At 36.7% G+C, this 72,089-nt stretch overlaps 1 protein-coding gene across 1 annotated transcript; it reads left to right on the top strand.

Moving 5' to 3' along the window:
• The first annotated feature begins 22,343 nt into the window (after positions 1-22,343).
• On the top strand, positions 22,344-49,650 carry TXNRD3 (thioredoxin reductase 3). The gene is made up of 16 exons (XM_070936900.1): positions 22,344-22,598; positions 30,129-30,189; positions 32,966-33,075; positions 33,776-33,895; positions 37,062-37,134; positions 37,861-37,980; positions 38,538-38,680; positions 41,124-41,239; positions 41,326-41,551; positions 41,715-41,807; positions 42,103-42,179; positions 42,941-43,097; positions 43,945-44,052; positions 46,591-46,686; positions 47,318-47,452; positions 48,420-49,650. The coding sequence occupies exons 1-16, from the start codon at positions 22,476-22,478 to the stop codon at positions 48,480-48,482; spliced, it is 1,821 nt and encodes a 606-aa protein (XP_070793001.1). The 5' UTR covers positions 22,344-22,475; the 3' UTR covers positions 48,483-49,650.
• Positions 49,651-72,089: the final 22,439 nt, after the last annotated feature.

The raw sequence follows: 72,089 nt of genomic DNA, 5'->3' as shown, positions 1-72,089 counted from the left end.
AGGCTTCGACCAAACTTGATTCAGACAAACATGGATCCATGGGAGTCTGTCTACAGCCAATAGAATACATTTCTTGCACAGGAAGAGGAAGCTCAAGTGCAAAACCCAAGGGAGGGTATAAATAATCTTCACTCTCCACTCCATGTGGTCAGCTACACCAGGACTATGTGCTTGGTGGTGCTGTTCACCATTAAACCCTCTTTCCAAACAGCCTCCATGTTTCCAGTGTCTTTCTTCCCACTTGGAACTGAACCAGGTGGATATTTCTTCCAACAAGGCTTTGTTACACTGATATCTCTCAGGTATCTGCAATTCTTGGAGGTTTTAAATGGATTTTGGTAAAAGTCATAAGACTGGAATAAAACTCTTATCAAGAGTCTTATTGTCATAAGACTCTTATGGTAGATGTCATAAGGCCTATTCTGACCACTGGCAAGGGTTGTTGTTTTTTTTAAATTGTATTTAAATCAATCCATAATTCTCTTAGCTTTTATTTGGGCAGTTGACCTTTGTCATACAGCACTTACATTCCTTTCACTAGATTATAGTTAAGTGCATTAACATAAAATAGAGATGCTATAAATACTCTAATGCAATATTCTCCACCACCAGAAGTACTACTTTGTTGGACACAAAGCACAATAGTTGACCTGATTACTGTGTTCAAGAAGACATTGCAAAACTTTTAATTTGTACTTATGTTTTGAATTTTAGCATGTCGTTTTTTTCCCCTTGCACTTCAGTGTTCTGCAGTGGAATGCTGGAGAAAGAAAGGTTAAACCACCCTTTCCCAACTCCTGTCTTCCAGATGTGTTCAAAATGTCCATAGCAATAAAAGAGAATTGACATTTCAATCCTGAAATGACAAGTTTGTTTTTGAACCAGTGCCATTAAACCGCATTGAGTTCAGTTGAAAAGATCTACACATCCATTAAGCAGTAATTCAGGAAGCCAACTTCCAAATATACAGTATGCAAATAATAGAAGGCTAAAGTTAATATCTCTGAATGCTGCCTTCAATATTTTTTTCTATCTTGCAACTGATGACAGCAGTCATTAAGTTATATTTGGAATTTTCACCAAAAATAGGAAGTTCAACTTAAAAAGTAAATTGTGTTGATGGGTTGTCTGCTCATTCCTCTCTGAAAAACAAAATTGTTTCTGAGCCAGTACACTGAATGGGAGATCATTTACCTACCAAAGAGAAAATGTCCAGTAAATATAATTTAAGAGACCCACTGCGAATACATCTGTGACGAAAGGCAATGTAAAAATCTCTGCTTCTGAATTATTAGTTGACCTCCCTGCTGTGCATGCTTAAGCTACTAGAGGAGAAAAAATAAATTGGCTGTGCAAAACAAAGAAGCAGAAAATATTTGACTATTATTTTGTCCAAATAGCTTAACCTTTTATTGGTATTGGCCTGGCTATCTAATCCAAGACCTTGATTTGGGCATGGAAAGTGTTTAGAACTAGAAACTGTTGGGAGAAATATCCATCTGCTTCAGTTCCAAGCGGGTAGAAAGACACTGGGAACATGCAGGCTGATTGGAAAGATGGTTTAATGAAGCAGAACTATCAAGCACATGGTCCTGGTGCAGTTGAACACATGGAGTTGAGAGAGGGAGACATTTATACCCTTCCTTGGGTTTTGCACTTGAACTTCCTGTTCCTTTGCAAGAAATGTATTCTATTGGCTGTAGTAAGACTCCCATGGAACCATGTGGAGTCATGTTTGTCTGAATCAAGTTTGGTTGAAGCCTGAGGGTGATGCAATGTCCCCAGGTGATTGTGCCAAGTGGTGAGCTCTACTGATAGATAATCCTATTATGTCCTGGAGCTGAAGATCTTTTGTCTTGTAAATAGGCTGGCCCAGGCCTTTTTAATGGGCACCAAATATTTGCTGGGGGCAGGGAGCTGAAGCTCTGAGTTTCTGTCTCCCTTAAGATTTCTATTTCTCCTTTAGGAGAAATATAATATTCTGCCTTTTTAATATTTCATAAAATATTTCTAGGAGATGGGTGAGTGCTAACTTTCTACAAAACAAACCAACTCACCTAGAGGAATTCAGATTTGATTATGACAGGTGATTTGTTGAGTAATCATTATTGTCATCACCCAATCATGTTTATGAACGAAGGACTTAAGCAACATATTTCAGTAACTCTGGAAGCAAGGGAATGTGCGTGTTTTGTTTTGCAAGTCACCATCAATCATAGGGTATTGAGAGCAAATCACCCCTTGCCCTTCCTAGTTAATGGAGGAACATGGAAATGTTTCAATCAAAAAGAACATCTATAAAAGGTAATATGTGGTTGGTGTTTCTGTCATAACAAGTGGCAGGACCACATGACCTGAGCTGACCTTGAAAAAAGTTAATCCAAGTTGCTTCTTGGATGGGAAGACATTAGACAATCACAGGACTCTAACCGAGACTATAAAACTGGAAGAAAAATATGCCAATAAGCCATGATCAGCCATTTCTATATTGTTGCCAAGAATATGCATATATCCAAATAGCCACCAAGAATGAAGCTTAAGTAAAAGAAATCTTCACCCTTGCCTATCCCTCCTCCCCTATTTTAATTAAAGCAGGGTTCAAAACATGAAAATAAAATAAAATAAAAATGAACATAAAGAGCCTGAGTGGCACAGCAGACTAATGCTACTGTTACAGGTAGTATTTAGCTTCCAGCTGCCTGCAATTACTGCGAGTTCAATTCTCACCAGGCTCAAGGTTGACTCAGCCTTCCATCCTTTCTAAGGTAGGTAAAATGAGGACCCGGTTTGTGGGGGCAATAAGCTGACTTTGTATAAAATATACAAAAGTATGAAGGCTATTGCTTAACGCATTGTAAGCCGCCCTGAGTCTCCGGAGAAGGGCGGCATATAAATCAAAAATTAAAAAAAAAAACATTGCTAAAATCTCACAAAAGTCCACTTTCTCAAGATTCCAACGTTTTTGCTACCTTGCATGCTGTACTACTAAAACTAAAGCATTGCAGGAACTTCTTCATGGAGAGGAAGTAGTGGATTATCTGCTGAGTCCATACTGTACAGGACATCGGATTGAATGGGGAGACTTTCCCGCCTGCAGCCTTCTGGTGGTTTTGAGATATAACCTCCAGAAATCATTGATGAAAGCTAGAATTCCCAACATATCTGGAGATACAAGTTTGGGGAAACGGATAATAATAATAATAATAATAATAATAATAATAATAATAATAATAATAATAATAATAATAATAATAATAATAATAATAATAATAATAATTTTATTTCTATACCGCCCTTCTCCCGAAGGACTCAGGGCGATGTACAGCCTATTTAAAAACATAAGACAAAACAACAATTAAAATTTAAAATGATTAAATAAATTTGGCTCAATTAAAACCCCAGAAATTTAAAATACCCCAATTTAAAACTATTATGTTGATAGCCTGGCCTGGCGGAACAACAGGGTCTTCAGTGCGCAGCGAAACACCCGGAGGTCGGGGATCTTACGTATTTCCAGGGGCAGTTCATTCCAAAGGGCTGGGGCTCCCACAGAGAAGGCCCTCCCCCTGGGTGTCGCCAGCCGACATAACTTGGCCGATGGCACCCTGAGGAGACCCTCTCTGTGGGAGCGGACTGGTCGGTGGGAGGCTTTTGGTGGCAGAAGACGGTCTCGAAGGTACCCGGGTCCTATGCCATGGAGCGCTTTAAAGGTGGTAACCAACACCTTGAATCGCACCCGGAAGACCACTGGGAGCCAGTGCAGCTCGTGCAGGAGGGGTGTCACGTGGGCATGAGTTGAGCCCATAACCACCCGCGCGGCCGCATTCTGGACCAGCTGGAGCCTCCAAGTGCTCTTCAAGGGGAGCCCCATGTAGAGGGGGAGGTTTGGAAAGATCATATAGTAGGTGAAAGGAAGGGGCAAAAGGAATTGTTGCTTTAAACAAAGTGGTTAGCTATGATTGGAATCTTCTTTTGTGCTCATGAGAAATGGTGTGGTATGGTTTTTTTTTTTTATCTGCATATATCACTTTATGAGAAGTGAATTTCCTAGGAAGAGTCCCAAAGGTGCTTTTTCAATAGGCAACTGGACTTTTTCATTTTTCTTTGAAGACATTTGAATTTTCTTTGAAGACATTTTGCTTCTCATCCAAGAAGCTTCTTCAGCTCTGAAGAAGCTTCTTGGATGAGAAGCGAAACATCTTCAAAGAAAAACCAGAAGTCCAGCTGCCTCTTGAAAAAGCATCTTTGGGACAACCATGATCTGGATGACTGAGAATCTCCTTAGACAAAGAAAGGAAGGGATTCCCCCTTTCCTACTATTCTTCTGTAATTTTGACTAATGGGTGTTTAAAAGTGGACAATTGTGTTGGAGATACAGTTCTTCCCAAAATTTGAGGGGTTCAGTTGGAAAGTTTTCCATGTGCTATTATTTTGTTATTCTAGGTGATGGAAAGAAAAGATGAAGGCTGAAAAAGAAACATTTCCTCTTTCATCCCTTCCAAATTATTGCCACTTATAAAAAGGATTTTGGAACTGTTGTTGTGGGTCATAGGAGTAGGTAGAAGCGGGGCAACACTTCTCTAAACCAAAGAGATTGTCTGAAGAAAGCCTCAAAGTGGTTCTTCATTTCAATTGAAGTCAATCCTTCCTCTTCTGATGACCTTATTCTTGACATTTAGAGCTTAAATGTTTCTACTATTATAGTTGTAGCATAAGGTAATTTGACTGCTTTTACTTGATTTAATTTTGATTTTTAATTTAATGTAATTGATCGTTTCTTATAAATACCCATGTTCCAACAATCAGAATAAAATCTTCCCAATGTGGTTTTGGAGAAGGATGTCTTCGTGTTAATGTTGACTCCTAGCAACTGCCTGGACAAGTTCCTGCAATGTTCTTAGCAAGATTTCAGAAGTGGTTTGCCCTTGATTGCTTCCCAGGGCTGAGAGAGAAAGATTAGTCCAAGGTCACGCAGCTGGCCTCATGCCTAAGGCAGGCTTACAACTCACTGTTTCTAACCTTATTGCCTTAATCATTAACCAAACTGACTCTCTAATGTAGTTTATGATGATTGTCAAGTATCAATACTTATCAATCATCCCCTTTGACTGCAGCAAAGCATTTGACAAAGGTTCTATAGGACATTCTTACTGGCAAGTTATTAAAGTAGTGCTTGGATGGCACTACCATAAGGTGGGTAGTTAATTACACTCAAGAGAATTGGCATAAATGGCTTTACACTGTATTGGAGAGCTGAAAACAATCTTGGGACTATATTATTCAATATTTTTATTAATGACCTGGCTGTTAGGGTTGATAGAATGATTTATGAAATTGGCAAATGTGAAAATTGAAAGACAGAATGCTGGTCTGAAAGGAACATGGTCTTTTCAAGAGGCAGGCATTACATACCAGACCCCATTCCTAGGAAAGGGAAGTTACAGTCCCCTAGAACCATAAATGTGGGGAACTCCACTGCCAACTCAGAAATGGAGTCAAGGAGTTCAGGCAGGAAATTTGTTATACAGCAGGGAGGTTGGTACAACAGCAACAATCCCAGCTCTTCCCTATACTCCAACTTAATGAACAGGGTCTCACAAGTGGGAAGCTGTGGGGCAGTGCTCCTAAAAGCCATGAGATTCTGATGACAATTGGCACACCTCACCCTTGACCTGGAGTCTCAGTTGATGCCATACTCAGAACCCAGCTGGGCAAATTTCAGAAAGGGCAATCCTGTTTCAAGACCCAGACAGGTCTTAGTAGTACTTGTCAGGTTGACTCTTTCATTCACAATCTAATTGTGGATTAGGGAGAGCTTATTACCGAGTGACCTTGTATTCAATAGGAGCAACTAGAGGCCAGGACTACTGAAGGTCTGCTGAGAGGGCATAGAGTTGAGATGAAAGAGAAAATGGAAATATGCATAACATTGCATTCTTATGTCTGATTCACCCTATTATCCTTTCCAATATATGGAGCCTTTCATTGTTTTACCTTAGGCATTTAAATTGTCATATGAATGAACGTACCCTGCAGCATAGGAAGCATGATTTATTGTCCTTCAGTCCTGAAAGGGAATTTGGAAACAACTAGGCCAGTTCTTCTCAAGTTCTTGCAGAACATTGAATTCCCAGCTCCCTAAACTTTCCACAAATTCCAAGTAGCACAGAATCTTTTTTCTTTAATCAACCAGGGATGTGAAAAAAACCTTGATATTCCTGTTAGTCCACCTGATTATATGAGTTTCTCTTGGTTCTTTGTTTTTCATTTTTGTTTTCTTGGAGTGATAGAATTGGGTTTTTTTGAGCAAGCCACATGCCCAGGGCGGTCTTAACAGCATTATGGGCCCCGGGCAAAGCAGTGTACTGGGGCCCCTATGACAACTATTCACAGGAATAAAAATGTAAATGGTCGATAAAATTAAACATATATTTACATGTTAGTATTAATTTTAAAAAATGCAGTAAAAAGTAATAAATATGTTGCTGTATTTATATGATACAAAGTGCATTGAAGGGTTAATATACACAGATTAGTATGGGGCCCCTATGCTCGTGAGGCCCACGGGCAAGTGTCCATCAGGCCCATGCATTAAGACATCCTTGCTGCTGGCTCACACTGAATTTTCTTCTGATATAATACTTTTTACTGACTTTTTCCCAATTTTGAATTAAGATCTTTCTTAAATAGTGTCGGGTAAACCATTTACTCTGTGGGATATTCTCACGCCAAAGTGCTTTATGCCAACCCTGTTGTATATCAAACCCTTCTATCTTAAGGAGCCGATTGTTAGATAGGGTGATCCATTCTTTTACCCAAGTTAATAAAGCAGCTGAATAATAGTTCTCCCAACATGGTAATCCTAAACCTCCTCTTTCCCTTACTTCTTGCATCATCTTTCTTTTAATCCGTGGTTTCTTCCCCTGCCAAACAAATATCGATATTATTTGATTCAACTCTATAAAAAATTTCTTAAACTCACTGGTGCAGTCTGAAATAGAAAATTGAACTTTGGTAAAACATAAGATTTCACTGTTGTAACTCGCCCTAGTAATGAGAGTTGTATTTTACTCCATCTATCCAGGTCTTTTTTAATTTGAATTAATAATTTATTGTAGTTGTCCTCCTGTATACTCGAACATCTATTAGTTAGTTAATTTTCTTCTGTCATTATTGGAGTGGGCTCAAAATAAGAACAACTTAGCTCAGTGTAGGGAGAAGAGGAAATCTATGAGGTGATGGAACGTGATTGCATCTGCAGGTGCTGTCCTCAAGAATTTGTTATTTGGAACACTGTATTCCCCCACCCCACCCACATTCCCTCAGTTTATACCAGTCCTTTCCCCTGGTGGTCTACAAGTTAAAGAACTTGCCGTAGACTTTCAATAGGAACATTGCTTGAGTGACTAAAACAAGCATTGCTGTTATGCTATCACCATTATCAAGAGAAGATAGCAGATTCGAATGGAAGTATATTGATGATGGATTGGCTTCTTTGGGGATGTTTTTTTGCTGGACCAGTATGCAAGCAGGGTTTTTTTTAATTTCATAAGCACTCTATCTCAGTAGAGCTGGGCTGAGGGAGATTTTGTGCAATTGGAGGTCATGATGGTCTGGATGAGAGAAAAAAGACCAAATCTGAACCCAAGTAAGTCAGAGTCATTCTTTGTACATTAGGTTCTCTGTTGTCAGTCGTGTTATCTCTGTTGTTTTTCTTACGCATGAAAGAACAGGTTCATGATCAGGGGGTCCTTGAAGACTCATGGCTCCTGCTAGAAGATTATGTAGAGGCTGTGGCTAGAGGGGCCTTTGCCTACTACAGTTATGTACCACTTGCAAACTCTACCTGGTGCAGAAGCATCCAAATATTGTAACTCATCCTTTCATCACCTCCTGGATGGTCTACTGAAATGCATTTTATATTTAAAAACTATGCCTCCAACTGTGCTCTCATCATGAAATTAGAATACAGAAGCATATGGAGCATTTGGTATGTACATTGTTGTGCATTGGCAAAAACTAAATGCAGGTTTTTTTTAAAAAAAATCCAGTAAATAAATAAATAAAGCAATCCTATGCATGTGTACCAAAGACAAATACATCTGATTTTAGTGCCAAAGTGGATTCCTTGGCAGCCAGTTCCCTAGATTGAATGGGAGCAGCTAGGAATGATCCAAGACAACTCTTAAATGAACATGGACACCCTTGGGAAGAGGAATCCTGGAGGTTGCAATTTCTGATAGGAGAGGTCAGAGTTCCAGTCTCCATCTTTCCTCTCAGCTGTTTGGTTTTTTAAACACACTTGGCTTCTAACTGCACATTTCAAAGGGTTCTTTTCTTTTAATCTGATACTTATTTTTAAAAGTTAATGAGTGGTTGAAAGATGATTTACTCTAATTGCCTGCTGTATTTTAATGTTAATTTTATTTTGTTGCTTTGTTGTTGTTGTTGCTTTCTGTATGGAAGCTAAGGGCAACTTTCTGAGTAGTGAAACTGACCAGACTGGATTTACAACTATACCGGATATCACTACAGGGTTTAACTCTTAAAAAGCTCTGGTCTGGATTTTTTCTTTTTTAATTTTTGATGGAACTCTTCCTTTTTTTTCTTCATACCTTCATCACAAGAAATATCATTTTAATGTTCTCTGAGACCATTTTGTTACAGTGTAGTTATTTTTTTTATCTTTGAAAGGAATTGTTTTCTTTGGTTGTGTAAATTCAGACACAAAGAGAGTCTGCTTTTATTATTAAAAATGCAAATGATGAACCAATTTAAAGATAAAGCCTAATGGGCTTTCTTTTTTTCTCAGAAAAAAAAAAGACAAAATAGTCAAACAAAATGAAAAAAAGATGGCATTTGATTCTCTCAAATCAATAAGCTCCGCATTAGTGAGAATATGTCATGGAACTCAAATGCAGACTCTGGACAAAGATCAAGTGCTTAGGTCCAGCTTTTCCAATCTGGCCCTCCTGAAATGTGTTGGACTTTAGTTCCCCATAACTCATAATGGCAGAGCATAATAGGGACTGAACTCCAACATGTTTGGAAAAAAACTAGGTTGGAGAAAGTTGTTAGAGATATTTTGTATTATAATTTAATCGGGAACCGTGGATCTGGAGGAGGTAGTACAGGACATCTAAGCTGGGTTAGACCTAAGCTAATAGAAAGGTAGTCCAAATCACTGTGTTCACTTTGTGAAAATCCAGCAAACCTGGAAGGATCAGCGAGCTCAGGGAAGTGATAAAGATAGAAGAGACTATGAGAACCAGTAGAAGAAAAATATTCTGTTTAGGTTGTATGCATCGAGAGACACTCTTTTTGTTCTCTAGCTTTTTTCAATAACTGTAGTTTTAATTTTGTGAAAGAGTTCATAGTTTCTGGCCCCGAAAGTTTTTTTATGGATAATTGTATGCATTTCAGGCCTGTACATGTAAAGATCTGCATAGCTTCTTGATTTTGTTGTCTGTGAGCATATGCATACCAAGTCTCTCATATCTCAAATGGTCCTAATTGCACAATGGCTCTCTTCCCCTCCCACTCCAGTTTCCTTGTTTTATGTAAAGATTTGGGAGCCAATTCCTGGGGAAAGTAAGGTGTGTTTATTAAACTGATGGATATCACATTGTGTTTACTCAACCTAATCCAGTGTTGGATTAGTTAGTTCTCTATATAATTAAACCTGCCATCTGAATGCAAGATTATAGTGTCAGATAAATAATGTATCTTTCATATAATTGACAAAAAGATTTTATTTTGCATTTTCTTCACCTTCTTTCTGTCTTTTGGGAGCAATTTTTTTTACACTTTGAGTTTTTTTAAAAAATAATAATAATAATTTCCCCAGGACCAAAATTTAGAAATTATAGGGAAAATGCAGTGCCAGAACTAATCCTCCAGATGGCAGGTTTTGTTAGTTTCTCACTCTGCATACTCCTACTCCACATACTGTACTATATACATCTAAATCATTTTACAAAAGTGAATTTTTAAATTCACAGAGCTCTCTCGTCTCTCCAAGTCCTTACTTCCCTTCTTTCTGGGAAGCCACTCTTCCCTTCTCAACCAGGAACCAACACCTGTTCTGTACACCAGAGGTGGAATTTACATACTGTAGCAACTGGTTCGTCCAGCACCGGAAATGTGACCATCCGTGCATGTGTGCAGCATTACAAAACAAGGCAATTTGTGCATACGTGCCATCCGTGCATGCATGCAACTTGAAACAACATGGCAATTTGCTCATGTGCGCTGTCCATACATGTGTGCGGCGTAAAAAACACAGCAATATAGGATGGGATTGCGCCCGGGCGGGTGGGCAGACCCACTCACAGGTTGCTATTACCGGTTCGCCCCATTTCTCTTCCCTCAGAACTCAGTTCACTCAAATTATAGTCTTTCCTCTCTTTCTTTCTACTCTACTTCTTTTCTCTTTCAATTTTGGGTTAGACTGGCAGGATCTCCTGCAATAATTGAGTCCTTTCCCAGGACCCTAGTCTTCACTACTATTTACCTCAAGGCACCATCTAGACTGTTGACTCAAAATCTCAATAGCTCATCAGGCCTTGTGAGAGAGTAGCTGCTCTCCAAGGCCTAAAGTGAGCTACATTTTCTCCTTTTGCTCACTTCCTTGGCTGGTTCACACTAGAACAGCAGTCAGGCTAGGCCGCTAAAACCCAAGTACCACATATATATTTTGTACCACTGCAGCAAATAAATGAACATGTTTTATCACAATCTGGAATCAGAGATTATAGTAGCATTGAGTCTTGTGAGCTAGTCCCTTCATCAGATATAAGCAGTGTGTCAAATTGGGCCTCGCTCACACAATATGCCAAGAACATGAGTAACTTAATGGGGTTTGTTGAATGAATGACTGTACTGTTCTGTATATAACAGCTTCCCTTTAGATGTTTAAAAACAGGTCTCTGCATTTCCCTGCCTCCTCCTCCGTCTTCTTCTTCTTCTTCTTCTTCTTCTTCTTCTTCTTCTTCTTCTTCTTCTTCTTCTTCTTCTTCTTCTTCTTCTTCTTCTTCTTCTTCTTCTTCTTCTTCTTCTTCTCCTTCTTCTTCTACTATGTTTTCTTATGCAGTCTAGTTCAAGAATCACAGCCTTTTAACCCCAAGGTCAACCATCTCTGCAAAAACAGGCTGAGAGATGAGCTGCTGCTCTCTCACATAAAATTTTGCTAGGACTTACTCATACCTCTTATTATGTGCATACATGTATAAACAATGTGTGCACTTAATAAGAAGAATGAGTAAGTACGATAGCATGCTCTATAAGATGGAGAACCCATACTAGAATGAATTTCAGCATAGATTCAATGCCTACTAATGATGCTATATATTAACCATAATGATCAGGTGTATCTTGCCAGGCAAAAGGACATTCTTCTGTTGAACATTGCCATGTCTTATTTTATTGTCTTGCCTGTAAAATATTTCCAATCTATGTTCTATTCTGAAATTAAAGTTGTTTTGCTCTGCTGGATAAAGTTTGTAACTTCATTTGGGTATTCATTTCCTACAGTTCAAGATAAAGGTTTTATCCCTTAGATAGAAAAACCAAGTACAGCTTGGAGCCTGAGATCTTTGCACTCACATGTCTCCTTTTTCCTCATGATCTTCTAGAAACTTGGTCAAACTTGGTTGTTCTGGAAGAACTTCAGCAAGTAGTACTGTATTGTCATTAGGAGATGCTATTGCAATTTATTGTTTTGTGGGCATTTATACAGTGCTGATGTATTATGCACTCTATATTACAGGTGTCCTGCTTAGTTTATTGTACAGTAAGTGATGTAGAAGTTTCATAAATGATGAATACATAAATGATTTGCTTTGAAATCTGGATGCATCTGTGCAATATCCGTGCCATCCATATTGAATAAATTAAATCTATTTGCATAACAGATTTTTCTGGCCTGGGAATCACTGATTCACATCTCACCAGTTTCACCATTTACATTTTCTGGAATGTCCCGTTCCCCACCCCACCCCATCATCTTCATCTAACTCTGCTTCTCTTCCAGGATCACCTAAGATTGGCTACATGCTTCCATTTGCTATATGAGCAAAATATAATTTCATAATTTGCATATGAAACTGCACATAACACTCCTATATTATAGAAGCATAAATCCAAAGCATCCTTCACAAGAATTACAGAGATTTTGCCTTTAAAACAAGGGCTTGTTGAAAAATATATAAATATAAGGAAAATACAAATTAAGAGTCTCGGCAGCCCTTTCTATTAATCGTCATTAGGGTCAAATCACAATAAGATGTAAGAAGAATAGCTATATATCAATGATGAACAAAAACTTAGATATATGAAATGGCTACAGTATTCACAAAAGGAACAATTGATATTACAAAACATTCCATTTTTCTATGTTAATTAAGATCTTCAAAAAAAACACCACAGCCCTTATTTTGATTCAATTTAACAGAATTACTTCATGGTAAATTCTAATTTTGTGCTGGAGTCTCTCTTCAAAACGCTCTTTGCAATTACACGCTTAAGCAGGAACATTATTTTTGACAGCTACCTCGTGGGAAAGAAATATAAAATGAGTTTGGAAATTTAAATTTATGTAATATTTTTTAAAGATGTGGTTTTGATGGAATCTTAACCAGTTGCTTTATATATTTTTCTCTATGCAGCATAATCATACAATGAAATACAGTAGACAATATACAGTATGTAGGTGAAATTTTAAGGCAAATGACATATTAGCAAGGGCTATTCATCACTGGATGACAAGTGTTATAATCTAACAGACCTCCATTAGATACTAACCATTTCCTCTTTCATATAATTAGTTCTATATACGGTCATATAAATATTTCATTTCCAGTTTCCAACATAGAGTAGATGTGATATATATGACACTCTTACTACTAGTAGTATTGTAATAGTACTACCGGTATCTTGAGAAAGTTTATATAGGAAGTATATTTTTATTGGGAAAATTCATTCACTGAACTCATAGCAGAAAAACTAATTATTGTGAAATAAATCTGACTTAACCTTTTGCCTCTTTGCTATGTGATTTAAAGTGAACTTTTGCATTTTCAAATCTGAACTTTGGTTGCTGCTCTTGAATGCTAGGTCAGTCTGTAATAAATTTGCCTCATGCACAATGTAAATCCTCTTTTGAAAATGTGCCCACCTGAGAGCCCTGTGGCTTTTGTAATATGTGAAACATTAAGAACTTTCAGAGAATCTGCTCTGCAAATAACAAGATATGAGATTCTGGAGTTTTTTTCTAACCATTCCAGGTTGGCAATCATCTCTGCCAGACCTGCTGCATTCAAGCTATGGTGGTGGCCTATGGAGACCCCAAGAGTATTAGTCCTCAGGGATTTTCAATTTGCTGCCAAGTAACATTGAGTCCAGAGCAACACAGGAGTTTGTGGCCTCCATGGCAACCATGGACTTATTCTGAAGAAGGCTCAGTGCATACCAGTCGTTGTGCCTTGTTTTTATCTTGGAGTAGCTGCAACACAATCTGGCACTGAAGGACATTTCAGTGACATTTCAGAACATTGAAGGCAGATCGCTCTTCGATTGCCTTTGTCTTGTCTTGTCATCACACCCCCATGGAGATAAGGTCCCAAAGGGAGCTTGGGTTTTTCCTAAATGTCCGGTGGTGGTAATCCTAATCAGTAGACCTTACTAAGACCATCCACAGAACATTACAACTAACTTTATTGAGATGAGCTACAATAACTGAATCTTTTATGCCTGATTGTGCTCCTCCTTCTGTTACCAGTGAGGCAGGGATGTGTCTGCCTGAACTGCAGGTGGAAACTGTGGCCCAAGGGACCTTTGCACAGATTCACCTAATGTGCCAAATGTTTGTTTATTCCTCGATCAGGAAAGCCTTTAGACAGTCACTCATGTCTTAGTCACCTCACAAATGAATTGCTGTAATGGGGCTGCCCATAAAAACCATTCAGAAACTACAGCTGGTCCAGAGTGTACAATAGCAACCTGAGGAATGATATGCATGCTGTACTATGTGTATGTGATTGGTGTTGTGGTTAAAGCACGAGGTTTGAAATTAAGATACTGTGGGTTCTAGTCTCACTTTGGGTACAAAGCGAGCTAGATGACCATAGGCCAGTCACCCTCTGTCAGCCTTAGAGAGGAGACAATGGCAAGAAAGGCAGGGGTTTTTTTGTTTTTTGTTTAACCTGCCAAGAGAACTGCAGGGACTTTTCCAGGCAGTCTCTAAGAATCTGACATGAGTGATAAAAAGAAGAAGAAAAAAACTAGGGTTGTATATAGCAATAGCACTTAGACTTATATACCACTTCACAGTGCTTTACAGCCAGGGGTGGGATTCAGCCGGTTCGGAACAATTCGGGCGAACTGGTAGTTATGACCTGCCCCGGTGCTCTGCCATCCTATTTAGCTGCGTTTTTAAAGCTGCGCACGTGTGCAAGCCTGCATGTGAGAAAAGCACATGCACAGAAGGCAAAGCGCGTTCATTTTTCGGTCCTGGGGCGAACCAGTTGTTAAATTATGTGAAGCTCTCTGTTTATAGCTCTAAGCGGTTTATATTTTATTTTATATATATATCTTCTTTTCCTTCATATTTTTACTCTAGACATATATGAGCCATTTTTTTCTATCTCATTATTTGTTGCATTTTTTAAAAGCATTGTATAAAACAGGGGTCCCCAACCCCCTGGCTGCAGTCCCCTACCGGGCCGTGGCCTATTCGGAATCAGGCTGTGCGTGCGATGGGCTGGCGTGAACGGACATGAGCATGCTGCTCAACTTGCAGTTGAGCTGTGTGTATATAACCACTGGCCCACCACTTGGGTGAGTTCAGCTGCATGCATACCAGCCCACCAATTGTGCAGCCTGGTTCTCCTTCCACCCCCCGGCTGAGCCGCCAAGCTACAAAGGTTGGAAACCGCTGGTATAAGTTACCCTGGTTTTAGGCTTACTATCATTATTATCACGTGAGAAATTTGTTCAATAAATTTGGGGGTTCTCTGAGGGTCTCTGAAACAATAAGAATGCCAAAATGAATGTCGCTTTATTCTCTGTCGACATCCTTCATAAGTGATGGTTTTCCAGAATTTGGTCCTTGGTATTTACTCAGAAATGATAACCAATGTGTTATGATACCATATGGCATTCACAAGATTGACAGATATTCTCCCGATAGGGAATACTCATCTTCTTTGGCTAAGCAGAAGGGCATGAATTTTACCACCTGTGTGACAAGCAGATCTCTTAATTCCTTTCATATTTTGAAACCATTTTCTCTTTTTAAAACGAAGCTGAGAACTGAGGAATGAGAAGAAGAAACGAGGCATCTTTCATCTCCCTAGAATTAACTGAGTGGAATGCTTAGAATTGTAAAAGCAACCGAGGCAGAGAGAAATCTGTTTCAAGAATAATGGCTGCCTTTGAAAAGACTAGTAAATGTTTAGCTGAAAACATTGCCTAAAGTTAGTTTTCACTGTGGGCACTTAAATCTCATTTATTGACCAATATTTATATTCTCTAGATACATCAGATAACTTCCTTGCTTTTGTGAAATGTGGAACTTCATTACATCATAGCTGTTTCTAAATTAGGAAAAAGTGCAGCATTATTCTGTAATGTCAGTACTTCTGTATTTTATCTCCTCCGCTATTAAATGTTCTACATACAATTACTGAAAGTAAAAAAAATAAAAATGTTTAACCGTTCTCTTGTTTAAAACAAAACTATAAATAGAACTTGAGAGATTGATCTATCTCCCAGAATAGTACAGATGATTTCCCCAGCCTCCTGCCTCAGTGTTAAAAAGACCAGGAACTCTATAATTCCATTTTCATTATTATTATTTCTTCTGTAAGGTAGGTTGGCTGTGATGGCCTTATCTCTTCCATGCCAGGAATAGTGAAACCATACCAGGTAATGGCTTCCCCCTGGAAGACAGGGGGAAGCAGGAGTAACTACCAAATTGCTAATCCAAAGCAGGGAACCAAGCTAGTCTACAGATGTCTAGGAAAGTTTTGAGCCCTCCAGTCTTCATCCTATGGACTCAGCCCTAATGATGCAATACATTTAGTAAAATGTTCCATTGACTTATATCATATTTTATATTCTTCATCAGTCTAAAAAAGGTTTTCAGTTAACGGGATTTATCAAATTATCATGTATCTTTATACCAAAAGTTCTTGATTCCTTGCTCTATCCAAGATTTAAACATTCTTCTACTACCTTGTCAATTTTATTAGACAATAATTTCCAGAATATCCAGCCCCATAATGAAAAAGGAAGAAATAACATAATACAATTGTTGCTAATAGATGTCTATGGAGATTCTCAATCATCCAGGTCATGGTTGTCCTGAAAGTGGTTTTCAAAAGGCAACTGGACTTTCTTGTTTGTTTTTTTTCCTCTTGAAAATGTTTCGCTTTTCATCCAAGAAACTTCTTCAGTTCTGGAAATGAAGTTCTGAAGTTTTGGAACTAAAGAAGCTTCTTGGATAAGAAGCAAAATCACACATCATCACAAAATCTCCAGCACCGTAAAACCTACAAACTTGAAATTTGCCACATATGTTCCTCTTGGCTTCTAGGTGCTCACTAAGAAAGGATTTTTCGAAATGACCATCAGAGCATTAGTATTTCCTATATTATTATTAACATGCTCTGATGCTAAGGAGTTCTATTCCCCGTTCCCACCTGAAAAGAAATCTGTTCCAAATGCAAAACACAAGCAGAGGAGTTTCAGTTTCAGTTTTACCTTCATAGCAGCAAGCAGGGGCTAGGGCAGGGGAGGCTTCCGTGGGGCAAGGCTGAGGGAGAGAAGGGGATAGGATAGGCTTCTGTGGGGCAAGGCTGAGGGAGAGAAGGGGAGAAGAGAGGCCGATCGTAACTACTCATTAATATTCAAGCTGTGTCGATTTATTATGCCCGATCACATACTTCCGTAGCAGAGCACGAGTATTCAGCTAGTTAAATTAATATAGCAGTAGTACATTTTTATATCTGAGTACAAAATTTATATTGGGGCAATATTTTTAGTAGACCAATTGCTTATTCAAGCAAGCTTTTCAAGACATCTTCGTCAGGCAAGATGGTAAAAGTCCCCCCCCCCAAAAAAAAAGCTTGAGCGGGGGACTACACGCCTTGTGCTACATCTATATACCAGGTTAATTTTAGATATACTAAACTGTAGAATTATAGCATTAGAAATTCCCTTGAAGCTATTTTATCTGACCTCCTGTTCTGTGCAGACATTCTTGTATAATTAGACCATTGCAAAGAATTTTCTTTCACAATTCTGCATCAGACGTCATCAAGACTTTCAGAAGGGGAACAGCACACTACCTCTTTAATGATTTGGTGTTGAACTTTTCTCATTGTCAAGGTTTTTTTCCACTCATAAATTGTAGTCTACTCTGTTTCTGTTCAGATTAGATCTAGTACACTGATAGTCCTCCATAGTTTCTTCTTGTCTCCAGTTAGTCCCTTCTTCAATAACTTGCTCGGAGAATGTTTTTCCTGTGCCAACCTTTTTACCGTTCTCAGAAACTGCTTCAATTTGTCTTTATTAAAGGTGGACAGCCTTTTGCACATATACTGCCAGGAAGTGGCTCTGTGCAATAGCACAGATACCAGTTTGGTCTAGTGATTAAGGCACCAGGCAAGAAAGCAGAAGACTGTGAATTCAAGGCATGTCTTAGCCAATGAAAGCCAGCTGGGTGTCTTTCGATTAGTCACTCTCTCACACCCCAACCCATCTCACAAGGTTGTGATTGTTGTGGGGAAAACGAGAAAAAGAAGTTATATTGGATATGTTCGCTGCCTTGAGTTATTCGTAAAAATAATAAAGGCAGAGTAGAGTAGAGTAGAGTAGAGTAGAGTAGAGTAGAGTAGAGTAGAGTAGAGTAGAGTAGAGTAGAGTAGAATAGAATAGAATAGAATAGAATAGAATAGAATAGAATAGAATAGAATAGAATAGAATAGAATAGAATAGAATAGGAATTTTTTTATTGGCCAAGTGTGATTGGACACACAAAGAATTTGTCTTGGTGCATATGCTCTCAGTGTACATAAAAGAAAAGATACTTTCATCAAGAATCATAAAGTACAACACTTAATGATAGTCATAGGGTATAAATTAAATCAAAATAATGCTTTCCCTATAGCGATCATAATAAATCTTGGAAAAAACACATTCCTCATGTGGCCACTCCTCCAGCACAGATCAGATAGCTCTTGACAGGCTATGAAACTTCCATATGGAGGACTGCTTGGAATGCAGCCATGTTAGGAACCAGGCTTGGGAGAAGGGAATCCCTGATGGCATCAGGAGCAAAAATATAGAGATGGTGATACAGACGAATTGGTGATAAATGAATACCTGCAATGGGCCACACAAGAGGTCTCTAAATTATATCTAAATTATATCAAGCCCGTGTTTAGTTTCTGATGCTTTACAAATCAGATATTCTTCTCATGTTTACTAGTAGTCACTATTCAATATCCACTTCCTATTTTAGTAAATTACTGACAATTAATTGAGGGAAGACAAAAATTACAACTTTCACGGTGCCTTAAATTCTCTTACTTCCTCTTACTTGCTTTTCAGTGGGAGAAGCATGAACTAAAATATCTGACTATCTGAACTTCCTTTTTCCAAATAAACATATCATAAACTCATGCAGTATTACATTCAATATATTTAACTAAAACAAATGATTCAATATTTAAATTTGCTTTGGGTTTTGTTTTGTTTTTACAAAAAAGAGCTATTTAGAAGCATTCAAAGTATTAAACATGACACATTAAATCTGTCATTAAGGGAACCACACAAATGGTAATTAAAATATCTTTTAGGTCCCTTCCAATTCTGTTATTCTGTTAAAAGGAATAAAAACAGAAATCCCAATCAAGATAAAATATAGTTAAAAGATGGGTAGGGAGGGAACAGGTGCAGTGGGGAATTGGCTCTTAATTCAACAACCACCCTGGAAATGTGATTTTCCATTAGGGACCCAGTAGTTTTGGCAGAACAAGGTCTTGGCTGTGGGGTTGATCAGTTTTCAGTGTGTGATTCAGCTTGGCATAATGACAGAACAAGTGAAATAAAAGCTTGGAGTGAAGAGTGACTGAAAGAAGTGACTCATAATAAACAGCAGGAAATAATTCAGGCAACTAACCACAGCAATGGGTATTAGATTACAGTTTATATACAGCCAGAACTGTGTTGGCTATTTTGGCAGCTACTGCACACTGCTGGCTCATATCTAAATGGTTGTCCAATAGGACTCCAAGATCCCTCTCAGTTACTACTATTGAACAAGGTACCACATATACGGTACGTGTGCATTTTGTTTTTCTTCCCTAGATATAGAACCTTGCTTTTTTCACTGTTGAATTTCATTTTGTTAGATAGCGCCCAATGTTCAAGTCTGTCAAGATCCTTCTGTATCTTGAGCCTATCTTCTGGAGTGTTGGCTATTCTTGCCAGCTTGGTGTCATCTGCAAATTTGATGAATAAATGTTTCCATGGGGAGTTTTTTGTGTATGTTGTTTAGTCTGAAATTTCTATGTAGACTGTCTTTCCCCTCATATTCCAGCCCCATTCCTGTCCTGTGTTTTAGTTTTAATGTCTAGAATATAAATTTAATTTCTGCATTTTCTAAATCTTTAGAATCATTCTGGGATCTTTTTTTAAAAAAGCATGGATAAATGATATGCAGAAACTTTTATGTAGCATGAAGCTTGGATTCATAAACTTGCTCAGTAGAACCTTCCTTACCCAGATCTTCCTTCAACTCCCTCCACATTTATATGACAGCAGTATTTTGGATTGTAGATTCTGTTGTTGAAAACTGCTCAAAGTCATTATTAAAGGTACAATAGCAATTATTGTGGATATAGAATAAGCTGGAAAAATCCTGCAACCAAGCACAGATCATCTTGTCAAACAGATACAGTGAGATAAAAAAAAGACATCTTTAAATACTTCATACTGAAAGCCTGAATTGAAAACTGAAAACATCTTTCTATATTCTATATTCTAGAGCAGGGGTGGGCAACTGTGGCCCTTTTACAACCTGTGGACTTCAACTTCCAGATTTCCTGAGACAGCCCACCTGTTCTAGAGACATAATACCAAAAGTGTTAGATCCAAAAGAGGATCTCCTTCATAATCAAACAAAAATCTCCCACGTTCCTTAAACTGGATTAATTGGTCTCATTCGAGACCATGATGAATCCGCATATAGATGGGAGGTTGAACAACTAGCCTCGTGGTGTGACTGGAACAATCTGGAACTGAACACACTCAAACTGTAGAAATGGTGGTAGACTTTAGGAGAAACCCTTCCATACTTCCACCTCCCCCAATACTAGACAACATAGTATCAACAGTAAAGACCTTCAAATTTCTAGGTTCTACCATATTACAAGATCTAAAATGAACAGCTCACATCAAAAACGTCATCAAAAAAGCACAACAAAGAATGTTCTTTCTGCGCCAACTCAGAAAGCTCAAACTGCCCAAGGAGCTGCTGATCCAGTTCTACAGAGGAATTATTGAGTCTGTCATCTGCACCTCTATAACTGTCTGGTTTGGTTCTGCAACCCAACAAGAAAGACAGACTTCAGAGGATAATTAGAACTGCAGAAAAAACAATTGCTACCAACCTGCCTTCCATTGAGGACCTATATACTGCACGAGTCAAAAAGAGGACTGTGAAAATATTTACAGATCCCTCGCATCCTGGACATAAACTGTTTCAATTCCTACCCTCAAAACGACGCTATAGAGCATTGCACAGCAGAACTAGACACAAGAACAGTTTTTTCCCAAATGCCATCATTCTGCTAAACAAATAATTCCTTCAACACTGTCAAACTATTTACTAAGTCTGCACTACTATTAATCTTCTCATCGTTTCCACCATCCACCTCCTTCCACTTATGGCTGTATGACTAACTTTGTTGCTTGTATCCTTAAGATTTATATTGATATTGGAGTTGTAAGAAAATCAAGGCATTTTGGATAAAAATTTGGTGGGTGATGCAGAACATTCTGAAAAAAATGTTGAAATTTACTCAATTGTTTTTATTGGGTATAGTATTAGAGACTAAATTGATTCTGAACTTAATATCAGCAGCAAGGCTGTTGGTAGCGCAATACTGGAAGAAGGACTTTTTGGCTACTATTGAAGAGTGGATACTGAAAGTAACAAACTTAGCAGAAATGGCGAAAATCTCAGCATATTTGAAGGACTATACACAAGAAAGATACGTATCAGAATGGAGAAGATGGATTGATTATATTCAAAATAAGTATCAGACAAGAAAATATCAAATAGCTTATGAATGAACGTTAAGTATTAGAAGTATTATGTTATCTATAGTGGAGTTAAGGTTTGGGGGGGGGGATTTAGTAGTCTGAGGATAGATAGGTTAATTTAGCTTATGATTGTTAATTGAAATACCCTGTATTTTGCTCTGGGAAGTCCGGGGTGGGGGGGGAGGGGAGGGAAAGGGTGGGGGGAATATTGGGGAGGGGGAATTCCTTTTTTTTTGTAAAACTTTTCAATAAAAAAAAAGATTTATATTGATATTGTTTCCTGATTGCTTATTTGTACCCTATGACTATCATTAAATGTTGTACCTTATGATTCTTGATGAACGTATCTTTTCTTTTATGTACACTGAGAGCATATGCACCAAAGACAAATTCCTTGTTTGTCCAATCACACTTGGCCAATAAAAAAAAAAAAATCTATTCTATTCCTTGTTATTACTATTTGGAATACCAAAAAAAAAAAAAAAAAGTACAATCATAATGGTTTGCAGGGGTTCTTCGGTATACTTGTAAATGGGCATATGTCAAGTAAGTTCCCATTTCATACCCAAGTATTTTGAGAGGGGAAAAAAATCAATAACTCAAACGGACTTATTTATTCCGGGAGGGAAGCTAGAACCCAAATGTTCTCCCACGATTTATACTCGATGGGGCTCGACCTTCTATCCTTCGTTTCATGAGCCTCAGAAGCCTCAGAAAGGGCAGCAGCAAAATGACGAACTCCGCCACCGTCCGTTTCGCTTTTCATCTGCTCGCCCTCGTGCGGCAAGCCGACCGCCCTCTCCGGTTTCGCCTTCCGCGATCTCACCTTCCCAGCCCGCCTTCTCGACAACCGCCGAGTAAAAACCTCACCTTTCTTTGCCCCCACCCTCCCACTTTCGCCCGCCTGCCTCTTTTCCGCCTTTCTCATTGGACAAGGAGGAGGAGGCGTTAGGGGCGGAGTTAGGGGGCGGGGCTTCCCGTCGACCGGGCCGCGCATGCACGAGAGTGAAACGGAGCGAGCGCCTAGAGACGGAGGTGACCGCACAGTTGAGATCCTGCCGGGAAGTCCGCGCTGCTTCTTCTTCGGCCTCCGTTGCGGTGGTGGTGGTGGTGGGGTGTGTGTGTGTTAAGCGAAGGCCCCCGCCATGCCGCCTCCGGGTCAAGTCCGCCTCCCAGACCCGGATGCGGTGAAGCTCCGCGTCCGCAGCCTGATCACCACCCACTGGGTTATGATCTTCAGCAAGAGCTACTGTCCCTTCTGCAGGAAGGTGAGTCGGGGGAAGTGGGGAGGGGGAGAGAGAGAGAGAGAGAGAGAGAGAGAGGAAGCAGGGGTTGCCGTGGCAACGGCCCTGCCGGGCCCGTCTTGCCGCCTGAGGCTGCCGTTTCGGTTTCTGCTGGTGTCAGGTCGGTCGGAGCTTCCTCGTATTAAGCCCTCACACGCACACATTCTCTCACACACGCTCGCTCGCTTCCGTTGCTGTTTCCAGTTTCTTCTTGCTCGTGAGCTATATTTCTTCCCTCCCCTCGAGGCATTGTGCAACCTCTTCCGCTATCTGGAGAAATGGGTATATCTATATCTATATAGATATATAGATATAGATATAGATATAGATATATACACATATAGATATAGATATATACACATATGGCGCAGGCTAGGCCCTCCTCGCTATGGTTTCCCCAGTGGTTTCGCGCCAGCAGGCTCGGGCGGGCCGGCGGTCTGGCCGGCCGGCGGGAGTGACATAATAGGGCGTCCGGGTTAAGGCTTCGAAGTAATAATTTGGCAACGTAAACTTTTGTGTTAGCGATTGCAGGCACCAGGGCAGGAGGACATGAATTCTGGTTCCCTTTTAAGGCAATAGAGCCGGTTGGGTGACCTTGCTTGGGCCAATCACTCATGAGAGCCACACAGCATGGGCTTTGTAACACTTGAAACATGGTGGCCAACACTCTCAAAAAAGGCGGTGGCAAACCGCTTTTTTGAAGTCTTGCCAAAAAAACAAACCAACCAAAAACCACCAAAGGGACTTGTCCAGGCAGTGACAGGAGTCAACACTGGCGATTTTTGGAGCCAAAATTGGAGCCCAGCTCTCCTTTGCCTAAAGTTTTGTCTAAAGAGCTAATTCATCACCCACCTCAATTGGGAATCCCAGGTGGAGTTACAGTGCCAGGATTTCTGAGTCCTTTATTAAGGAATGTGGTGCTGTGCATTCTTTGGAAATAAATTTCATTGAAAGGACGTATAAAATGTGTCCTTTGACAATTGGGCAAATGTGTGCTCACACATGAAATTCCACTTGTATTTACATAGTCTATTTGTCTATTTGTTATGCTTATGCCGTATGGTAAGATGTTCAGAAACATTTAAACTATTCAGAGGAAGAGAAGGTGCAATACACGGAAATTAAAATAATGGTAAATAAGTGTGGTTTAAAATATGATGGGATCCAATCTGGGTCGGTTACCGGGACCAGAGGTTTAGTCTTTCGATCATTCTGGTGAGAGAGAAGCTCCCTGAGGATGGGCTCCAGCACGACTCCGAAAGCTTGGGAAACTAAAGCATTGATCCCGGTGGTCGACCCACATTGGGTCCTGCAATAATATCCTGGGACATGTATATTTGCCTTTGTTTGTAAAATATGATATATTTTTTAATTTTTTCCTTTAGTGTATCATTTCTGAACTCCAACGTTCAAGTTGTTGGGATAGAGATTTTCTTCATGGAAATAAAATCAATTGTGGCTGTAGTTAATGTAAATGCTCTTAATTTAGACAAATAAGCATATGATTAAACAGATTCCAGAGAAACAGATTGATGAAATAAAATGTTGAATCCCTTCCCTGATGTTATTCTGATCTATTGCTGGAAGTGGAATTTTAATTACAAACAAACATATATGATTACATTAATTTAGTAATTGTTTGTTGCAGGTTTTAATTATGACTAATTTGTAAACTAATACTCTATATAAAAGAAATTCTGGAAATTATGAAGAAACAGCTTATTATTGAGTAACATCCCTTGTACAACAGCTTGTCTTGTATAACTCTCGCTATTATGCTGCACTTCATTGGGTATTATTGTGGGCCTAGGAAGACATTAATATAATGAGTCATGGTGGAAATTCAGCTCTGTGGCAATTAAATACCATTATGATATACTTGACAGGACCTAATGTGAATAAGCATTGACTAGAATATATTAATCTTGCATTATCTCTAAAGAAGTAGAAAATAGGATCTGGATAAAGAGAATGAAATTATACAAGGAAAAAATACTACAGATTATAGAAATGTAAACTCAAAAGACAATATAGGGAAGAAATTATACAGAATAAGAAAAATATTAGGTTTAAGAAAGTATAAATAAATCAAAAGGGCACAGAGTTTTTCATGCTTCACTTCTGAATGGCTACATTTAAACTACAGGTGGAACCAGATCAAAATTTAAATATAAATAACTACAAATTAAAACAACTAAACACAGTTAATCTCGTTGTGAAATAACTTTGGGAGGAGCTTTATACTAAAAGATTTCAGGATATGCAGGTGTTTCCCGGGTCAAAATAGTGAGATGCAGACTTTTTGCTAATATTGACAGTATGAATTCCTTCCTAGATAGGATTCCACTGAATTTTATTTGCATACAATTAAAAAGATTCTCCACTAGATCTTCCTTATTAATTTAATAATGACATTTTTTTAAAAAACACCTTTAAAGTGAGGTTTCTTTCTGATGGCTTGATTGGATTAAGAATCAATTCAAAATGTTTATTTGACCTAGTACTAAAAAAAATATGCGGATATATTATTACCTTACAAATGTTCCTGAAGGTTTGAAATGAAATCATTGAAATAAATGTCCTGAATAGATAGGCATGTGTTGAATTCAGAAATACTTATTTCCAAATCTACTTAAGAAAGTCTAATTGTTTTTATAGTTCTATTTTTCATAATGCAGAAGAAGGGGTATTTATAACAAATCTTCAAAAATAGGTATGGTCATGAATGATTATGGTACAATTCTGTATATGCAGCACTGGATAATAATAAAAAAGTAGCTGTACTTAAATTATATTGAATTGCTTCTCTGTATGTATGTATGTATGTATGTATGTATGTATGTATGTTGGCTGCTAAACTTAGGGCCACTGTATATTGCAAACTTTTCTAGATTCTTCTGAATTGTCCATCTTAACTATTCCCACTAAAGTAATTTCCGATCAACTTTCAAATCACCATGTGAGCAGAGTAAGTATTGATGTGAATTATCACATAATACTTAAGTCTCAGGATCTTCCCCTGTTCTTACGTATATAAATGGTATATACGTAAGATATACGTATATACCCTCAAGATACGAATAGAACTCATCAAATCATGTATAGCCAGAGTGATCTCAACAACAGAAGTCTTCAATCATAGCCTTCAGTTGCTTCCATTTCTTTCATCCAGCAATAGTATTTTGGCATAGGAAGAAAATAATTGCATTTGAATTTTTCCTGTCTGTTTTTCAGTTAACTGCCTTTCTATTTTTGATAGTGGATTTTCTTGCTGCCAATACTTTTACCCCTTCTCCTTTAGCTGTTTATCAACATCTTGGTTTACAATTTTTCTTGACTAGTACCATCTCCAATAAAATACTAAGTGTCTTTTAGGTATGGAGATGAAATCATAGACTCTCCCTCCTAGTTCGGTAATGTCTGCATTACTTGTACTACAGTTGTTTGTAATACACAGTGTGCTGGCACAAAATGGTAAAGGTTTCCTAGTCCAAGTAGTGAATATCATTCCATATTTTATCTTTGGAACCTTTTAAATACTAGTTTAGCAAACAGTTTAGATACTAATCTTTTAGTATTAGGCTACTTAAAAATCCTACATTCTAATTCTGCTAAGGAATAAAATCAAATTATTTTCTTATTTGTGTTTGATATAAATTATAGTAGCTGGCTTCTAGCCATATTTTAGCTTATATCACTTAAACCACAAATTGGAAGTAATATTGTTGCTTTGCTGAGTTTCCTCAGTTTTTTGCATGCTCTGGTGCAGCCCATTTGCTTTACAGAAATGTTACCTGCATGCAATAAAAGAATTGGGATCTAAAGGAAGGGGGAGACCCGTTTTCAATAGTTTTTTTTTTTTTTAAATCATCATTATTCTGGAAGGACCCACAATCCTGCAGAGAAAATTTTCAGAATGCTACAGAGAGAATAGCAATCTTTATATTTGCTGTGTAATATTTATGAAACTTCCTTTTTCATAGATGGAATATGTAAAATTATAAGTATATTTTTGCTTGCCATGTTAAAAGATGAATGTGTGATTAATAATAAGAAGCCCATTGTTTATTTGAAACACTACACATTGGAAAGGAAAAAAGACATATCTTAAATTTTAATATTAAATTTTAAATGTGAAAATATTTAGATATATATATATATTTAAATAAAATAACCCATCGAGTCAACTTAATGTTGCAGAATACTAATTTATCTTCAAAACTTTAGGCATGAGAGCAAACATTTAGATCACTGTAGATTTTAAGGTACTTGAATTGGTTTAGAGAATTTTGAATTCCAAGGCAGTTTTTTTAATTAGCATGCTGCTACTTCTAAGAAAATGTTGCTTAAGTGAAATTATTTAGGAATTAATTTGTTATAGATCTTTATTTATTGCTGTTGTTACTGCTGAATATCAGCTGGTAGGCTAGATTATACTGTAGTTTGGTGATAAGCTTCATATATTTGTTATCACCTTAAGTCATCTGAAGAAATGAGAAGCAACTGCAATGTATAACTGACCTTTAGGGCTGTGCATGCTTCAAAAATGATTATGAACAAGTGCTTTGGAATTTGTGCCTACCGGTATATGAGCCAGTGCTCAAAGCAGTTGAATTTTTCCCCCAGGCTTTTGTGGAAGTCAAATAGAATTCAGATAGTTGTACAATTTGTGACCTGTGCCAATTCCCAGTGCTTCCCCATTGGGCAAAACCACTTGGAACCACGTTTAAATAAAATGTTTTAAAAGTTATTTTAAATTATTCTTTAAACTACACAAAACCAATTGGATTCTACTCCCCCCCACCCCCACCGAAAAAAACACCAGTTAAATTCCTGGTCATATTAGCAGAAGGAATTGCTATTGCCCATTAGACCTTGGAGATTATCCAGGAAGTACCTGTACAAGACAGAAAAAAGTCATATTAGCAATTAAATTGAAAGAGCTGCTATTATAAGGATGTAAGTTTAAGAACTGTTAAATAAGTTACGTAAACACATTTTATACAATAGATGGCATTCTTAAAACAGAGGTGGTAAATAAGATTCACTACATAAACACCAAGCATCAATTAAATTATTTTTATTCCATATAATCTGTGTACATTATAACACAGTCCTATTTTAAAAGACTTTTTTTCTAATAAGGGGTTGTATTCTCGTTTTCTGTATGTTAAATTACTGAACAGTTGTGCTTGTATTCACTATAAGTTATATCCGGTAGTTTAAATTGCAGATTTAATTTTCTGCATCTAACATCTATATTTCATAATCAATAAAATGAACATCTCTCAAAGTTTTCAGTATTTTCAAGTGTCAAATTGCTGCCTACAGTTAGCCCTTGAGCTACCACAGCAATTGGGACCTGAACTGCATGATGCCACATGACTGCATCGCTTAGTGCTGGCAGTCCCAGTTGCTACTGTAACCTCAGGAAACATGCAGGTTGTTAAGTGAGGAGCACATATGATTGTGATGTGGGAAGTGGTGGGAGTCTCCGACAAGTAGGCTGGTGAATGAGAGCTATGGACAGGCAGGCACTGTGGAACATGGACAGTGGTGGGCAGGCAGATGAAAAAGAAGTGGGAATAACTTTTGATCTTCTGCCAGCTTCCCCATTGACTTTGCTTATGGAAAGCCAGCAGGGAAGGTCACAAATGGTGTTCATGCAACTGCAACTGTTGTAATTGTGAGCTGGTTTCCAAGTGCCTGAATCGTGATCACATGATTGCGTTGGTGCTGCAGTGGCCACAGCATTGCAGACCAGTCATAAGTCCCCCTTATGTCCCCCTTTAAAAGTGCCATCGTAACTTTTAAAAATTGCTGGTTGTATCCCAAGGACTTCTTGTATTGCTTATTTCTGAGAAGGTCATGGATGTAAAAGCAATTCTGTACTTCATTGACATCATAGGTTTTTAATATAGTTTACCATTAAGATATATTTACAAATTGAAACAATGAAAGCCTTTTTTTAAAACTTAAAACAATTATGTCTTTAAATTAGAAACATTTGCAGAACTTTTCATTGAACTTTGGATTCATCAGACAAAAGGCAACATGCAAAAATATGCTTGTAAACTAGTCAGTTCCCTTATATGAGATAAGAAAGTATTGATTTCTTTGAGAGATTGATTGCTTCAGATAATGAAACAAGTGACATTCAGCTATATCAAAGAAGAACTTCAGTTTCACCTCCCTTCTGACTCAAGAGGAAGATGGAATGTAGTAAATAGTTTTATGGCCAAATTACTCTATCCTTCTGAGATTAACTATCTTTTTACCTGGAATAGTTTTGTTTTTGCTAATATTAGAGCATGTAATGTGTTTAATATGCTGTTGCTATGTGTAAAATAATTACTAATTTCATTTTAGAATTAACCAAGGGCTTTAATTAGAACTTAGTGGCAACATCCCACAGCTAGAACATTCACAATATTCTTTTCCCTTCAAATCCTCTCCTCTCCTCTAGAAAGCTGCACTTGGTAAACATGCCATTCTCCTTCCTGCATAGTAGTTTCTATCCTTAATCCTCTTCTTCATTGATTTTGCTTATGGGAAACTGGCACAGAGTGCTGGAAATCACAATCACGTGACCACAGCTGTGATGATGTTGTAGTGGCCACAACTTTGCAAATGCATCTAGTATGAAGATCCTTGGAATTTCAATTACAAGGGTGTAATGGGGTCATGATTTTGTACATAATCTTTTTAAGGTAGAAGATTTTAGGTACCTTCATTCAAAAATTGTGCTATGATGCACAATTTGGACTAATTGAAGGTCACAAACAGACACGAGAATTTTAGTAGTATATAGATAACTGGAAGATGATGTAGCAGAATATTATTGTTTGAATGTGGCCTTAGATTAAACTGCTATGGGGGACAAACAATATTTTATGGGTACAAAAAAAAGGCATTGTTTATCTTAGAAAAGTGCTAGTATCAGTAAAAAAGGTGGATTTGGAGTTTTCTTAGAAGAACAGAATGTAACCCCAGAAGAACTGAGTTATTTCATAGTAAGATCCTCCCATATTGTTATCAGATTCCTGTAATAAAGGTTTTGTTATAATTTACTCTGCTTTTGTAAGTCTTATGTATCATTTCTAGAAGGTGTATAACCTGTAACCTTGTGACCCTCAAGGCTCTTTTGCATTCTTCTGGCAAGGAGCCCAGTAATCACTGTAGTTGTACATGCAAATAAAAGATGCTTTGTTGCATCTGTTTCCAAATGCTTTGGTTCCTTATTTAAGTGAGCATTTTCCCCACACTTTTAAATGGTTATGTGTATTTTTTTAAAAAACACTAATGATTTTGTGTATACACACACACACACACACACAAAAGATCAAAACTGGCATCCCTATGTACAGTATATTTTAAGCAATACTGTAGGCTGCCATTAATTATTTGTTTATTTTAAATGCTTGCTTAATATAAAGAGCAGCATTGTTCCAAGAGAAGCATAAATTCTAGTTTTATGTCTTTTCCTATTTCCTTAACAGAATTTATTTTTTACAGGTGAAAGATCTCTTTCATACTCTGGGAGTAGAATATAGTGCTCTGGAGCTTGACAAGATTGGTAAGGATAACATCAATCTCTATATACAATTCAAACTTCCTCCAACTAGAATGTGTAATAAAATGCCACAACTTTTCAAGACCTTGTTTTGAACACATAACTCTTAAAATTCATACTGAAGCTCTGGAATTATACAGTTCCTTCTTCTTCCTAGCATATTCCCACACATGCAGGGTCCTCTTTTCAGATCATTGAACACCATTTTGCATGGTGTTCCAGTCCGCGGCTTGCATATCTTTGTTGATAGTGTCTTACCACCTCTGTTTTGGGCACCCTCAAGATCGCCGGCCATTGACTTCTAGTTGGTAGGCAGTCTTGGCAACTGTGGAAGGTGCTGCTCTCAGGACATGTCCATACCAGCAGAGCCGCCCTTCTCTCATTTTCTCTATAATTGGTGCCACACCAAAATGATGTTGAATGATGCCATTTGTGATGTGGTCAAGAAGGGAGATGCCCGATAACCAACAGAGTATTCGCATTTCAAAGTGTGTATGTTGCTTGATAACTTGTTAAAAAAAACCTCAACTAGAGTCTCCCCCCCCCATAATGGTACCTGTGGTACCTTTTGTGCCTATCAGGTTCCCTGCTTGTTCCTTTAAGTAACTGAGACTGGAATACTGCTGGTAAGAATTACGATTTTTAGCACATATCTGGCACATTTTTGTAAATTTTGCAAAAAATTTACAAAATTTTTGTAAATGTTTAGATTAGGTTTGTTTTAAGAGCTATTGGAATAAAAAACAATTTGCAGATAACAGGTAAATTATTATTGTATCATATATTCAGACTAAACCAAATATTTTGATTTGTTTCTTTTATATGTTGTATAGTACACAATATAACAAATTATTTTTATCACATTTTTCTCCCCAAAAGAAAAGAATAAAAGATTATCTAAAAATGTTTTTCAACTATAACTGTACTGCAGTTTGACTTACAGCTCTCCCAATATATATTTTCAGTGTAAAATAAAATAATGCACTTGGCATAAGGACTTGACTGAATAATACCCAATGCTTTGAGGAAATGCTTTCTTCATAAGCTAAAATTTCTGTCCTATGTTGCAATATATTTATGGTATTTCTCTTTAGCTCTTCATCTTTTGTTTGGTGGTATCTGTTTAAGTCTCCGATGTTACTGTATATATTAATTGAGAAACCAGCCAGATGGGACAAACAAGTTCTTGTCTTCTGTATAAATGCCAGATGTGGTAACTAAGTTGGAGGCTATACAGAAACCTTTTAATCTACATCTCTGCATTCCTAGATTTTGAATTCTGCAAGAAAGATTTTTATCTGTTAGATTTGTGTTTTAGTTAGCAGCCAAAAAGTGGTTGATTCTAATTGTATTGACCCAAATCAGTATGTTGCAGACAACTCACTCCTAAAAACAACTTTACTGTATAAATCTGGAGATGGAATATTAAATAGGAATTTTTAATTCCTAATAAATTTATAGTGCAAGAAAATACTTCTTAAGAAAGTGATTCTGCCCAGATTCTTATATAGAAAGCTGACTAAATGTAATGCTTAACTCAGAAGAAAAGTTGTAGGAAGGTCTGAATCTTCCTTTTCCACCTATCTTCCTTCTTTAGTTGAAGATTTGGTAAAGATTTTGAGATACTTTGTTTCAATTATATTTTATATCAATTGTGTTTTGCCTTACCTGAACCTTAATAATTCTGATTAATTATATCTGCTTTCATTTTATCAAACCAGTTTGAAACTGGGCTTAAAGGTTTTTAATCTTTTGGGTTACTAGACATACCAGTAACTGAGTTTTTTTAAAGCAAGTTCAGAAAGTTAGTTATATTTTAAAGATACACTTCATATAAGTACTTATAACTCCTTGCAATTTGTAGGAACTGTTTTCTAGGAACTGTTATGAGCTCAGAAGCATTCTTAAAAGTAAAAATGCGTGATGATTTTATTCTAGTTTTCCCTCCCCCTCCTTTTTTTTTAAATTAAAAAGATCCAAAACTATGTTTTAAAAATCTGGAGAATTTGACAGTTATAGTATCAAGGGTGGAATTGGTATACTAGTCCTTTAACTTTGTTTTGGAAATCAGTGATAATGAAGCAGTCTTGTGCTTTTACTAGCTATTGTTGAGAATAACTATAATATATCAAGCAAAATTTGCCCAAGATGGAATTGTCTGTTCTTTTTATGACTAAACTGTATGAGAATAATAATGCTATTTTTTTTAGATTTGCAGCATTTAAATGCTACAAGTCTGAAGTCTCAAATCTGTTTTTTTTTCAAAATGCAACTACTTTTTCTCTGAGGAAGACTTTTCACTTCTTTTCCAAGAAGCTTCATCGGTTCTAGCAGGATGGTGGGGGCGATGAAAGGATTAGCTCTGACAGGACTAGCTAGAACTAATCCTTCCAATGCTCCTACCATCCTGCTAGAACCAATGAAGCCTCTTTGATGAAAAGTGAAACATCTAAAGGGGGGGGGAGTCCAGTTACCTTTTTAAAAGGCACCTTTGAGACAACTATGACCTGGATGACTGAGCATCTCCACAGAAATTTACAAGTCTGAAAGACTTTTTTATTGGTAGACTTTTAAAACATATTTCAACTTTAGATTAACCAATTTTTAATGTTGTGTCTTCAGTTAGTGAATAAATATTTTTATTCTTTCAAGTCTTGTTTTGTAATAGACATGGATATTTTAATTTACTACTTGAATGGATGTTAACAGGCTTTATGCTGCATAGCAAATCACTGAACTTTACTATTATAAATAATATTTTCCCTTTTATTAATTCTAGATGATGGACCTAATATCCAGGAAGCATTACTAGAACTGACGAGCCAAAGGACTGTGCCCAATGTGTTTATAAATGGAAACCATATTGGTGGATGTGATCAAACTTTTCAAGTAATCTTCAATTTCCTTCTCTTATATATGAAAATAACTCTTAACTCACATTTTAAGCAGTTCCTCAGTAGATTACTTTCACAAATTCTGGTTATTACTGAAATGAATTATTGTAAAGAATAGCCTGCTCACTTATTATAAGTTGTTTATAATAACTTATTATAAGTTGTTTATTATAAACATTCTTTTTTTCTTTGTAGATTGAGAATGTAGTATTAGCTTTCCCTAATATTATCTTTTTGTGTTGTTATTCTCTAAAGCTATGGATTACATTAATTGCTTAAAAATGAATTTTCCAGTTGTAGTTTTTATTATCTTTTAAAGCTGAAGAAAGCACTGATATTCAGTATGGTTGCTGACCTTGTTAGTTGCATTCTGTTAGCTAAACAAATCTTGAGGATCAGCATCAAGATTTATCTAGTGTCCTTCTGCTCATAGAAGTAGAGTTTACATGAATATAAAGGGAATGAAGGAATTTTCAGGTTTCTTTTTCTACTAAGACCCACCTTCACTTTTCTAGAGTGACTTCTGAAGAGGAAATTGTAAAAGTCCTTTTTATTTCCAGAAATATTCATGGGATCAAACAGCCAGTCCCAAAAGGAAGAAACCCAGTAGATATAATCTAACAGTTGTGCATTTGAAGTTTAAGAAAAGTAATAAAAGGTTCATCCTTTTTTAATAAGTTATGTTTTTATTGCAGGCTTACCACGATGGTACATTGCAGAAGCTTTTAGGGAATGAAAAGGGTGAAGAGATGGAATCATATGATTATGACCTAATTATTATTGGTGGTGGTTCTGGTGGACTTGCTTGTTCCAAGGTATGTACTCAAATGTTACTTCTATGTTTTAGTTTTTTAAAATCCAGATTCATCCTACTGGTTCAGATAGATAGATAGATAGATAGATAGATAGATAGATAGATAGATAGACAGACAGACAGACAGACAGACAGACAGACAGACAGACAGACAGACAGACAGACTGACTGACTGACTGACTGACTGACTGACTGACTGACTGACTGACTGACTGAATCAGTATTTCATATTGATGTTGAACCGATAGGCAAATCAATTTGCTTACATCGTAGTGTTACAGAAGCTCTTGAGTAGGTAGAATGAAGCTAGAATCCTACATAGAGTTCTACACATAAATTTTACCAAATGCTATGAAACACGTACCCTAGCCACTACACATCAGCTTTTGCTGCAAGTGGATACAGATATTCATGTATTGGCCTTTTTTGGCCTGGTGATTTCCATATTGAACTATAATTTCTGGATCGGGACGCCTTGCGCACGGTCACTCATGCCCTAGTTACCTCCCGTATGGACTACTGTAATGCTCTCTACATGGGGCTCCCCTTGAAAAGCACCCGGAGGCTCCAACTGGTCCAGAACGTAGCCGCGCAGGTGATTATGGGCGCAGCTCATTACGCCCATGTAACACCTCTCCTACGCGAGCTGCACTGGCTCCCGGTGGTCTTCCGGGTGCGATTCAAGGTGTTAGTTATCACCTTTAAAGCGCTCCATGGCTTAGGACCTGGGTACCTACGAGACCGTCTTTTGCCACCAATAGCCTCCCACCGACCAGTTCGTTCTCACAGGGAGGGACTACTCAGGGTACCGTCAGTCAAATTATGTCGACTGGCGACTCCCAGGGGGAGGGCCTTCTCTGTGGGGGCTCCAACCCTTTGGAATGAACTGCCCCCGGAGATACGGAATATCCCTGATCTCCGTGCTTTCCGCCGTGCCCTCAAGACCCTGATGTTCCAACAGGCAGGGCTAAACATACAAACATGCAAATGATTTTTTAAATGTTATCTAATTCTGGGTTTTATTTAATTGACCAAACTAAGTAACAATTTTAATTAGCAATTTTATGATGTTTGTGTGTCTATATTTTTCTTGACTGTACACCGCCTTGAGTCCTACGGGAGAAAGGCGGTATAGAAATATAATAAATAAATAAATAATAAATAAATAAATTTTCCTCAGTCCCATCCATCATGAAAATTTTAACAATTTAGAGTTATAGACCTGTATATTGCAAACTCCCTCCCAAGCCCCAAGTAGTGTGGTGCTACTTCATTGTCGTGATAGTGAGTGTTCTTGGGAAGGATGAGTGAAGAGTGCTGGAAATGTATCCCAAGAGCAATCATGTTCAGATAAAGGAAATTGTGAAAAACATTCCATCTGCTCAGGTAAAGCAAGTAGTCGCCTTGATTGGGCATCGGGGATAACGAACTATGCTGGAGGTAGAATATCACTTTACTGATCATGGCAAACGAATCATTTCATACTGCTCAGGAGAGGGCAGTGACAAATCACTCCTATATTTTATCGAGACCACATTTAATATTGAAGAGGACTCCTGATAATTCCATGAATAGCTAAGAAAAAAAAGTAATAGAATAAATCAAACTTAGAGCTCTCACTCAACCCCAAAATGACCAGGTGTAAACACCTCTTGAGAAATATATGATGCTGGGAAAGGTTAAACAAATGAGAAAAAGACAATGAGCAGCAGCAAGGTGGATGGACACAATTACAGCAGTGATGGGTGCACTGTTGGAAGACTGGAAGGACAAGATTTGGGACAGATAACAGAAAAAAATCTATATGGTCACTATGAGTCAACATAGACTTGATAGCACATAATCAATATTGCAAAAACTGCCTTATTCTTTCTAAGCTCCAGTATGTATTGTTCATGCATAAATTAATCCATTTTTTTTCTTTTAAAAAATTGGCCCTTTGTATTTTTCTGTATTTCTTGGAGGCTGTGGGGAAAAATAAAAATTTATACCTGTGAGGATGAAAATGAATAGAAGAAATGCAAAAAAACATCATAGTTGCCTAGGATACCTTAGAAAATTAGCCTTTTGGGAGTGCTAGGCCTTTTCCTAATTCCTAGTTATTTTAATCCTTTTGTAATGCTAATTAAGGTTCTCTCTTTTCCTCATCACCATTGTCTTACATCCATTTTTCTTTTTTGCTTGAAACAGGGCGAAAAATGTCTATTCATTTTCTTATGTATTCTTTGTGAGAGAATACACACAACTTTTATATATAAGGTTGAGGATAAATTAATTTCATAAATGGATTCATTATATACAACTAGGTGGCTTGCAAAGTGATAAAAAGTTAATATAAAACAATTAAAATTAAGAGGGAGTAAATAAAGATTAAAAATCTGTAAAATTAAGAAGTATGTGTTCAAAATCTTATTATTCTGAGGATATTGTTCCAGCCATTCTAGAGATGATCCAGCAGTCTTCCAGAAGTTAACCCTCAAACCTGAAAGCTGTTTACAATGTTCTAGGTACCCAAATCACTTGCAGTGGATTAACTCCTCACAACAAAATCCTCAGGACCACTCCAGAATGTTCTGGAGTTTCCCAGAATGTTCTGTTCTCAACAAGAAAGATATCTGTCTGAAAGAACACTGCAAAAAAGGAGATGATCATGAGAAACATCCCTATATGTACCTAATCAAATTAATGATTTTTAAATATTTTAAATATTTAATCCCTCTTAATTTTAATTGTTTTATATTATCTTTGTATTACTTTATAAGCCACTTAGAGTCAATTCAGCAGTGAGATGGACAGCATTTATTAATATGTATATACTCTTAACATATACATACCCATATACACAAGTGTGTAACTTACATATGTTTATAGAGAAGGGGAAATCTCCAGGATTGGTTTTGACTAGATTTAATAATTCAAGGTTAATAATGTAAGGAAGCTGAGCACTGCACAGAACTTCTTTCTGTATTTATATATTCTATTTCTGAACCATGTTTAATTCTCTTTATCATCCTTTTGAATAAATCTAATACATGCTAAATTGACTTGTGAAAGCATACATTTGGCATTTTATTTTAATTAGTGACTATTGTTAATATGTTGTAACTCTTAAATTCTATAGTTTAAATCATAATCTATTCTGCTTATCTACTGTTTGTTCTTTTCAGGAAGCTGCCACCTTAGGGAAGAAGGTCATGGTTTTAGACTACGTTGTGCCAACACCATTGGGTACTACATGGGGTATGTTTCATGCTTGCATTAACTTTATTAATGCCACGTATTGCTTAATTTGCTGACATTCCCGATTCTATTTATTCTAAATGGTTCAATAAAATTACTGTGGCACAGTAATTTTACAGATGTAAAATTACATCTGAGTTCACAAATGTATGCTTCTTCGAGAAAACCATTGGTCAGCATATTTCAATTCTCTTTCAAGCCCATTTCTTTAGCTATATACTGTATTTTTCGGAGTATAAGATGCACCTTTTCCCCCCCTAAAAGGGAGTGAAAATTTAGGTCTTATACACCAAATGTAGCCCCGCCCACCCACTGGCTCCCACCCTTTGGCCTCTGCTTCCCAGCAGTTACCTCCTTGCAGCAAGCAGCAAGAAGCAGCTTATTTCAGCTTCACCACAGCCTAATTAGTACAAGTTGATTGGGTTGGCCGCCTGACTCTCAGCTGTTTTGCTCTCAGCTGTTTTGCGTCCTCTGCTACTTGCTGCAAGGAAGTAAATTGCTGGAGCAGATTTTTTTTCTTGTACTAATCAAGCTATGCTGAAAACAAAAATGAAAGTAAAGCAGGCTGTTTGCTGTTTGCTGCAATGAGGCAAAATTGCTGGGAGGCAGAGGCAGATGTCTTTTTCTTGTTTTCCTCACCAAAAAAAGGTAGCTGCATTAATGATAACGTTTCTTAAATACTTGTAACATTAAACAAAACAATTAAAATTGCACCTTCCATTTCAGGGCTTGGAGGTACTTGCGTAAATGTTGGCTGCATTCCTAAAAAGTTGATGCATCAAGCAGCTTTATTAGGTCAGGCACTGCAAGATTCAAGAAAGTTTGGCTGGGAATATGATCAGCAAGGTTTGTGAATTGTGAAAATTTTGCAACTAATGTAAAACTAAGTTTGTCTCTTCATTGAATATTCTCAAACTTGGCAATCTGGTCTGAATAGACTTGTTCTGTACTTTGCCTCTTAAAGAACCATGAATATTCTTTATCATTCATATGTATGTATATGCATGTGTATTTTTTCCCCATTCAATAGTATCTGTTTATGAAAGACTGCCTTGACTAGTCCCTGAAGATTGCTTTGTAAATTTTTTTCAGAAGGTATACTAGCTATTCATGAATACAGTTAGTCCTATCATATGACCACAGGAGGTGGGTCCGGCCATTGTTACTTCAAATCTGGATTATAAGGTCCCAATGAGTGACTGGTCATATATAGAGGATCAGTGTGCGTGACAGAGACAGACAAATAGTTGTTTGTGTTTTCAGTATGATACTGATTTCTTATTTCTAAAGCATTTGGATTTTAAATATTTTCCAATTAAATATTGCACTGTACTTGTACAAGCTCACTATAAATTATATGAATTAATCTGTTTGCATACTGTGATTCTTGTATCTTTTTTCAGTTAAACACAATTGGGAAACCATGGTTGAAGGAATTCAAAATTACATAGGGTCTTTGAATTGGGGATATCGGGTGGCTTTACGTGAGAAAACTGTGACATATCTCAATGCGTATGGAGAATTTATTGGACCACATAAAATCAAGGTACTTGCAGAAATTTACATAAGTTTTAATCATCCCAAATTGGCTGAATCTATAGGGTGTACCAGAAGTCAGGCCCCATAAATAATTTATCACATAAATTACATTAAATGTTTGGACTGGTTGCCATCTGCTTCTAAACTTATTCATTTGATGCATGATATTTGAATATTTGTAAGTACAGTAACATTTTCTTTGAAAACCAAAAAAATCATGAAGCATTGAAATTGGCATATGGAGTCTGCCTTTTGATACAACCTTATGTTTTATATTAGATTAAAAAGTCGGGTCAAAGTGAATATGAGTCAGAAAAAACTTGAAATTTGTTAAACTTGCTTGCAGTTGCAGACTACATTATCTTAAATTTGAAACCACTCAAAAGACATTGAATCTATTAGTAACCAATAGATACATGAACATATTATAATCAGTTTTAGAGGCACTTGTAGAGAATAGGTACAAAGTTTTAACTGGAGCTTTGCTAAAAGGAAAATAGTTTTAAGATTTTTATATCTACCGTTTATATTAATTTATTTGCAAATTGATATTACATTATGCAACTTTCATTGCTGATTTTATTATGTGCATTTGAATGAGATGTGTTTCCGACTGCTGTATTAAATTGAAACTGCATTTGGTTATGAATATTATAGAAGTAAAGATCAGTTTTTTAAAATGCAAGTATCTGATTATGTTGCTGTTGCTGTGCTTTTGCATGTTAATGTTACATTCTGTTTTTATTACTTGAAAGAAGTTAGAGTGGTGAAGTTCCATATATGAGTAATGTAAAGTAGTGAGAATTGAAAGAGGCTTTCTATGCACTTGAAAGTAAGAAAATGAAAATGGACATTTAAATTTGAAATGAACAAGTTGTGATCTATTCCATTAAAACTGTTCTTGGACTAAGTCCATTTTAGGCATTGTTTCAATAAAGAAAGACTACTTATGGTAACAAAAACCAACTAAGTAGTTCTAAAACTGTAATTAGAATAAGCTTGAAACCCATTTGTTCCCATTATGATAGCATGCAATTAGATAAAAATGTTTTGAATGCATATGAAGAGAGAGATGTAATACTACCTATGTTAGTAAGAAAACGTTGATTTTTCAAATGCATATTTTTCAATTTGGATAATAAAATTAATAATTTCTGTATCGATTCTCTTATTTTTTTACAATTTCTATTCTCTACACATATTGAAAAAAATATTCCAAGTTTAAAATCAAACAGCACTATTGAAAATTTTCCATCATAAAATAATTCACATTGGAATTAAACTCTAAACTTCTCAAATGTCCCATCTTAAGTAACACTGAAGAAGTTAAAACAAGTACCTTATGTCAGTCTTTTCTGTTCAAGAATAACAAAAATAAGTATGGTGCCTGTCTCTTGCTTACAGGAAACTTGGTTAAGAAAGTGACTTTTTATTAAAAAAATTAAATATTTTTAAGTCCCTGTCAGGAAAAGCTGAAGCAATAATTAATTCTCAATGAAGGATTTACATCCATATATGGACAGCATAGCAACATCAACAATGTACTTGTTTAGTTGTTGGCTAGAAGTGTATAGAGAATTTGTACATATAGTGTATGGGTCAGGCCCACCATCTTTGGCTGGGCGCCACACTTGTGTTCTGCTGTCAAAGAACCTCAGCATTCGCAAAACATCAACATGGAACCGGTTGATGCCAAGGCATCTTCAAGGCCATTTGCCCTGATTGTGGAAAGTAACCAGCCCAAACACCTCAGCATTCGCAAAACATCCCGGCATTGGCTGGGTTTGGATTTTCATGGGCAGAGGGATGGGACTGAAGGAAATAGTTTTGTATTGTTGCATGGGAAACTCGGATTCCACTTGACTTTACTGCAACCAGCATCTCTTAGTAAAAGTATCTTTTACTTTCACCAAATGGAGTCAACGGTTTTTCTTCCCTAAGGGATCAGACTGTGGCAGGTCTGACACTATGAGTACCTGCCTGCAAATCTCATCAAAAATAAAGCAGCAATAGTTTTTTCTGTGTCATCCACATTGATTGATTGATTGATTGTGTGCAAGTCACTGTAGACTCCTGGCAACCACATAGATTGACAGTCTGATCTTAGTCTACTCTTTCAGGTTTTCCAACTGTGTATTCATTGCCACAGGAGCTGAGATCCGCCATCTTGTTTCTGTTTGTCCCTTCTCTTTCCTTTACCTTTCCCGTCGTTAAAGCTTTTCCTGAGAGCTAGTCTTCACATTATGATCCAAAGTAGGATAGTTGGTATGTAAGAACAAAAGAAAATGACCAACTTAAGCACAAAATATAGCAACCTTTGAATGTTGCCTGCCCTATATAAAATGTTTTAAGAGTAGGACATAATAAAACTATGCTGTTGTAAATAGTTTTTGGAAAATATTTCATGTTTAAAAGGATAGTAGATGTGATGCTGTGATTCATTTTACTAGGCAATCAACAGAAAAGGACAAGAAACTTTCTATACAGCACAGACATTTGTGATTGCTACTGGAGAAAGACCACGATATTTGGGTATCCCAGGAGATAAAGAATATTGTATCACGAGGTTAGTTGAAATGAAACCATTACTTTTTTGGTTTGTTAGACAGAATGTTGGACAGAATAATTTACACCAATATTTCTTCCTTTCAGCGATGACCTCTTCTCCCTCCCCTATTGTCCTGGAAAGACTCTAGTTGTGGGAGCCTCTTATGTAGCTTTGGAATGTGCAGGATTTCTTACTAGCCTTGGTTTGGATGTCACTGTTATGGTACGCTCAATTCTTCTTCGTGGCTTTGATCAAGAAATGGCAGAGAAAGCAGGTGCCTACATGGAAACACATGGAGTAAAATTAATCAGAAAGTTTGTTCCTATTGAGGCAAGTATTCTTCAGTGTAAGATTTTTTTTCTTTCCAGAATTGGGTGATATAAGCATAAGCATAAACAATGATTTAGTTTGGAATGGCTAATATACAAATCAGAATAAAGACTATAGCAATACAGGATGCTGTAGTTTTTTTGTTCATTCTTCTTCCATGCAGATTATAAAGCTGGAGGATGGCATGCCTGGAAAACTCAAAGTAATTGCAAAATCCACTGAAGGATCACAAGTGATTGAAGGAGAATATAACACTGTAAGAACTTTTGCATTTTTTGTGCATATGGTTGGTAAATCTTAGAGTTTAGTAATAGCTTGCCATTGCAGTTTTTGCAAAAATTGTTGAACTTTTGGTATTGGATTGCTCCCTTTTATTTAATTGCTAACATCTATCCATTAATAATGCTAAAGGAATGAATTATGCTAATACTTTTGAATTTGTTTTGTAGCAAAATCTATTGTGCTTTTAAACAAAACTGCTTCTGAGTATGCAAAAGAGTTCTTATATAGGACTGCCACAATATATTTCAAACATGATTCCTTTTATTTAGGTTTTGATAGCTGTTGGCCGTGATGCTTGCACCAGGACTATTGGCTTGGATAAAATTGGTGTGAAAATGAATGAAATGTAAGTATTTGAACTGTTTTACTTCCTGAAAACCTACTGATAATATGTTTCAAATTCTATTAAAAAAAATAAAGAGAATACCTTCCACATGCTTATTTAAAAGTCCTGAATTATAAGGTTAGCTACTGAATCTTAAACATTGTGATCGTAATTAGTTTTAGATTAATTCAGATTATGATTGAATGCTTACAGTTTTTATTGCCAGTAATGAAAATGCACAACTGTTTTCAGTTTTGAGATTTTTTTATATTTTTTATTTGACTGGTTTTAGATTAGTATTATAAGTAGAAGATCCCACTTCCTTGAATTAATTGTCAATTTGTTGTAGACAAACTGAGATTATTTACTTTGGAAATATATATATATATATTTAATTTGATTTATATGCCGCCCTTCTCCGGAGACTCAGGGCGGCTTACAATGCGTTAAGCAATAGCCTTCATACTTTTGTATATTTATACAAAGTCAGTTTATTGCCCCCACAAACTGGGTCCTCATTTAACCTACCTTAGAAAGGATGGAAGGCTGAGTCAACCTTGAGCCTGGTAAGATTCGAACCTGCAGTAATTGCAGGCAGCTGTGTTAATAACAGGGTGCTTTAATAATTTAAAATATTTGCTTGAGGAACATATTAAGCATAAATCTTTAGATAAATTGTGTTTGTGTGTGTGTGTAAGAGGGAGGAAGGGAGGGAGAAAGAAAGGTGCAATTATATAATGGAGCTGTGATTTTCAGTTGTTATCTTCTTCTTTCATAACAAGTAATGGGAAAATACCTGTGAATGATGAAGAACAAACCAATGTACCTTATGTCTATGCGATTGGGGATATTTTGGAAGGAAAGCTGGAACTTACACCAGTTGCCATACAGGCAGGCAAGCTATTAGCTCGCAGACTTTTTGGAGGAAGTTCTGTAAAGGTAAATGTATATTCTTAATCATAGTAGAGAAAGACTTTTAAGTTTAGACAAAAGGCTGGCAACCTTATATTTAGGAGCTTGAAATTTCCATGAGCTATTGCACTGGATTTTAGTATAAAACTTAATAATTTTGCTGGAAAGTAAAACTAATCTGTCTACTGATTCTAAATTTAGTTGAAATGTAGTACATCAGTAGCCACTGTTTTTTCAAAATGTAATTTTATTTATTTATTTGAATAAATCTAACACAGGACCTATATAGTACTGTATAAATTCTTATGGGAATAGGACTGGAGGAAATCTATGTTTTAAGCTACTCCAGTAATAACATTCAGAATTCAAATTAAATTGTATTATGATATCAAGCCACCATACTCAGAAACAAATAGTCAAAAAGCAAAACATTGAAGTCTCTCAACTTAAGATTTGCAATAATTAAAAATAATAGCAATGATTGTAATATTTTGCTTTAGAAATCATCTATATTTTTAAAGTAAAATAGCAAAATTTGGCAACATGTAACATAGTATTTATTATCAATTTTTTAAAAATTACATATTAAAAAGTTACATTAAAAACTTCTGTCTGATGTAGCATCTCTGCTAAACAAGGAAAAAATAAGCTTGCATAATATCTCAACTTTTTCTCTTCCATAAAGTTTAAGTATGTATGCATACCCTTTACCTAATATCCCGAAAAGGGCTGAAAATTGTTTTGGTTTTTTTGCTCCAGAGTGGACCACTATCTATACATTTGGTCTTGAAGTATTTAGGGTAGAATACAATTGTTGGCTTCTTTGCTATTGTTCTTACATGTTTTGAGTCCTATTTTATGCTTCCATTTTTAGTGTGATTATGTTAATGTGCCAACTACAGTGTTTACACCTTTGGAATATGGTTGTTGTGGCTTCCCTGAAGAAAAAGCTATTGAACTATTTGGACAAGAAAATATAGAGGTACACTTGAAACTTTTTCTTTGAAAAACGTTACATTAAAAAAACATGTATAACACATCGCCAGTCATGTAATCCATCATACTTTTTAATTAGCGGGTGTTAAACTGTATGATCTGTTGTAATGTATGTAATGTGATATAAGTTCTACCATTGATGGAAATATACAGGTAGTCCTCAACTTATAACCACAATTCAGCCCAAAATTTCTGTTGCTAAGCAAGACAGTTCATAAGCGAGTTTTGCCCCATTTTATGACTGTCTTGCCACAGTTGTCAAGTTAATACCTGCAGATATGTTAGTAATACGGTTGTTAAGTGAATCTGGTTTCCCCGTTAACTTTGCAAAAGGTGATCACATGATTCTGGAACATCCATGTCATTGCCAAGCATCTGAATTTTGATCACGTGACTATGGGATGCTGCAAAAGTCATAAGTGTGAAAAATGGTCATAAGTGACTTTTTTCAGTGCTCATGTAACTTGGCGAACATTCACTGAAAGAATGATTGTAAGTCAAAGGTCGACCTGTATATTACAACAGATCATCCAGTTTTACAAAAGCTAATTATTTCAGTCTGCATTACATAAGCTAACTATTTAAATCTGCTTTACATACTGGGTATTTTCAATCACCAGTCAAAATTATTTTAATATACAACACAAATAAGTTTCCAAATTGAAGCAATATAACAATATGTCCATTGTTATCAGGCAAATTCAAAAAGCAATCAGTTATAACTGTAAGCCATATGATTGGTACTCGGTTATAAAATTAGTTGGGGGATTTCCCCCATTGCCTAAAAAAATTCAGCATTCCATGTCCTTTTGATTCAGTGCTCCTACAGTAAAGTGTTTTGAGCCAATAGTTTCCAGTTTGATTGCTTCTAGGATCAACAAAATCCAGTAATGGAATTCACAGGGGAATTTTTTTTCCTAGATATCTTTATCAAAGCATAACTCATTACTAGTGTCTGCAAAAGGTTATCCATAATAATTCAGTTATCATTTAAACAATCTTGAAAACCTGATGATCCATGTTTTATTTCTGCAACCCGCTGCAGGAGTTCCTTTCCTCGCATGTAGGGGAGCTGCCTGCCCTCTTTCGCGAGGTAGCTCTTTTGCTCCATCCACTTAATGACCACAAATGGGAGAGCCAGGATTGCACTTACTGAGTGAAGCAGTTACATGGGCATCTTGCCTAACAACCATTTCATTCAACCACCAATATTCCAGTCCCAATTGTGGTTGTCATTGTCTGGTATTGGATCCCAGTGTCATTCAGCAAGAAAGTATATATGACAACTGAAAACTAATCAAGCAGAGAATCAATCTAAAAATAAGGAGAAATTTCCTGGCAGTTAGAACAATTAACCAGAGAAACAGCTTGCCTTCAGAGAATGTGTGTGCTTCATTATTGGAGGTTTTTAAGAAGAGATTGGGTTGAGATATTTGTCTGAAATAGTATAGGGCAGCGATGGCTAACCTTTTTGCCATCGCGTGCCAGGAAGGGGGGGCGGGGGAGGGTCGTGCGCGCACGTGCCCACGCGCATGCATGCACAACCCCCTCCCCCCCCCCCGCTCCTGGCACATGATGGCCTGGTAGGCCCATTTTTCTTTCTTACCTGGTTCCAGATCCTCTCTGTGTATCTGGGAAGGGCGAAAACAGCTTTTCCCATTCCTTTGGAGGCCCTACGGAGGCTGAAAGGGCCCATTTCCCAACTCTCGGTGGAACAGGAAGTGACATTTTTTGCTGTCCCCAGCCTCCAGAACCTCTCTAGGAGTCTCTAGATGCCTCTCTAGGAGTCTGTAGGAGCCTCTCTAGGAGTCGCTGGAGGCTGGGGACAGGAAAAAAACGTCACTTTCTCTCCCACCAGGAGTCGGGAAATGGGCCCTTTCAGCCTCCGTAGGGCCTCCAAGGGAGTGGGAAAGGCTGTTTTCGCCCTTCCCAGATACACAGAGAGGATCTGGAGCCAGGTAAGAAAGAAAAACGGGCCTTCTCCACCCTGCCCCCAGGCCCTCCAGAGGCAGGAAACAGCCTGTTTCCCTACTTCTGGTGGGCCCAGAAGGCCCGAAAATCAGCTGGCCGGCGTGCACATGCGCCCCAGAGCTGAGCTGGCGTGCCCACTAGTATGGCTCCACGTGCCACCTGTGGCACGCGTGCCATAGGTTCGCCATCATGGGTATAGGGTGTCCTGCTTGAGCAGTGGGTTGGAGTAGAACATCTCCAAGGCCCCTTCCAACTCTGTTTTTCTGTTAAAGATGTGATGAGAGAAACAACATAGTATTGAAGACCATGTTAGGAAGACATTGTAATCTATTGAAAAACCAAAGTATCCAAAATAGTGGAGTTGTGGTTTTTTTCCAGAATGAGACCACTGTAATCATCGTTTTCATAAAATACAAGCAGAAGACTTCATGTTTTCATTTCATAGTTTAGACTTCTGCCGTGCAGACCTCTAGCTTTAGTCAGAAATGCCCTATGTCAAACACATAGATTTTTAAAAAAACCTATATAACAGCTGAAATTTGTTTTTCTTCAGGTATATCACACTTACTTCTGGCCACTTGAATGGACAATACCAAATAGAGACAACAATACCTGTTACGCAAAAATAATCTGCAATAAGATTAATGATGTATGTATTTTGCTCTAAAATAATTTTTTATGTTCATATCTTCAGAAATGAATGTTATGTGTGTTGCTGTATTGATATTTACAATAACCCTGAAATATCTGCTGTAGGTTGGATACAAAATCCTCCCTTAAACAGAAGGGTTCTTTCAAAAGCCTGAAATCTAGTAGAAGTGATTGTTAAATTAATTTTTGCTGGCTCCTATTATTCTGAAGCAGTTTTTCCATTGGGGAAAGGGATTATCAAGTAGAATATGATATTGGTCAATTTCAATGTTTATTTTATTAGAAGTATCATATGTAGAATTTCATTCTTTTTCTAATACCTGATCCAAATCCATCTAATTGCTTTGAAATACCATTATATATAAAGCTGTTAATATACATATCTATGTAGACCTTAATATACACATCTATGTATATTTTTATTACTTTAGAATTGATCTTATGTGTTCCAATTTTTTTTTAAGGAAGCAATTTAAAAGTTAAATATTTCTATTATTTTCAACAAGATTTAAGGGCTAACTTGTGGAATTTGATCATCATTCTTTAGTGAGGTAGTAGTAGAAAGGGAGAAAAATGAAGTAACTGATCTCTTCTTGTCTCTTCCTCTACCTCTCATCTCCTAATTATAGAACCGTGTAATAGGATTACATATACTTGGACCTAATGCTGGGGAAATAACCCAGGGTTTTGGGGCAGCAATGAAATGTGGTATCACAAAAGAATTACTTGATGAAACAATTGGCATACATCCAACTAGTGCAGAGGTAATAATTATAGTGTTTTTAAAATATTGCTTAAAATACGTTGCACATATATACCCTGTTTTCTAGAACAATAGTAATTATTTCAGGTTGAATTACTTGCTGTTTAGGTGTCAGGTTAAACCAGATAGAAATCACAACCAGATGAATTAATCCCACTTCATGTAAAGCTGTATTTGACAGTATCTTGCAAATCTTGAAAGTTCAACCCCCCTCCCTCCCCCCCCCAATCTCCTTTACAACTAGGGACTGTCTTTTGCCCTGCCCACTAGCCGGTTGTGGGCTATGCTCTCTCTTCCCTGACTATTTCCTTGGCAGCTATCTTTGCCCATTCTTCCAGCGTCTTTCCCACATGTCATTATATTGGGAAACAAGATACTATAGTGCATTAATCTTAAGAGTGGTTTTTTAAGGAAAGGAAACTTGGCTTAATAGGAGGTAGTCCTTGACTTATGGCCACAACTGAGTCCAAAATTTCTGTTGCTAAGTGAGGCATCTGTTAAGTGAGTGTTGTCTCATTTTACAACCTTTCTTGCCACAGTTGTTAAGTGAATTGCTGCAGTTGTTCAATTAGTAACACGATTGTTAAATGAATCTGGCTTCCCCATTGAGTTTGCTTGTCAAAAGGTTGCAAAAGTGGCCAGATGACCCTAGGACACCGCAACCATAATAAATATGAGTCAGTTGCCAAGTCTAGGACTACCTGTATTAATAGCAAGAGAATATTTATTCCACGCATAGGTATTCTCCAACATATATGCATATCCACCCGTTTTCTGTTACCTGGCATTGTATATTTAATTCAGCATTTTAGAGCTTCCTTCTAGTTATATTGAATCAGTGGAGACATTAAAGAGTAAGATATGGATATCCATGTTGCTGTTCATATATATTTATATATAATTGAAAACTTTTTATATGCTTTGTTGTTAGTATTTTAATCTAGTTCTGCTATTTCATTCTCTTACAGGTATTCACTACAATGGGAATTACCAAATCTTCAGGAAAAGATATCAGTCAGAGTGGTTGCTGAGGTTAAGCCCTGCTGTTTAAACTATTTTCTGATGGGCCACTTACCTATTGGAAGTTTCATAATGCATACCAAGTACACGGGTAAATAAGTAATATGTGATTGTAGTATTTTAATACTACAGGTGATGCATTTCTGAAACTTCTATAAAAGATGGTGGTCTTGCCAGAAATAGTCAAACAGCAGGGTGAAATTAATCCCGACGTGATTAGAATGGCACGCAAGTGTATTTTTGAAGTTATGGCTCTGAACCTCACTGGAGGAGAGTCATGGCTGATGATTTCTATATCAGTTGGGAAAACCTATTCGTCCAGTCAAACAAAATTTCTTTCAGATAAATTTCTTTCAGAGAAACTTCTGTATTGCACAGGTGAAATTTTTTAGTTGTAGTGGTTTTGTATGAACACTCAGGCACAGTTGAATGTATGGTTGATATAAATTTTGCTAGCATCCTGTTAACTTCGTTCCAGACACTAGTGCATTTTGTTACTTGTTAATATGAATGCTGAGGTTGTTTGCATTTTTTTAAATAAATATTCCAGTTCATTTATTAGAAATCTGTTAGTGCATTGTATTCCCCTGGGCATTAAAGTTCCAACGACATGAAATGTGGTATGTGTTTTTTTAAAATAAAATCCCTATAATTCTAGTCATCAGAAAAAGCAATGTTAACACATGAAATTGTATTTACTAATTTTAGGGAACAATTACTATTTTGGCATTTCTTTTTTAAAAAATTCCTCCATCTCCCACATTTATCTACTCTAAAATATTCCCAAATAAAATTGAAACCATCCGTTTATTATGTTTTCTGTTATGCAGTAAGTAAATAATTTCAGCCATAGAATTGAAATGTATTTGGTTAGGTTGCTACTTTATAAGTACATTGCCTCTACTTTGCCATTACAGTGACAATTAGGTTTTGTGCTTTGTGAAATTCCTATTACAGTAAATAGTTTTAATCTGTGGAGATCTCCTTGGCAATCCTCTACTTGGGATAGTTTGAGGAGGTTAGGCTTAGGTGTCCAAATATGTATGTTCTAAATGCCTCAATTCAAAAATTGTATCGCATAGAGTTTTAAACTGATGCATCATGGAGAGAAGTCCAATAAGCAATGTTATGTATGTAAATTGTTACATTCATTAAAGAATGCAGCTTTTGCTAAAATAAGAGTGCATTTGTATTCTTCAAAACTAAAAACGTTTGGTGCCAGGAGGGATTTAGATGACCTTTTTTTACCATGGGGTATAAAATAGGATTTTCTGTTCTGCCTGAGGAGGAGTGCAGGGATCTGGGCAGTGATATTCATCTATAATTAGAATGGATGAGGCAGAAATGGTTTCACTTTCATGTTGAGGAGAAATTTTAAATTATTTGCATTTAAAATTGCAAATATTAATTTTGCAGTGATTTATGACATCAGTTTTGTCTCTTAAACCCCAGATGGAAAAATCAGCCTAGCATTGGGTGGGGGGAGTGGACTACATTACTATATTTACAATAAGTGTCTTATACATCTATTCAAGGCACCAATGTTGTTATTTTAACCCCAGTATAGAAAAGACCAAATCCTTCAGCCCTTCTCCAGCTTAAAATGGGTGTTAGGTGTTTCTGGTTGCCTTCTCCATTCTCATCCCCATTGAATCATAACTTGTATATTCTCAAGAGATTCCCAGGACTATGCCAATATTTCAGATATGTATCCACTTCTTTCTTGAGATAGTCCATTCAGATTTTCTTTATTGATCATTACGATGCTTATGGGCAGGTATAATATTTTACCTAACTTCCACGTTCCATAGGGAATGAAGGCTCTGTGCCTCACCCAAACAAATTTCTCATGCCTGCTTCTGCCTGTTTTTCTCAGATTTGTCTTACTTTCCCATATCTAGTTCAAGCTCTCCAACCACTGGATAAAAACAATCTTTCATCAGTAACTAATTAGAACAACTTCAAATTGTTGAATGTTCTACAATTTGACTATTTTGATATTAGTTTTAGAGCTGGGTATCTCTTAGGAGAGATGGACTATCTGACCTGTTTCTAATGTTATAACCCTACTTAAAAAATTAATTCCCCCACACATTCTAGAGACATATTCTTGTTGATCCAATCCATTCTTTAAAGGTGCATTGTGTGAGAGATTGTGAGAAGTTTGGGAAAGTAATGGGAGGAATGTTAGACTTTATCAGGAGAAGGAAGGAGTTTGTTAGTAGCTGACAGTTCAGCCAGGCTGTAAAACCTCTCTTAAGATTACTGTAGATACAAAATATCTGAAAATATTCTAAGTTAATGAATGCATTAATAATGAAGGCTGGAAATCTTTGTGGCAATGTCCAATTTGTACTTGCATTAAAAAATGTTTTAAGTTCATTTATCATGTTTAAGTTTTAAGGTTTGAAGTTAGCCTGTTAATTATTCAAATTAATATATTGGACCTAATGAATGGCCAATGGTAAGGGTAGTTAAAAATGTAAACATTTCTGAGCCAAAAAAAGCTTATGCGGTTAAAAATTTTTGATACATGCATAGCCATGACAGAGGGAACATAATTGGAATGTGCACCCAGGGGCAAGGGATTTTAGGTACTTCAGAACAAGTTCAAACATTTTAAATGATTCATTTTAAAATAGGGGAGGTAGTTATTTCTTAAATGCAAATTAGTGGATTAGTAATTCATTAAAAGTAGAATGTCATACTACAATAAATTAAGGCTGAGATATACAAATGCATGGCAATACATACTTGAGCAAAACTGCAAGAACAAGCTTATTTACATAGGACAGATTTTTAGTTAGAGGTATAGTGTAAAAGGACAGACTGTATTCCTTCCTCTACTCGCTTCTTGGCTCTCCCCCATCAGAATGACCCAGCTGTCAATCAAATAATAGCATTGGACGAGCGGTAAGAAGCGGGGCAGAAATAATGGCTGCCTAGGAGCTCTGCAACCATGGCTTTCATAACAAATGGGCTGAATAAACAAAACTAAAGTCTAGGAGTCAAAGCATAAAACAGCCTTCATGAGAAAAGGCAACAACAACAAAAAACTGGCGATGGTGTTTTATTTCCTTCCCTCAATGGTGTGAGATAAAAAAAAAATCAAAACACAAAGACCTATTTCTTTGACAGAAATAGAAAACATAGACTGAACTCTCTAGAAAAAGTTGTACAATTATATGGAGTGACTACAGAGATACAAAGGAATTTTTGATTCCATCATGTACAATTCTCAAGGACCACCTGGACAATTTTCTTGTTGGCAAGGCTTTTCAGAAATAGTTTTCATTGTCTCCTTCCTAGGACTGAGAGAAAGTCACTGGCCCAAAGCCGCCCAGTTGAATTTCATGCCTTAGAAGAGACTAGGTTTTTAACCTGATGACTTAACCACAGTGATTAAGAAAACAGAAATATAAGTCATCAATAAATATATTTAGATACTAGCTGAATACCTGTGCTCGGCTACGAAACTATGTGATCGAGCTTGATAAATCGATACTTACATCTTGAAAATTAATGAGTAGTTACGATCGGCCTCTCCTTTCCCCTTCCCTCCTTCAGCCTTGCCCCACAGAAACATCTCCTATCCCAGTGATGGCTAACCTTTTTGCTGTTGTGTGCCAAAAGCAGGGGGAGCACAGGGGTCGCACGCATGCGTGCCCACACCCATAATTTAATACATCCGCTCCCCCATGCATGCGCAACTCCCACCCTGGGCTCCCCCCACTTTTGGCACGCGATGGCACAGTGGGCACGCTAAGCCTGTTTTTTGCCCTCCCCAGGCTCCAGAGGCTTTCTTGAAGCTTAGGGAGGGCAAAAACAGCCTCCCCCCACCGGAGGTCCTCCGGAGGCCGGAAATGGCCCTTTTGCTGACTTCCAGTGGGACTGGAAGGCCCGAAAATCAGCTGTGCATGCTGGAACTGAGCTAGGGCACCACTCGTGTGCCCACCGATACGGCTCCGTGTGCCACAGGTGGCACGCGTGCCACAGGTTCACCATCACAGTCCTATCCTATCCCCTTCTCTCCCTCAGGCTTGCCTCATAGAAGCCTCCCGTATCCTATCCCCTGCTTGCTGCTGTGAAAGTAAAACTGAAACTGAAACTCCTCTCCTCTGTTTGTGTTTTGCATTTGGAACAGATTTCTTTTCAGGTGGGGAGGGGGAGTAGAACTCCTTAGCATCAGAGTGTGTTAATAATAATATAGGAAATATTAATGGTCTGATGGTCATTTTGAAAAATCCTTTGTTAGTGAGCACCTAGAAGCCAAGAAGAACATATGTGGCAAATTTCAAGTTTGTAGGCTTTACGGTTCTGGAGATTTTGTGATGATGCATGAGTGGTATTTTACTTTTATATATATAGATAAAATACATATGAAAATACAGTGAAATTGGACTTTTAAAGAGTGTACTATAGTGATCCCCAACCTTTGTGGCTTGGTGGTCCGGCTGGGGGAAAGGGGAACCAGGTCACACAAAACAGATCCTTGGGTAGCATCCAAGTCCTTAAATAACCTCAACACAGAAGGTTCATCTAGCAAGAGAACATCTGGAATCTGCAGGACTCCATTGAAATTGGTACAAACTTGAGCCTAACAGCTGTACTGGCATACTTTCCCCTTGCTATTGTCTAAAACAAAAACATAGCTAGGAATTGAGGCATCATATCTGCTCACTATATATTATCATAAAAATATTATAAAAATTGTAGAATATAAAATAGGATGCAAAGAGGACAGTTGAAAGCAGCATGCAGCATATAGGCTGCCTCCCTCCTCAGCCTTTTAAGGAATAAAAGTTCTTTCACTTTTATTGCAATTTTATTATACTATGGAGTCTGGAGAGCCATGGGTAAAATCTAACAAATAAAGAAGAATATATGCGTTTTCCCAGAAAGACGCCAGAACGTGCATCGCATTGAAACAATATTGTAGTTCTGCAGCGAAGTAACTCAAAGCTTTCAAGGAGAGATATTTGTTTTATTCCATTTGAAGACGATTTAAAATTGTTTTAATTCAGCGGCACTGATCGTGCAATCAAGGGGAAGATTGAGTAGTTACTAACGATGGTGCGTCGATCAAGTGCAACAGGGACAGAGAGCTGTAATCCACGGGCATCTGACCTACCATAATGTTCAAATCTCGCAAATCTCAGCAATGAAGGTAAGGGGACCGCCGATGTTAAGGTTAAAAACAGGATTCACTCTCTCCAGCCAGAACCCCCCCACTCCTTCGCAGATCGGCCAAATTTTCAGACAGCCTGAGGAAGGCGGTACTCAACTTGTCCTTTCATCACGGCTCCTTTCAGCAGAAGTATTTAAAATATCCAGAAGCTTCATTAAAGCGACTTGCAGCAGAAGTATTTAAAGTATCTAGAAACTTCAGAATCTTGTCTTTCTGGTAAAAACTTCCACTTCGGTGGGAACATTCCGTTAATCGGCAACCACAGACTTCCATTTTCCAAAGTAATTCATTCGTCTGTAGCGGCAAAGCCAAGGAAATGTCAATCACGGGCGGCTTCTTTGGCAGCGATGTCTGTCTGTCTGTGTCTGTGTCTCTAAGAATACACTCTTGTTTTTTGGAAACAATAGCTTGTACGCCTGGAGTATTTGTGGTTCAAGGTCTGGAAAATGAGGACTTGAGATTCTGCTTCCTTTCGAACTGTATACTCTGCCCTTTCCTTGGTCGATCATGTGAACGTAATTTGAACTATCTGTCTGTCTGTGTCTGTCTTTCCGTCCACCCGTCATCTATCTATCTATCTATCTATCTATCTATCTATCTATCTATCTATCATCTATCTATCTATCTATCTATCTATCTATCTATCTATCTATCTATCCATCCATCCATCCATCCATCCATCCATCCATCCATCCATCCATCCATCCATCCATCCATCTATCTATCTATCTATCTATCTATCTATCTATCTATCTATCTATCTCTACCTACCTACCTACCTCGATTTTTTATGCCGCCCGTCTCCCCTACAAGACGATTCTGTTTTGGGACTGGAGTTCTGAAGGGGACGTCCCCACCCCGGCACCTCCGCTTCTCCTTGCGTGAAACGGCTCCAGTAAAAGCGTCGCTAAAGCGGGCAAGCGCAAACCCTCCTCCCGCTCGAAAGCCGGATGCTATTGGCCCCGCCCCCACCGCTTGCTGGGAACTTTTGAAATAGAAGGCGGCGCGCTTGCGAATTCCAGCCGCGTTCGAACTTGGAAGGGTGGGCGGTGGTCCATTCTCTCGCCACTTCCTGATGAGGTTCTCTGGGCAAGCCTGTCTTAGTCGCCCCTGGAGCGACTTCCTGGACTTGCTGCCTGGATCTCTTTCTCGCTCTCCCGCCTCACTGGGAATCCGAGGTTTCTCCCAGTGCTAACTCCACCACTTTTTTTCTCCTCACCATTGGCCACCTTATCCCGTTGCTTTGAGGGTCGTAAACAGAGCTTTCTCGTTTCCCATCTTTCTCTTATTTCTTGGAAATCTCGCTGTTTTAAGCTGAATCAAGCACTTCTGGTAACTGGGAGAAAGCGAGTTGATGGGTGGGTTTTTGGGGGGCGGGGGATGAGCCTAGGAATCCTCCTTCTTTTTGATGGGTAAATCCTCTTGGTGCAGCTAATAGGAAACTGTTCACAGTGCAGGGTATGTGTCAGGACGAAGTTTCGGGAGAAAACTAATTATTGATCATTATAATTGAATATAGCTATAAGTTATAGCTATATAGATATAGAGCTCTATATAGACTTACAGATATAAGACTTCTCCATTGGCTCTTGTGAACCAAATATTTCAGTTTGATTGAGCCAATCTATTTTTTCGCCACAATAATAACCTTGTGGTAGTAGGCTGTGTTAGGCTGAAAAGAGGGTAAACAGCTGGAAGTCACCCAGTGAAGGTCTATAGTTGAAGGTGGAATAGAATCTGTATCTCTTGATTAGTACACTTTAATCACTGTATTACACTTTTACTTTCTTCCAAGTTTTATTCATTCTGCTTGTATAGAGCTGACATCAACTTGATAGCACATAATCGATGCAATACAGTTTCAGTGGTCTGCAATAATAATAAGGTTTTATGATTATTATTTCATGGCTACAGTCTCGTATCTCTGTGAATTTGGAACCTAGGAAGGTAAACTTACTACCGTATTTTCTTCTCTACCTAGTGATATTGGCATTGCCTCTGTCATGATCATATTTCTTCTTTCACTACAGCTGTATTTTCTGTATTAAGAATTAAAATTGATGCATTCGTGCTACTTCCCATGATTGTTTGATGGGGTTTTAATATTGTAGTATTTTCATTATAGTCTGGCAAATTATTTTTATTTTTATTTCTTTTGTTTGTACTCGGTGCCCCATTGATCAATTATTCTGATTGATCTTGGATAATAATAACGTCTTTTGGCATTTTGTAAGTTAAATGCTTTAAATATTGTAAAATTATTATTTTTCAATCCAAAAACTGTTTTAAAGATCTAAGATTTTGAGGCTCGAAGGTTAAAGATCTAAGGTTTTGAGATTAATTGATGGAAAAAATAGGATACTGACTATTTTGCATTTGATCAGATTCTTATAACTCTTTCTCATAAACTGCACAGAATTACCATGAGATGAACTCCATTTAAGAGTTCATCAAAGTCTTATTAAAATAAATGTGTGGAACTTCCACTTTATTAGGGAAATTTATGTTTTGTTTTTAATTTCAGATAAATGCTTTACTAGTTAATGACTGCATTCTTGCGTACCAGAAATCTGCTTTAGCCAAGACTCATTCTGTTTTGGCTGATCATCAGGCTTGAGCATGGATGCTAATCAAACAATTGCCAGTGCTATTAAAAAGCCGAAAAAAAGAGGTGTCAAAAATAAAAAGAAAAGGTGAATTTGAAGTTATAATTCTTACATGAAAACATATTTACATTTTGTTTTTGCTTTTTCCTCTTGGGTTTATCTGTTCTGTCCCCGTTTCACACATGCACACCAGCAGTCGACCAAGAGTTAAAATAAACCAACAGACAAGAATTTCCTTTGATAACAGAATTGGCAGCAACCCAGTGGCTGCTTGCCAATAGTTTTTACTTACAAAGGGAGGTTTATCTCCTCCGACCAAAAACATCAAAGTCCACAAAAGCCAAAGAATAGTCAAGTCCAGTCCAAAAAATCAGTCCAAGCAGAGCATATAACAGAGTTCCAGAAATACAGAATGACTTGCTAGCTTTCAGTTTTGTCCGTCACAAAGCCTGAATGGCCACCACACCCCCTTTTATCCCCTGTGGGGTGTGGTCCAGTGACTCAGCTTAATCTCTGGCACGCCTCCTTCTCGCTGCATGCACTTGTCTTTCTGACGCTGTCGGGGATCCAGCCAAGACATATCTCCGTCGCTGTCTAACTGCGGCTGCTCGGAAATGCCTGGCTCCTGGCCTATCTCTTCTCCTGCAGAAGACACCTGAGGCATTGCCAGAGAGGAGGGTCCTGGAGAGGGAGGCCTTGCCAACTCCTCTCCTTCACTTTCGGAGTCTTCTTCCTCCATTAAGACGGGCTCGGGGGTCGGAGTCACAACACTATCTTCATTTTATGTTGAATAGTTCATAGATATGAATGCTTAGTTATTGGCTTTTCCTTTTTCTAAAAATTCTTTCAGTAAATTCTGTTTTTCTTGCAATATCCAACCAGAGGTGAGGCAGCTCTGCTGTTTTTGCTTTTAATTTAAAAAATGAGTGAAATCTGATTCTCAATATTCATCAATAAATTTATTTTTAGGACACACTCAGAAATACTTCATTTCTCATTGTTTTGTATTCCAAAATTTTGTTTTGTTTGAACAAATTGTCATTGTGGTACATTTTGTGTGCTATCATAGTAATAAGGGGTGTTGTAATTTCATTTTAAAAAATATTCTACTTAGTTGACCAAAAATGAAGATAATAACAATCCCTTATTTAATTCAAATCTTTATTTTTGTGAAGATTAACTTTTCAAGATGAAGCCCAGCCTGAAGAGGATTTACTTTTAAAAGAGTCAAAACATTTGTAAGTATATATACTGTGGAATCTACCTGAAATACCATCTAATTTTATTGATGATTTATTATTTATTATTATTATTATTATTCGAATTTCTATACCGCCCTTCTCCTTTCGGACTCAGGGCGGTGAACAGCCAAAATAAAAAAAATTTATACATAAGTATGATTAAAAATAGATTTAAAATAATTAAATTTGGCCCATAGTTTAAAATTTATCAATTTAAAATCCATATCAAAATTTAAAACCAACCATAAAATCATAAAATCAAGAGAGACCGGCTAACTGAAAGAGATGAGTTTTTAGGGCCCGACGAAGGTCCGGAGGTCGGAGATCACTCATATCTCTGGGGGTAGATTGTTCCAAAGGGTAGGTGCCACCACAGAGAAGTGATGGTGATGGTGATGATGAGGATATCCATTCAACCATATCTAACTCTTGGTGATTCTATGGACCAGGTCTCTCCACATCTTCTTGTGCAAGTCATCTTTGTACTCTGTACTTTGAGTTTTAGGATAACAAAAATATGTAGCTGTCCTTTTGAGCTTTAATATTAAGCATATTAAGATTCTAAGTTTGTGAGTTTTCCCTTTTTAAGATTTTTTTGCAGATGAGGATAATTAGATACCATTCAGATATTTTTTTCTTCATATAAAATTTTATTTTATGTATATGTTTTGATATATTTCTAAAAACTGTTTCAGTGTGTTCCAACATTTGATTTTTTTCCCTCTGTTTCAGAGTCACAGCAAAGACTACTAGCTATCTTACCTTTGGCTTTGTTTTTATTAAAAGCTTACCTTATCATAGTCTAGATATAGTAGGAGGTAAGAGAAAAATAAATGTTACTTATTTAAATAAAAAGTCTGGAGAAATTGTTGAAATTTAAAGGGTTGTTTGTGTATATTTGAGCATTAGAGAGAGCAGGACCTAATGTTAGCAAGGATTAATGAAACAAACTTTATACCCATAGAAATACAGTAGGCCAATCTCAACCTTTAGTGTACTATATCCTACCATGAGAATAGTCAAAAACCATTTGCACCATATGTAAGTGCCTAGAAAGAAAGAGAAAAGGAAATTATTTCAGTTAAGCAATCTCCCAGTCAAAAAGCGTCTGGAGTAATAAGCAAAAACAGAGTAAACCCTTAATCCTTTATCTTTATCCCATTGTCCACTTATGTTTGGAAGACCTAAGGTATTGAGTCAGTGGCCTTGACTGAAATCTGTAACAGAAACATGGTTGCCTTCACTTAGTCTTTGCTTTTGAAAAAATGGAGGAATTCCATGGAAGTTTTGAATTAACAAAGAGGCCATATTAATTGGTTTCTTTTTGTCCATGCAGATCGCTACTCCCAATTTGCTTTTCAGAATAGGAGGATCCATCAAACAGCATCAAGAAGTTACACTAAAGACTGAGAGTCTCTATGGAGACTCTCAGTCATCCAGCTCATGGTTGTCCCAAAGGTGGTTTTTTTCCCAAAAGCAACTGGACTTTCTTTGATTTTGCCTTGAAGACTGAAGAAGTGGCCTCAATGACTCTCAGAAAGTTAATGATCATCCTTCGGAGTGGTAATGACTAGATAACTGCAAGGCATATAAATCCTTCCATTCCCCACCATTCAGTCAGACCTGAAGAAACTTCTTGAATGAGAAGTGAAACATCTTCAAGGAAAAAAACAAAGTCCAGTTGCCTTTTGAAAAAGCATCTTTGAAGCAGGAATAGTACCATGTTTTCCCAAAAATAAGACTGTCTTATATTTTTTTTGAACCTTGAAATAAGCGCTTGGTCTTATTGCCATGTGCTCAAAAGCCCGAATGGGCTAATTATCAGGAGATGTCTTATTTTGGGGGAAACAGGGTAGTAATTTGACAACATTTGCTTCTTATCTTTTTTTTTCTTTCTTTTTTTTCTAACATCTCTTGAGAAGAGTTTAGGTATAAAACTCAATAGAGTTCATATTTATTGCCCTCTCTGTTCTTTGAATCTCACTTTGCTGTTTACTATAAAACAAAGCAAGATTATTTTCTTGATAGTTGTGATCTAAAAACACTCCTTTTTACAATCCCGTGTAGCAACCTATAACAACAGGAGTAAAAAACTCGTGCTGATAGACGGAAGAGGATTTTTCAGTCTGGATTTGCTACCTTCCACCTGTACTGGTGAGGTGAATCAAAAGATGGTCTTCCATTTCATTTTATATATTCTATTTGTAGAGATGTAGCTATTATAAGAATCCACAACTCCTTTATAAGATTTATTCTAGTATTATACTTCAATATTAACTCTTTTTTGCTTCATTTCTCTGCTGAGGTTTTAATGCTTTCCAATAGTTTTATAATAGTATGATTGCTTTTTACTGAATATTTAAATCCTTTTAGAAAATAATTTTCTGCCCATTATTCCAGAATTATTGGAAATAATGAATTTTAAATTTTAATTTTCATTAAAATTTTGAGTCAAAAATAAGGTAGCATTCATGCAAATAAATTGTATTTATGGATTAAGTAGGCATATGTGTTTCTATGGATTTGTATGATCTTACTAGGAAGATTGGACTGTAGGCACTAGGATATATACTGCAACATGTTGATGGCATATATGTTACTCCTTTTTTTCTCTGCTTGACTTCTTGTTAAATGGAGTAATTTATTTAACAGCCTGCTAAAAAGGTAGTTGCATTTCTATGCTTACTATCCAATAGTTTTCCCTTTTGCTGTAGCCAATTTAGAAACACAATTATTAGTGTCTTCATAGATAATTAGTTAATTATTTTTAAGAAAAGAGTATGGTATATTTATTTAAGAGTGAATTTGGTTATCAAGTTTAATCATAATGTTTATTTTAACACTGTAGCTAAAAGAGAGATGTATTTTCCAAAGTATCAATTTAATTTGGCAAGAATCATCACTTACTCTGAAAAATACAATGTTTACTTTGTTCTCCAAAAAGACTTTGCAATAAAGGTAAGATAATATATTTCCTGATAATATATCCCTATCAAAAGGTCAAGAATATTTTTAAAGTGGACATTTCTGGAATATTTGAAAGATGGGAGAAAGAATTGGCACTTCTAATAAAGCTACAGCAATGACTTCAGGTCTTTAAATATATTAAAATGGTATCTACAGATTTGAGATTAGAATTGATTCATTCAAAAGGTATTTAGGATGTGATAAAGTCATCCTAAATCCAACCTCAGATGATAATGTTGTTACTACAATAAACATTAAGGCATTATAAATACGTTATTGAAAAGTAGAGAGTTTCTGAGAACAAAAAATGGTTGCTATGCATGGATATGCTAAAACAAAAGCATTACTATTAATCTTCTCATCGTTCCCATCACCCATCTCCTCCCACTTATGACTGTATGACTATAACCTTGTTGCTGGTATCCTTAAGATTTATATTGACTGTTTCCCTATCACTATCATTAAGTGTTGTACCTTATGATTCTTGATGAATGTATCTTTTCTTTTATGTACACCGAGAGAGTATGCACCAAGACAGATTCCTTGTGTGTCCAATCACACTTTGCCAATAAAGAATTCTATTCTGTTCTGTCCTGTCCTATCCTATCCTATCCTATCCTATCCTATCCTATCCTATCCTATCCTATCCTATCCTATCCTATCCTATCCTATCCTACCCTACCCTACCCTACCCTACCCTACCCTACCCTATCCTATCCTATCCTATCAAGTTGAGAGATACAGTTGTTACAATTTACTATTGTAGATTTACAATTTACTATTAGAATTTACCTACTCGTTGCATCAAAAAAGGCTAGAATGGTATTTTAGCGGGAACAGTTTATTCTTCACAGGTTTGCCTTTTGGCATTGCATAGAATGCCTGGGAAATGTGTGAAATATTAAGCATTTCATACTTTGATATCCCATTTTTGGCATTCTATAAATTTCCTAGGTATTCTATAAAATGCCTAATTTCACTTATTGACAGTAACATGTGCATGTCTTTAGTAGATGGGATTTTCTTTGCAGTTTTGGCTGTTTTAAACAACGAGTTTGCTTCCTTACTTGTTTGTTTGCTTGCTTACATGCTGATTTGGTATTTTCAAAAAAATTATATCCTGTCCTTTACAGAATTCTAGAATTCCAGCAAATACATTAGAACATTATTGCTAAAAACTGCAAATAAAATAACAGCTAAGATCAATAATGCTTAAAAAGCAGAAATTGATAAAAAGTAAACAGCAAAAAGTTTATATGCTAAGACCACCCTAAAAAGGAAGGTCTTCAGCTTCTGAAAGGTTATCAGGTATATAGTTCTTGGTTTGTTGCTTGTTTTGTATTACACTAAATTTTTGATACATACATTTGATATCAGTAATTGTTTCTTAAGGTTTACAACAAGAACTATGCTGAAATTTGCTCTATAGATAATCCAGGTTTAGGACGAATGACATTTATATCATTTAACCCAGTGAAAGAGGAACTTATCAGTGGAGGAATCACAGGAGTAAAGGTGATGGTTTATTTCCTCCTTATTGTTGATAGGTTGGCTTGCTGCTGAAATGATCAGTAATATGAGAAATTGTATATTTGGGATGGGATCTGTGTAAAACCAGGAGATACTATATTTTGTTATTTAAAGCCCCACATATTTATATGTTATTCCTGATATCTCTGTATGATCAGAAATCTCTTAGGAAGTTTCTGTTGATAATTGGCACTTCTTTCAAGTACAGTTGAATGCAGGAGATTTATTCGAAAATGGACAATCTGGTCCATAAAAATATAATTTCTCTCTCTCTTGGCTTATTGGATTTATTGGCTTCGTGAAAGGAGTAAGGCTCATGTTTACCCTCCCATCAAAATGTATGTAATTATATGAATATATTGTCCAAGCCATTATTTTGAGAATAGTTTATCTTTCTGAATTGGTTAACAAAGTGTATCATATGCTCACCACAGAAAAACAGGTATGGGTGAAATGTAATGAAGGTAGCTGCTGTTGCCATGAATTCGATATTTTTTCCACAGATCTCAGGGATCCTTGGTGCTGTCTGAGCTTGGTTATTTTCTTGCAAGCGTTTCTTTATCCAGACTAGGTAACATCCTCAGTGCTAGCACTGAGAATCAGAGCACCAGAGACCCCTCATTTCAACCTTGATCTACAATATTCTCTTTCATTGGTATTACAGATCTCAATAAGTTCTTTTAAAAACCATAAATGATTTGTAACTTCCCTATAATCCCATTATGACCCAGCACTGTGTTACACTATTTTTTCTTAAATTTCTGGATATCCACTTCAAATATCAAATCATAGTTGGTTTATTTTTATGTATATTTATGTAAGCTTATGCATATATTTATATTTCTTTCTGTCTTTTAGACTTGGAAGTTTAAAGAAAAGAAGCTCCCACTTGACTTTAATCCTATTCCAATGTATAACTACAGTCTTTTCCTTAGGTACATTATTTCTCTGAGCTTTGAACGACATATTACGTAGCTATGAGCTAAATCTCTGTATATGTGTTTTATTATATTTTGTCACAAATTATGTAACTTAAATATATGGGAATGCAGTATAATGCTGAGAAAGCTATGTCTAACCATAAGAATAGGAGACGAAATTAAATTCCTCTGGTCATGTTATATTTGCTAAGTGTGCAAAACATTTTGAACTTAGAACCACCATTTTGAGTATTCTGACTTTCAAAACAAATCCCAGGTTTTTCTCAGAGTCTTGTTCTGATCTTGCAGTTTGAATGTTGAGTACTATAAAGTCACTACAAAGCGGAGCCATTCCCAAGCTTGATATTAGCTATTTCATGTATTCTGTTCCACTGGTGAAATCTAAAATTTGTTACTACCGGTTCTGTGGGCGTGGCTTGGTGGGAGGGTAATGTGACTGGGTGGGCATGGCCATTTTTAAAAAACTTTTAAAACCATTTTTTACATGTAAAACCATGTAAAAAATGCTTTCAAAAGGCTCTGACAATCCAGCTGAGTTGCCTGATCGTCAGAGGGTTTTTAAAAAGCCCTCTGTTGATCAGGCTACTCAGCTGGGATCGTCAGAGCTTGGATCATCAGAGCCATTTAAAAGAAAAAAAAACTTTTTTTCTTTTAAATGGCTCTGATGATCCCAGATGAGTTGCCTGATCGGCAGGCAACTCAGCTGGGATGTCAGAGCTTGGATCGTCAGAGCTTGGCTCATCAGAGGCATTTAAAAGAAAAAAAGCCTCTGATGATTGCGTGGCTCAGCTGGGCATGGGGGGGCGGGGGCAGGGATTTTTGCTACCGGTTCTCCGAACTGCCCGCCACCATTGCTACCTACTCGCCCCAGCCGGTCCGAACCAGGAGCATTTCACTCCTGTTCTGTTCTCTATGCAACACGTATACTTTTCAGAACATTTGTTTCATGCTTAGGACAAAAAACACTTGAGCTGTTTCAGATTTTGTTCTGTCAGAACACAATCAACTCAGCTCAGTTCTCACCAAATATTAGTGAGAAATTATTGGTATTGTTTTCTCATAAAACACTGTTTATAGGTTTGTAGAAAAATATGCTTTTTAAAAAATAATAATAATTTTTTTGTCATTGTATGTATATACACAGTGTACCCATACAACGAAATTCACTTAACGCCCAAAGACCAGGTCCAACACACGTAACAATCCCCAAACACTCCCCCCACCCACCACAAATTCCCCACCCCTAAACCACCCAAACATCCACACAACAGACCAAGTAATGCTGTCCAACAGCTCACTGATGGTGGCCCTTTAGTTCATTGTTGAGTGCAATTATTTTACTTGTTAAAATTCTGGGACTCTTTCCTATCTGATTGAAAGAGTTATCTTTTTTTGTTGTTAAGAAAAACAGATTTAAAGAATATTTACGGCATTTTCATAATTCGATATTTTGCAAATATTTTGAATTGTAGTACAGCATATCCACACATGGGGAAGAAATGGTGTACTAACATGGATTTTGATATCACTATGCAAAGATATTACTGCTTTTCTGAGGGCCACTTCTTCTGCTATGATATCAATGGGAAAATGCTACTTGAGATACTCAATGCACACGAACGTTCTATTCTCTCTTGTGTCTACTCATCTAACCTTAACATTTTGCTTACTTCTTCAAAAGGCAATGAAAGTAAGTTGGCACCTCAGTTATTTTTATCCACTTCTAATGATATTAACAGAAAGATGTTCATTAATATTATGGAATTTACACTACTTAAAATCAGCAATATCATAAAAACAGAACTTATATTTTACTGTCTTTAGTTACCTGTAATTTTTTTCAGAAGATTGTACAGGAACCATGGGTGACACTTCAAAAGATACTACTTTTTTATGCAATGAAGACTAACAGATATATAAAAATATATATGTAAGATTACCTTTAAAAGGATTTATATGCTTGGCATGGATTAGATTGGATTGGATTGATTTAATCTCAGCTGGAGCTAGTACCCAAATATTTGAGCTTGTTTTCTCCAAAGAGAAATTTATTTGTTTGTTTGTTTGTTTGTTTACTTACTTACTTACTTATTTATTTATTTATCCTTTTAACTGCCTGCTTCCCTCCCAAATTCCTTAATTCTCCTAACTATTCTATTAAACCCATGAAAGAAATTTGCAATTTTAAAAATCTGTTTTATTCTATAAATTCTAATGTGCAATTAATGCTTAAAAGGAATATATGTTACAGTTACCCCTTAAGAAGATGAGATTTCCTCCCATATATATTTTCCTGTAATTTGGAAATGGGGGGAAGGGTCATCTTACTTCCTGTGCTAAAAAGAGAAGAAGTTACTGAAAATAAAGAGCAAATTACATACTTTTACTTCGAAAATTGTGGGTATTTTTTCAACATTACTCTAAAGATTAACTCCTGCTTGGAAGGGGCAGCTGTCCTAATTATTAAGACTTTATTTAACATTTAAACAGGGTTCCTGTTTTTGTTTCTTCTATCCACTGATCTCTTCCTCTCACCTCAGCCCTAACCAGTTTTGTCCTGCCCCCCCTTGCTCCTTTTTACCTTCCCTTCCCTGGACAGCTACTTCTTCCTCTCATCCCACCTGTATTGCTGCAGTTTCATTTCCACTTCCTTTTGGTAATTAATATATACAACAGGAAGGGAGAATGTAAGGAGGAGTATAAGGAAGGAGGAGACTATGCATATACCTGTGTATCTGTCTGTGAGAATAGTTTGAATATTAGAGAGAATGGTTGGTGTTGCAACCAAGTAGTTGGGTGTACAAGAATAATTCCTGCCATAGGCACAAGGAGTTCAATTTGAGGAGTCTGGCTTTTCGGGGAGGTTTCCACTGTGACTTGGAAAGGGAAAGGGTTGCTATCAGAGTTCAGTTCTGCATTCAAGAGTATCATTCGTACAGGGTACTTAACACTGCTTAATAAGGAAGGAGATAGGCCTTGGATTTTTACTTCGCATAAAAATTCAAGGAATAGCTAAGGGACACTCCATTGAGACACTCCATTCCTGCACCTACTCTTTGTCATGGGTTCTTTTAGGTTTATCTAATTAAGTGGGCTCAAAACACAAAAGAGCCAATGCAACATTGGTTTCTAGACCACACATGCACACACGCATTCACAAGCTATTACAGCACACCACAACTCTAGTCTTCTCTACTGCTGCTACTCCAACTACTCCTACTTGTGAGTCTTATTATTCCTACTCCTTGTGCATACTGCTAGAGAAAATTATCTCTTTCTAGCTTTTTCAGGCTTTTTACATCTACAAGGCTGTTTTACAGCACAGCTTTCATAGCCAATTTGTAACACCAGCTGGGGAGAGGGCTTAAAGCAGCATGGGTGCTATCCATTTCTCTCACACCTTTGTCAAAATCCAAAAATGTTGTAAACTACAGTATTAGGGCCATAGAAACCTCTGATATGTTTTTTAATGAAATATTACTTATTAGCTACAGTTTTAATTCCTCAGAATTGACAGATACAAAAAAATATGTATTTTAATATTGAATACAATATCTGTTTCAAGAGTGAATGCCAATTTATTGTATTCTATTAAATGAAGACCATATATTTCAAAAGTGATGCATAAAACAAAAGGGTCATTAGTCATCATTTTTCCCCCATTGGCTTCAATACCTGTTGGTTAACATCAAAGCACATACAGTACAGGCCGGGCTGTGCTTTTAAGATACTGAGAGAAACAAGTTGAACAATCTATAATGCAAACTAGCTGTCAGCCCTGCTCTTCTTGTTTCTTCTTCTCCTTTATGTTCATTAATTGTAAGCATGATTAACTGAAGGAATTTCTTAACATGGAGGGAAAAGCATGAGATTTCTGTTTGCTTGGATGCTGACAACTTGCAAAGACATATGATGAAATGATCTAGACTAATATTTCCCACTTGGACAATTTCCATATATATTGATTTCAGTTCCTGGATTTTTCAGCAATTAGCAGGTTGACTGGTGACATCTGTGCATTGACATCCAAATACACAGAAGTTGGCCAGGTTAGAAATAGTGACCTAGTTAGAGGTGCCATGCAATGGGTTTGGCAGTATGGAATAAAATATTCCTTCATGTTTTTCAAGGAGAAAATGTCTTATAAGATAAGCTAGCACCTTTTGCATTCATTGATTGTCATTCAAGTATTTATATACGGAAGTTTATTTCTTTGTTCAATGCATATAGTTGCCAATCTCACATACGTGGATTCCAACTTTATACCTGTAACTGGATCTATGTTTTTCTTATCTTTTTTAATCCAGTAAAATCTTGGAATGACCAAGGCTGCTTGCTCCATGTATTTCAAGGTCATTCCAAAACGGTTACAAAGCTTCTACTGCATCCAAACACTACTTCTTTATTTATCTCTGGATCTCTAGATGGATCAGTCAAACTCTGGTCATTTGATACTATGGATGCTTTTTACAGGTAGCTGGAAAAAACTTTTTTTAAAAAAAAATCTACATATCTCCTGGGTTGAATCCAAAGACAATGTTATAAAGAAAGTTTCCTGAGCATCAGTCCATATGTTTCCTATATTAAAATATGTACTCTAAAAAAAAAAATCAGGGTACTTCAGAGACTTTTAAAAAAAATCTATACCAACATTCACAGTGCTACAATTATGAGTATGCTTTGCAACTCTGGAAAATGCAGAGAATGTCAGATTATCATTGTTTTCTCTTGCTATCTTGGAGGTAACCAGTAACCAAACTCTCCTTTGAACCCACTATTAGTATATCAGTTTATGAGTTAACAAAAACTCTTCATTCCCTTTCAACAATTAAATAGCCTCTAAACTATACCTTAATTTTTAAAAGAAATACCAGTATGGGGTACCTTGCCAAAAAAAAAACCATATACATAAAACAAAACAAATAAGCTGAAAGGTAAAAGCAAGGGACTTTTTAAAATATAAACAAATGCTTTTAGATATGGTGATATAGTGGTAAATGTGCATTGAGAAGCCTTTTGGTAGGAAAATGAAGGAAGAGCAGCTATAAAAATGCATATAAAAATATCAGGGTATAGAAATTCTGTTACAAAATACTGACTTCAATGGAGCCGTGGGGAGAGGATTGATTGCAGATAGTATTACCTGCTCTGATTTCAGATGAAAGTAAAATGGTGAAACTGAAGACAAGAATCAGGTTTATGGTGAAAAAAATCATCCCGGGAAAAGCAGGCAATTTTCATAAGCTAGGCAAATGTTATGGAAGATTTCACTTGATAGAGCAAGAAATACAGAAAGAGTAAGCTGTACAAACATCAGGTTAGAAATGAGATAGTTTTGATGTCATCAAAGCAATTGATACATTCTATTGGCAGTTTAAAAATATTCAGAAGGACTTAGGGTGACAGGATACCTTTGAATCAATTTTGTATCAGTTACATACAATAAGTAGGCTAGTATTAAGCTTTTAGTATATAAAATATAAATAGAATATAAAAGTATAAATATAAAAATAAATATAAATATTAAAGTAGTGCAAAGCAGGCTTCAAAGTAAGCTGGAGTTAACATAGATATGAGTACATATAAAGTTGTTCTGAATTAGTGTCCATAAAATAATTTTATTTTTATAAAGATGTGGGATTTTTCCCTTGCACAAGTCATTGTAAAACACCTCAGTGATGCATAACTATAGTAGCTTTCAGATGGAGTTAAATAAAAAATTTGCAGTATGTGTTCTGCATTTTTCTGTGTGATCTGTGATTATACAAAAATTATTACAGTAATAATGTAATAATTTAATAAATTATGTAATGTTTTCATTTGTTGACAAAAGTACAGCCTTCTTCAAACAAATTACCTCAGGTATTTAGAATATAATTCCTATTCGTTTCAGCCTTTCTATTGGTCAATGATGGGAGTTGTATTCTAAAAGATCTATGAAGACTCTGGTTCAATTGTACAAATTATCATTTTATGAACATGTTAAATGTTGTTCTATCACACATTTGAAAGTGGTTGCTTCAGGAGTACATAATAGCTGACTTCCTTTTTTCTTCTTACACTTGGTCTATACTGCTATTCTTCTTCGTCCAGTTTATCCCTCTTCCAAGAAGGAATACTTTCGATTGGCACTATGGAAGATAAATTTCTTTACTGCTGCTCTGCTCGCAATGTTCATATTTATGATCTGAATTCATTCACCAGCTTTTGGAGTCATGTCAACAGCCCAGTAAATCACTTCCACATCTGTAGCGCTGTTGGGAAATCCAACAGGGTGGTGGCAATGGGTATTGATAACAGGTATGTTAAAACAATAATAAAACTGGCAATCTTCCTCTAAACCTTTTTATTTATTTATTAGTCATATTTCTATGCCGCCCACTCTCCGAGGACTCTGGGCGGCTTACACCAAAGACAGTATACTAAATAGCATATTGCCCCCAACAATCTGGGTCCTTATTTTACCCACCTCGGAAGGATGGAAGGCTGAGTCAACCTTGAGCCGGTGAGATTTGATCCGCTGATCTGCTGAACTAGCAGTCAGCTGAAGTAGCTGCAGTACTGCACTCTAACCACTGCGCCACCTCGGCTCAAACCTTTTTAGGATTTTTGTTAGATAATAATGTTTTTAATATGAACTAAACTCTGATAAGAACTGAAATAGTCCCCAAATAAGTACTCTTGTGGATAACAATAGCTGTTACAATGTTACCATATACTATATAACTAAAACAAACTTCCCTAATTTATGACGATTGACTATATGGAAGCATTGTATGACAACAAAATCTTTATTTAAGATTTATTTTATGAATGTTAAAACTGTGAAATGGTTTTTTAAATATAATTTTTACTAAATTTTCTCTTGTTTATTTTCAAAGTTTAAGAATATTCTCTGTTCAAACTGGGAAGAAATTATGCACTGTTTTGCCACCTCCTTATCCCCCTATGCTACAGCCAGTTCTCAGCTTTACCTACAACAGGACTTGTGGAACTGTTTATTTTCTACTGACACCTTGTGAAATATGGATTTATACAGCAAGGTAATAAGACACCTCTATTTTAATAGCAATTGAAAATAGTTATTATTTTAGGAGAGGATAATGTGTTAGATGTGAAAAATGAGAAAAGTTGAAGTTGAACATAAAATATAGAATAAGACACAGAATAATAGAGTTGGAAGGGACCTTGGAGGTCTTCTAATCAATCCCCTATTCGAGCAGGAGACCCTATAGCATTTCAGACAAATAGCTGTCCAGTCTCTTTTTAAACACCTCTAGTGATGGAGCACCCACAACTTCTGGAGGCAAGCTATTCTATTAGTTTATTGCTCTCACCATTTTGAAATTTCTCCTTAGTTCTAGCTTGCTTCTTTCCTTGGTTAGTTTCCTTGTTTTGGCTTTTGGTGCTTTGGAAATTAGTTTGACTCCCTCATCTTTGTAGGAGCCCCTCAAATATTGGAACAATACTATTATTATTTTTTAAAATTTGATTTATATGCCGCCCTTCTCCGGAGACTCAGGGCGGCTTACAATGCGCTAAGCAATAGCCTTCATCCTTTTGTATATTTATACAAAGTCAGCTTATTGCCCCCACAAACTGGGTCCTCAATTTACCTATCTTAGAAAGGATGGAAGGCTGAGTCAACCTTGAGCCAGGCGTGATTCGAACCTGCAGTAATTGCAGGCAGCTGGTCTTAATAACAGGGTGCTTTAGACCACTGTACTACCAAGGCTCTGAGAAACCAACAAGTGCATTATGTCTCTCCTAGTCCTAAATTTTGAAAACCTAAGAGAGAAAAATGGCAAATATTTTTTCTATAATTGAAAGTATAATATGTGGATGGAATTGATAGAATTAATTTATAGAAATGGGCCAAGAAACCTATAATATCAGAACGTTGTGGATTTTATTTCAATGAAAAAGAAATACTCTTTGTTTTCCTGATATATTTCAGAACTAAAATGAAATACACATACATTAGCTTTCACCTTCAAGTATCTTAGGAAATAAAAACATTTTAACAAATGTAAACAAAGCAGTGGCAAAACATATGTGTTTGTTTTTGCATCTCCATTTTATAATTGTGTTGTGCCAATTGCGTCATGTTGTGTTTTTAATTAATAAAAATAATTGAAACTGTTAATTTGTAAAAAAATTAATATATAAGAATATGAAGTTGCTTCCAACTCCATAGTAATATGCCATCTTGAAATCTATGATACTATTTATATATTTTTCCCAAGTGTTCACAGTTCCAACTTTTGATTTTCAATTTGCATTTGAATATGGGAAAGAAATAAGGAAAATAAAAGCTATCATCTGAACAACAAAACTATCATTAAACTGATTTAACTGAACAGTATTTTCTGATATCTTTGCTGTCCAATATATGTGCCTGCTTAGCTGAATAGTTAGGATGACCTTTTTTCTTAGGCGATCCTATCAGGTATATATATTCTTGACATACAGTCCCTGTATTCTCTAGTCATCCCCTCTAGGAATAACAGCCTTTCATGATGAGATAGAATACCAGGACTTGAGAAAAGATGAATAGTAGCTCCATGCTTTTTGGTTATAAAACAGTTCTAAGCCAAAATTGTCGGCTAAGATAAGAAAATCATAATATTACTTTAAAATTAATTATAATTTTAATTCCCATTTGGTTTTTAGTCAGCCCTTCTGACTGGCCCCACTTCCCTATTCTTTTTAAACTGGAGCCTTTGGTTGTTATATAAAAATTATTGACAAAAATGGGTTGCCTCTGACAATGTGCTCAATGAGTATTAGTTTAAACCTCAGTTCTGATTATTTACAGATGGTGTGCATCCTTAATTCCTAAAAAACAGTTTGTATCAATTCTCAAAAGATCTTATCTTTGCCCATTGGGTGAGATAAAAACTAGCTTTGTAGTTTTTGAAGCGCTTGAAAAATAATATTTAAAGAGATGGGAGTTTCTGGCACAAAATTTGAAAAAACAAAACAGACTTTCAGTTTCTTGTATTGTGTTGCAATCTGAAGAACAGTTGATTGGATATTCATGTCAACATACAGTATGCAGCAACAGTTAAAGTGAGAACAGGGAATATATAGAGGACTATTTTTCCCCCATTGTTCATTCAAATGTGAAAAGCTAATGAAATCA

Source organism: Pituophis catenifer, unplaced genomic scaffold, assembly GCF_029215685.1.
Source record: "Pituophis catenifer annectens isolate HBS135680 unplaced genomic scaffold, rPitCat1.0.hap2 SCAF_2, whole genome shotgun sequence".
NCBI classification, from domain to species: Eukaryota; Metazoa; Chordata; class Lepidosauria; order Squamata; family Colubridae; genus Pituophis; species Pituophis catenifer.
Note: the sequence above shows the minus strand (reverse complement) of the source record. Positions and strands in the feature narration are given on the sequence as shown.

What these genes read in the sequence shown, in the direction of transcription:
- TXNRD3 (XM_070936900.1), top strand. Translation starts at nt 22,476, where the DNA reads ATGCCGCCTCCGGGTCAAGTCCGCCTCCCAGACCCGGATGCGGTGAAG. An exon ending in TCTGGAGCTTGACAAGATTG is followed by an intron (nt 30,190 to 32,965) that starts GTAAGGATAACA and finishes TATTAATTCTAG; the next exon opens with ATGATGGACCTAATATCCAG. An exon ending in ACCATTGGGTACTACATGGG is followed by an intron (nt 37,135 to 37,860) that starts GTATGTTTCATG and finishes CTTCCATTTCAG; the next exon opens with GGCTTGGAGGTACTTGCGTA.